This window comes from Eumetopias jubatus, unplaced genomic scaffold, assembly GCF_037043125.1.
Source record: "Eumetopias jubatus isolate StellerSeaLion01/CBP00866 unplaced genomic scaffold, mEumJub1_p1.0 scaffold_13, whole genome shotgun sequence".
Lineage (NCBI taxonomy): Eukaryota > Metazoa > Chordata > Mammalia > Carnivora > Otariidae > Eumetopias > Eumetopias jubatus.
The window spans coordinates 50,946,210-51,007,157 of NW_028274819.1; the positions used below are offsets into that span (position 1 = coordinate 50,946,210).

General features: G+C 51.2%; 5 protein-coding genes across 5 annotated transcripts; 4 read left to right on the top strand and 1 right to left on the bottom strand.

Moving 5' to 3' along the window:
* The first annotated feature begins 4,548 nt into the window (after nt 1-4,548).
* On the top strand, nt 4,549-25,810 carry DCHS1 (dachsous cadherin-related 1). The gene is made up of 20 exons (XM_028116966.2): nt 4,549-6,428; nt 12,147-12,335; nt 12,433-12,664; nt 12,804-13,040; nt 13,388-14,413; nt 14,633-14,826; nt 15,040-15,136; nt 15,224-15,381; nt 15,568-16,432; nt 16,527-16,766; nt 16,856-16,981; nt 17,622-17,831; nt 19,457-20,335; nt 20,455-20,568; nt 20,738-20,949; nt 21,038-21,192; nt 21,386-21,516; nt 21,632-21,915; nt 22,269-22,407; nt 22,741-25,810. The coding sequence occupies exons 1-20, from the start codon at nt 4,638-4,640 to the stop codon at nt 25,350-25,352; spliced, it is 9,891 nt and encodes a 3,296-aa protein (XP_027972767.2). The 5' UTR covers nt 4,549-4,637; the 3' UTR covers nt 25,353-25,810.
* Nucleotides 25,811-26,323: 513 nt separating this feature from the next.
* TPP1 (tripeptidyl peptidase 1) lies at nt 26,324-33,636 on the top strand. The gene is made up of 14 exons (XM_028116837.2): nt 26,324-26,384; nt 26,605-26,756; nt 26,857-26,928; nt 27,189-27,328; nt 28,503-28,653; nt 28,864-28,991; nt 29,144-29,322; nt 29,501-29,699; nt 29,847-30,035; nt 30,267-30,336; nt 30,772-30,892; nt 30,976-31,134; nt 31,310-31,435; nt 31,604-33,636. Exons 2-14 carry the CDS (start codon nt 26,713-26,715, stop codon nt 31,742-31,744), a joined length of 1,719 nt encoding a protein of 572 aa, XP_027972638.1. The 5' UTR covers nt 26,324-26,384; nt 26,605-26,712; the 3' UTR covers nt 31,745-33,636.
* Nucleotides 33,637-34,120: 484 nt separating this feature from the next.
* TAF10 (TATA-box binding protein associated factor 10) lies at nt 34,121-35,531 on the top strand. Its single transcript, XM_028116842.2, has 5 exons — nt 34,121-34,381; nt 34,520-34,674; nt 34,910-34,974; nt 35,068-35,182; nt 35,365-35,531. The coding sequence occupies exons 1-5, from the start codon at nt 34,150-34,152 to the stop codon at nt 35,452-35,454; spliced, it is 657 nt and encodes a 218-aa protein (XP_027972643.1). The 5' UTR covers nt 34,121-34,149; the 3' UTR covers nt 35,455-35,531.
* Nucleotides 35,504-42,148, bottom strand: ILK (integrin linked kinase). The gene is made up of 13 exons (XM_028116839.2): nt 42,039-42,148; nt 41,476-41,610; nt 38,134-38,299; nt 37,884-37,979; nt 37,587-37,683; nt 37,405-37,488; nt 37,218-37,303; nt 36,967-37,076; nt 36,734-36,861; nt 36,531-36,652; nt 36,338-36,437; nt 36,100-36,230; nt 35,504-35,916 (listed from the first exon to the last, which is right to left on the bottom strand). The coding sequence occupies exons 2-13, from the start codon at nt 41,562-41,564 to the stop codon at nt 35,767-35,769; spliced, it is 1,359 nt and encodes a 452-aa protein (XP_027972640.1). The 5' UTR covers nt 41,565-41,610; nt 42,039-42,148; the 3' UTR covers nt 35,504-35,766.
* On the top strand, nt 41,928-57,189 carry RRP8 (ribosomal RNA processing 8). Its single transcript, XM_028116838.2, has 7 exons — nt 41,928-42,428; nt 43,972-44,338; nt 44,566-45,019; nt 45,109-45,238; nt 45,632-45,738; nt 45,823-45,919; nt 46,145-57,189. The coding sequence occupies exons 1-7, from the start codon at nt 42,330-42,332 to the stop codon at nt 46,262-46,264; spliced, it is 1,374 nt and encodes a 457-aa protein (XP_027972639.1). The 5' UTR covers nt 41,928-42,329; the 3' UTR covers nt 46,265-57,189.
* The last annotated feature ends 3,759 nt before the right edge of the window (nt 57,190-60,948 follow it).

Consider the following 60,948-nt stretch of genomic DNA (forward strand, 5'->3'; position numbering starts at 1 on the left):
GATGAGACGGTCTCTGGAGAGAGTCTGGAGTACGAGTTTGGAACTAGAAGCCCTGGAGCAGGAAGTGATGAGGCACAGTCCAGACAGAGGCCCCAGGGACCGAAAGGTCACAGCTGCAGCCACAGAGCTGACCACGAGTGCCCCGGCAGCATGTGTGAGAGCATGCCTGTGTGTGGGTGGGTCTTCAAGTGTGTGCGCGCGTGCCTGCCACTGTGTCTGTGCACACGTGGAAGTTCATCTGTCTGTGTACGTGGGAGGGAGGGTGTGAGTATGCCTGTGTGTATGTGTGCAGGAGGGTAACATGGGAAGGTGCCTGTCCACGTGAGGCCTGTAAGAAGGTTGTCCTTCTCTGTGCACAAAGCATGCGTGTGTGGATCTCTGTGTATGCCTGCATGTGTGTGTGGCAGGGCACAGGGTCCATGGGAATGAATATCCCCATCTCTGTGTGTGAAAATATGCTTCTCTGTAAGGAGGGGTATCTACGTATGTGCACTGATTGCATATATGTTAAAGTAGCCCCTGCTCATGTATGTATGTGTGTTAACTGTGCCTGTCTGTATGTGAGTCTGTGCATCTGTGTATCTGGCTGTGGGTGGGTGTGTGACTTTCTGAGTATGCACCGATGTGTGTCCACTGTGAGACTGTACTGGGGGAGTTTGCATTGGAGAGGAACCCCGCTTGGGTGATGAGGAGGGCAGGGTCTACACAGGTTGGAGAAGGGGCATCTGTCTGGGCCTGAATCCCTTTTCTTCAAGGCTGCTCATTCACCTGAGCTTTTATCTCATACCATTCATATATCCTTTCGTTCAGAAAACGTATTGATCATGTACCATACTCTGTGCTACACAGAAAGGTGAATGAGATACAATCCTGGCCTTCATAGAGCTGACATTCTGTCTCTGGATGTGGAGACAGAGAACCTTAATACAGTAATAAATACATTGACCTCATTGTCCATTATCTTCTCTTCCCACCAACTGAATAGGACCATCTCTAACCCCTTGACCCCTAACCCAGTCTCTAGGCCTACATCCCTGACCTGAGACCCTGGGCCATCCCCGGACACTCAGCCTCTCCCCGCACTGAGTCAGACCTATGTTCACTCCGACCTCCTTATTCTGAATTCCTCTGACCTGTTTACCCCATGTGGCAGTTCCATGAGCTCCTCAGACTTGAGTCCCCAAGGACAGGGGTCTTAGTGCACACAGAGAACTCCAGAACTCTGAAGCCAGGATGAAGGGATCCATCTACCAGATGCTCAGCTCTAGGCTCTTTGCTTCCATTGTCTCTAATTCTCACAGAATCATATGGATTAGGAAAATAACTCAAACTCTAGAATCCCTGCTCTTTTTATTGCCTCACACAGGTGGGGGTTGGAAGTATAAGCGAGAGGTCAGAACTCCCTTGGGAGGACAGGAAGTCCTAAAGCAGAGGTAATACATAAAACCCGAGGACACAGTTCTGTAGCCACAGGACTGACCACAGTGCCTCAGGGACACAGGCTCTCATTGTGTTTGTGTATGTCATCTGAGTTGGCATGTCCACAGACATTTCTGTCTGTGTCAGCATGTGAGTGTGGTGGCGTAGAATTAAAAGGCTCTGAATATGCATTCAGCCCTGATGGCCTCTCACTCTGTGCTGGACAGAAACCAACTAAGACCCTGAACTTGCTGCCCTCAAGGGAGCTGCAATTCAGGGCTGCCGTGCAATTTATCATCAGTGTGACCAACGGCAGTGGGAGCCCAGTAGAGGGTAGGAGGGGCTCTTGCAGGTGCGGGGAGAGAGATGTTGCAGAAAATTCCACAGGAGACAGGACATTTGAACCAGATCTTGAAGTCTGAGTGGAGATGGCCACTTGGAAAGGATGTTTAAAGGATATCTCAGGGTGAGAGAGTAGTACATACAGGGCAAGGAGTGGGAAGGAACTTGGGGATGGCTTTAGTGTTGGGATGCAGGGTGTGGTGGAAGACAGTAAAGGTGGGGTGCACTAGAGAGGCAGCAGGGCTCAGATCAGGAAGATATATTAAGGAAGCTGTACCTTATCTTTTGGGCTAGAAGTTTTACACCTAGTGTCCATGAACCCCCTGAAACTGCCAACACGGTTTGTGTGTATGTGTATCTGCAGAAAGGGACAGCAGTTTTCTGCTGTCAGTAATGGGGAACCCATGGAAGCCTCTCTTCAGGAGTGATTTGGTGAAATCTATGTGGATAGCTCTGGTCAGGTGGAGATGGGTCAGACGATCCAAGCCAGGAGGCAGGGGGAGCAGTTAGGGGCTGTTGTAGGAATCAAAAGGAGAGAATGTTCTCTCCTTTCCAGCACCCCTAGTGCTCAGACTGGGACAGTAGCAGTGCAAAGAGAGAGGAAAGGGCAGACTTGAGACTTGTCTCATTGAGATGGTCAGGTTTTGATAACTAACTGGAAATCAGACTGAAGAAAAGCAAGGGAGCAAGGAGAGCTTCTGAGTGGTGATGCTGCTCACAGGATAGAGAATGGAGGAAGAAAATCAGCTTGAGGAGAGGGTTAGGGATATGTTGTTAAGGAAGTCCAATATATAGCCGGCCATGTGTCTCCAGAGCTGGAGATGGATGGAAATTGGAAAGGCGTCAGCAATTGGACAGTGCATAAAAAATAACTGATGCAATTGAATTGAAGGCACAGGAATGGATAAGATCACCCAGGCAGAATAGGGAGGAGACTTGAAAAAGATGTGGCCCAGGATTGAGGCCTGAAGAGCACCAATTTTTAAGGGATGGGCAGAGGAAGAAGAATTTGTGTAGGAAATTGAGGGGTAGACAGAGAAGTACAATGGAAGCAAGAAGTGGGATATCACCATGTGAAGCCAGGAGGAGTAGGCTCCAAGAAGCCAATGATCAGTGATCCAGTGTTCCAGAAAGATCCAGTAAGAGGAAGATAAGAAAAAAGTGTTCATTGGATGTAGAGCATGGAGATGACCGGAAGTCTAGTGAGAGCATTGTCACAGGAGGGGAAGCCTCATGGCATGGAGGGAGGAGGATGTGAGAAGGGAGAAACTGGGGGAAATGAACCAAGCTTTCAGAGCGGGCAACCTCTCCAATGATTCTGCTCTCCCTCCATTACTAAGGCCTTCATATGAGGCTTGAGGCCTCTTCCCTCTTGAACTTATGCAGTGTTTGAAACCCTGGCTCCCCTTGGCCTCAGAGGCACTGTCCCTCTCTGGGTTTCTTTTTGTCTCCCTCGCTGGCCAGTTAAGGATACCTTTCTCCAGTTGATGGTTAAGGCCAGAAATTTGCCCATCATCCTTGACTGCTCACAATCCCTTCAAGCTGTCATCAAACCCTGCCTGTTCCACCTCCTAAGCCTCCTGCAGACCTATCCACTTCTCACCATTTTCATTGCTAACACTCATCCAAGTCACCATCAAAGCACCACCATCACCTGGACTCCCACAAGTGTATTATAGGGGCTGTCCTAAGATAACGGTCCCATGTGCATACCTTCTGTTTTCCAAAGGGCACCTATCTATGGTGATCATCACAAAATATAAGTCATATCATGGCACCTCTTCTTAAAATGCTTTTGTGACTTCCCTTACCCCTAGAAATAAATCCAACTCATCCATATGGCTTATGAGTCCCTGCCCCATTTCTATCCCCTTCCCCTAGCACTCTACACCTCTACACCTCACACACATTGTCCCTACCCACCCCCAAACACTCTCAGCCTTTTCTTCACTGTAGACCCTAAGCCTTCCCTCTGTCTGTTCCCTCTTCCCTTTTCTGCCCACCACTGCCTAGCCAACACGTACTCATTAGGTAGATCCTGACTTGAAGGTCACGTCCTCAGAGAAGTTCTCTCTGACTCCCTGACTATGGCAAACCCCTCTTCTATATATGCCCTCAGAGCTGCTTGTACTTCTTAGAGCCCTTATCATACTTGTAATTACTTGTCCAATCCCTGGACTGTGACATCCCTGATGCCAGGGACTGTTTCCTTTAGTCACTGATGTGTTCCCAATCCCTTGTTGAATGGAGAAGGAAATGGGGCTAAGGGAATACATATATATTCTTATATATAGGAATTCCTGTATATTCCTGTGCTGATAGAAAGCTCAAGAACATGATGGTTCAAGGTGAAGTTTGATGATTCAGGTGAGGTTACCAAAAGCACATGGTTATTGAGATATTAGTCCTGAATAAGAAGAAAAATGAGAAAGTATTGGCCATATTTTTAAGTCCAGACATGAAAGGAAGGGAGTCCAAGGGCATGAACAATAGGAAAAAACAATCTGCTCGGGGTAGGGTGTGGTTAGGGTGGGATGGGGACCTGCCAGGGAAAGACTGGAATGGGTCCTGAGGAGTTCTGAAGCAGGAGCTTCTTGGGTCTGAGATGGATATATGGCAGCACAAATGCCCTATGGAGGGGCTGAACATGCTGGAGTCTTACTGTGGCTTAGATTCCAGTCTCCCTGGACCATTGATTCCACTCTCCTCCCCCCCCCACCACCATCATGACATTTTTCCTTCTGCTTTTCTCCCAGGTCAGGGAGACTGAGCTGGAGCCAGGGCCCAAGCTGGACCTGATCCAAAGCCTGAGATCAAGCTGGGCCTGGAGCCTGGGCCGGAGCTGGAACCCAAGTCATAACTGGACTGCCCCTGTCATGCAGAAGGAGGCAGGCATTGCGCCTTCCTGCACTGGCATGCAGAGCTGCAGGCCCCTCCCCCTGCTACCGCTGCTGCTGCTGCTACTGCTAGGGGCTGGGGTGTCAGGTGCCTGGGGTCAGGCCGGGAGCTTGGACCTACAGATTGATGAGGAGCAGCCAGCAGGCACCCTGATTGGGGACATCAGTGCAGGGCTCCCTCCAGGCACGGCAGCGCCTCCCATGTACTTCATCTCCGCCCAAGAGGGCAGTGGGGTGGGCACAGACCTGGCCATCGATGAGCACAGCGGAGTTGTCCGTACAGCCCGCGTCTTGGACCGTGAGCGGCGAGATCGCTACCGATTCACTGCAGTCACTCCTGATGGTGCCACCGTAGAAGTGACTGTGCGAGTGGCTGACATCAATGACCATGCTCCGGCTTTCCCACAGGCTCGGGCTGCCCTGCAGATTCCCGAGCATACAGCTCTCGGTACCCGCTACCCGTTGGAGCCTGCTCGTGACGCAGATGCTGGCCGCCTAGGAACCCAGGGCTATGCGCTGTCTGGTGATGGGGCTGGAGAGACCTTCCAGCTGGAGACACGTCCTGGTCCAGATGGGGCTCCCGTGCCAGAACTGGTAGTTACTGGGGAGCTGGACCGAGAGAACCGCTCACACTACATGCTGCAACTGGAGGCCTACGACGGTGGTTCACCCCCGCGGAGGGCCCAGGCCCTGCTGGATGTGACATTGCTGGACATCAATGACCATGCCCCAGCTTTCAATCAGAGCCGCTATCACGCTGTGGTGTCTGAGAGCCTGGCCCCTGGCAGTCCTGTCTTGCAGGTGTATGCATCTGATGCCGATGCTGGTGCCAATGGAGCTGTGACCTATGAGATCAACCGGAGGCAGAGTGAGGGTGATGGGCCCTTCTCCATTGACGCACACACAGGACTGCTGCGGCTGGAGCGGCCACTGGACTTTGAGCAACGGCGGGTCCATGAACTGGTGGTGCAGGCGTGGGACGGTGGGGCTCACCCTGAGCTGGGCTCAGCCTTTGTGACTGTGAACGTGCGAGATGCCAACGACAATCAGCCCTCCATGACTGTCATCTTCCTGAGTGCAGATGGCTCCCCGCGAGTGTCCGAGGCTGCCCCACCTGGACAGCTTGTTGCTCGCATCTCTGTGTCAGACCCAGATGATGGTGACTTTGCTCATGTCAACGTTTCCCTAGAGGGTGGAGAGGGCCATTTTGCCCTCAGCACTCAGGACAGTGTCATTTACTTGGTGTGCGTGGCTCGGCAGCTGGATCGGGAGGAGCGGGATGCTTATAACTTGCGGGTTACTGCCACAGACTCAGGCTCACCCCCACTGCGGGCTGAGGCTACCTTTGTGCTACATGTCACTGATGTCAATGACAATGCGCCTACCTTTGACCGTCAGCTCTACAGACCTGAGCCCCTTCCTGAAGTTGCACTGCCTGGCAGCTTCGTGGTGCGAGTGATGGCCCGGGATCCTGACCAGGGCAGTAATGGTCAGGTCACCTATAGCCTGGCCCCTGGTGCCCACACCCGCTGGTTCTCCATCGACCCCACTTCAGGCATCATTACCACGGCTGCCTCGCTGGACTATGAATTGGAACCTCAGCCACAGCTGATTGTGGTGGCCACAGATGGGGGCTTGCCTCCTCTTGCCTCGTCTGCCACAGTCAGTGTGGCCCTGCAAGATGTGAATGATAATGAGCCCCAGTTCCAGAGAACTTTCTACAATGCCTCACTGCCTGAGGGCACCCAGCCTGGAACCTGCTTCCTGCAGGTGGGTAAGTCCTGCACACAGCGGGATGCTGCTGTGGGCAGGAGTAAATTAAAGGGTCACAGGGGACTTCAGAACAGAAACCAAACCTTGCAGGTGTATCTGTTTATGGTGACTTATGTCAGAGGGTTTGATCCTATCCCATGAGCTCCAAAGTCTGTACAGAGGGTGAGGGCTCATGACAAGATGAGAAAGCAGGGTGCAAGAGGTGGGCCAGGTAAGGCAGTTGAGGGAATTAAGATTGGATCTAGAGGAAAAAGTGTCCTGTGGTGTCAAGAAGGGAGAGAGACTCTACAGAATCTCAAAGCTGTTTGAAAGGCAGAGATGGAGATTCTCTGCACCCATGTGGCTCCTGCTCTCCAAGAGAGATGCCAGCATTTACGGAGCCTTCATCCATTGCTCGGCTCTGCTAGAAGAAACCCCCATCTCCCTCCATGGAGCTGAGCCTTGATGAGACATTTGTGCTCAGGTACAAGGATGAGAGATAATAAGAACTATTAGTGAGATGCCATGTCCAGAGCAGGAAGGCCTCTCTGAGGAGGAGGTGGGAGCCCTGGACAGACTCTGGGAGCCACAGAGTGCCTGGAGGAGACAGAGGGGGCATGAAATTGAAGAGTCAGGCTGAGGTCAGATTACAGAAGTTCTTGGACACCAAGCTTTAAGGGGGTTAGGTCTTTACTTGGAAGGCAAAGGAGGTCACTGAACTTCTTTGAGCCAGAAAAGGGCATGATCAGATTGCCTCATTTTTGTTTTTGTTTTTTAAAGGCTATGTTTTTTGAAAAGTTTTAGATTCACAGCAAAATTGAGTTGAGGACAAAGATTTCCCATATATCCCCTGTCCCCATTCATGTACGCCCCTCCCACATTATCAGCATCCCCACCAGAGTGGTTCATTTGTTTCAGCTGATGAAACTACATTGACACATAATCACCCCAAACCCCCAAAAATAGTTTACATTAGGGTTCACTCCTGATGTTGTACATTGTATAGGTTTGGACAAATGTATAATGGATATATATAATGACATGCATTATGGTATTATACAGAGTAGTTTCACCATCCTAAAAATCCTCTGTGCTCTACCTATTCATCCCTCCCTCCTTTCTACAGATTGTTTTTTGGGGAAGCTAACTTGCTTTAAGGGTGAAGGATGGATTAGATCAGTGGGTAAGTGATATATTCAAGAATTAACTTACCCACTATGAGCTTGGCACTGTGCCTGTCCCAGGGAACAAAGAAAGGACACGGTCTTGTTCCCAGGCAGGTCCCAGTCTAGACAGGGAGACACACCAGTAACTAGTGCTGCATCGGATGGCATATGAGGTGCTGTGGGAGTCCGGAGGAGGGCACCTTTGAAGAACCAATGAGACTTTGCCAGATGGATTATATAGAGTATATGGATGGGGATTCCAGGCCTTCAGACAGAGCTGCAGAACCCCATGATGTGTTCAGGTGACTGCATTGTTCAGATTGGCCTGAACTGTGCTGCTAAGAACTGCAGAGAGCTGAGACAAAATAGTAGAAACGGACCAGATTTACAAGCTGGTCTAGACATTGCCTAATATCCCCTCCAGAGGACAAAATCACTCCCAGTTGTGAACCACTGCTTTGTCTTAAAAATCACAGGGGGCTGGGGTGCCTGGGTGGCTCAGTCGGTTAAGCGTCTGTCGTCGGCTCTGGTCATGATCCAGGGTCCTGGGATCAAGCTCCACATTGGGCTCCCTACTCCGCGGGGAGCCTGCTTCTCTCTCCCACTCCCCTGCTTGTGCCCGCTCTCTCTCTCTTCTCTGTCAAATAAATAAATCTTTTTTTAAAAAAAGATAATTAAAAAAAATCACAGTGGGCTCAATGAGGGGCTCTGGGCAAATCTGGTATGTCTTTTGGGAAGATTGCTTTGGCTGCATCATGGAGTATGGATGCAGGACAGAAAACAGGAGGTAGGGAGGCCTTTTAGGAGACTAGTGCTTAAGGTCTTTACATCTCAGAAGTCCACCAGACCCCTGAGCATCTTTTCAGGGGCTGTCCGTTGGCCTAGACTTTAGGCAGTGCCTGGGCCCAGTTGACGCCTTGCCTTCTGGCTAGGGTATTTGCCTGCCTGCTGCTGTCCAGCTCCCACCCACTCTCCCATGTGTTTACTCTCCCTCTTGGCCCAGGACCAATGGGTGATGGCTTCCAAATTTCTTCCTCACTAGTGCTTGAAGAAAGAGAGTAACTCTCCAGGGGGTTTCCTGGAGTTTTTACTCTTAGTAACTATAGGGAAGTAGGAGTAAAAATGCCCACTGTGGTGTTCATACCTGTTAGAAGTCTTAATATTGGATTCATTCAGTATACATTTATCAAGTATCTACCAAGTGCTAGTCATTGTCTTAGGGACAAAGAATACAGTAATGAATGAGTCATTACCCCCTGCTTCATGGAGTTTATAGTCTAGAGGGGAGATTCTTGTACTAAAAAATAGTTGTACTGCAATAAAAAAAACTTCAATAATGGGGACTTATGTGAGGTACAGATAGCCATCCCCAAAGAGGTGACCCTTAAGCTGAGACTCACAGGCTGAGCAGGAGTTTGTGACGGGGCCAGAGGGTGGGTAGGGGGGCTCCAGGCACAGAGCAGTGGGAGAGCCTGATTTGTGCAGGGCTGTAAGTGGCTCAGTGTCTGTGTCTGGAGTTCAAGGTGTGCAGTGGGAGAGTGGGAGGTGAGATGTGCAGGTAGGTCACACAGTGAGGAGTCAAGCCAAGCCAAGGCGTTTGAGCACTTCTCTTTAGAGAACGTTAAAGATTTTCTAGTAGAAGGGTAATATGATCATATTTGCTTTCTCAAAAGATGCTTTTGGTAGTCAGTAGTGGTTCAGGACTGGGAGTGATTTTGCCCTCTGGAGGGGACATTAGGCAATGTCTAGAGACTTCTGATAGTCACAACTGGTGGGATGCTACTGGCATCTAGTGCACAGGGGCCAGGGATGCTGTCAAACATCCCATAATGCACATGACAGCACCACAACAAAGAATTATCTGGTCCAAACTGTCAGTCCTACCAAGGATCAGAAATCCTGGGGTAGAGGACAGATTGGAGGGTCAGACACCTATGAGAAAGGAATCACAATAGTCCAGGGGAGAGACGACTCAGGCCTAAATCAGGACAGTGATAATGGTGATGGAGAGGAATAGACAAATAGGAGAGATAGTGAGGATTTACTTAGTCTCCAGTTGATTGATATACCGGGAGAGGAAAAGGGAAGAACAGATTTCTGGCTTCAGCAACTGTGTGGATGGAAGAGTCATTAGAGGGGGTTGGAATGATCATGAGTTTAGTTTTGGACAGGTTGGATTTAAGGTGCCTGTGGGACATCCAATTGGAGATGTTGAGCAGGCATCTGGATGTACAGGTTTGGAGCTCAGAGGAGTGGTCTAGGTCAAAGTGCAGACAGTGGTCAAAGCCACGGAAGTGGATCCCTCAGTGGTCCAGAGGGAGCATGCAGAGTGAACGAGGCCAAGGAGAGATTCCAGGGAGCAACAGTGTATGAGAACAGGCAGGGGAAAGGGAGGCGGAGGAATCCGTGGAGGGGTTTGGCAGCGGGAGAAGCAGGAGACACCTGGGAAGGAGGTCGGGACGGGGTGGATGCAGTAAGTTTGTGGCCTGGTAGGAACTTTAGAAAATTCACAGATAAGGGTCTTTATTTTCTCCCTGAAATAGTGCATTCGATGAGAGCTAGGGGTGGGTGGGGACAAAAGGAGAGAGATGAGTGGGAGAGGGAGCTGACCAAGGTTGGCCTGGGCAGCAGGGCTGAGAGCCTGCTGGAAAGGGAGACTGTGCATTTGCAGTGGAACCTCTAGCAGGAGCTGCACAGGGCGGGAAATTCACTTCTGCCTTGGTCATTTCCAGTCACTGGCCCCTACGCCTTTTGGGGTCACTTCCTGACAACTTCCCCTGACCACTATTTATTGCTTTCTTCCTGCAGCAAGTCAGAGGGCAAAGGTCTTTAACAGCTTCTGGAGATGGTGCCGCAGCTGTGCTGCAGCCTGCCTGGATTGATGTGGGGGGATGTTTGTCTCCTGGGATATCTGGGCCCACAGCCATAGTAAAGAGTTGGAGCAGGATCTGTTTCCAGGGTTCAGCCATGGCAGGGTCTTAGTGTCTCTCTGGAGGGTAAACAGTGCCACAAATCACTTCTGTCAAGGGCCTGGGCAACAATTAGAAGTCCTTGGCTAGCCTTCTCTCTGAGGAACATTTTCTGGCCAAGAAGAGGGAACTCTCCAGCCTCCTCTCACAGCATGACATGACCCTCGGACCCCTGTATCCACAGAGAGTACTTTGTCACAATCTACAGCAGTCAACACCAGCTAACACACTGTCAGGGGCCTAATGTGCACCCAACGTATAAAATGTAGTTTGAAGGAAGGTTTTGTTGTCAGGGTAATCAGAATATCCACTTATTCAACAAATACACATAGAGTAACTGCTGTGTGCCTGGCCCTGCCCTAGACTCAGAAGCTTTCGGAATGATGTCTCCTCTGCTCTGGTTCTGAAATGTTCAGAGGCTCCTGACACTGGTGTCCGATAGTTCAACTTTTCCTGAGCCAGTCTGGGGGATACCCAAGAATTAACCAGGAAATCCTTCCCCTACTTCTTAGTTTTGAGGAGCCCCCTGGACTTAATGACCTTGACAACCCACAGACTTGCCATTCTCCCTCACTTCCAGTGAGGTTGGCTTGAGAGGCAAGGAACGCCACAGGTGCATGAGCCACATCCATAAATTCACAGAGCAGACCCTGATCACTCCAGTGATTAGATCCCAAAATCAATCAGACCCAGCTCCGGAATGGCCAGACTCAGGAAAAAGCAGGGCTAGAACATCAGTACCAGTAATTCCATTGGTCATCTAGTTCTCTGCTCAGAGTGATTATGAGACTTGGTGATGGTCACTAACCCCACCTGTGGCCCACCTGGAATTTGCAGTCACAGCCCCAAGCACGCTCCTCTGTCAGTGCAGGTGGTCCTCATCATGTGCGGATTCTGTATTTGTAAATTTGCCAACTCTCTAAAATGTATTTGTAACCCCCGAATCAATACTCATGGAGCTTTTGCAGTCATTCCGGGACATGTGCAGAATGATGAAAAATTCAAGTGGACTGATGTGCACATTCCAGGCAATGCTCTGCCTTCATGTTTCAGCTCATACTGTAAACAAGGGTCCTTTCTGCAGTCTATTTAGTGCCACGTTTTTCACATTTTTGTCCCTTTTGTTTGGTGATTTTGCTCTTTAATATGGTCCCTAAGTGTAGTACTAAAATGCTGCCTAGTGTTCCTAAGCACAGGAGGGCTGTGATGTGCCTTATGAAGACAATATATGTGTTAGATAAGCTTCATTCAGATACGATTTATAGTGCCATCGGCTGTGGATTCAATGTTAATGAATCAACAATATATATTACATTAGATGTCTTTAAACAGAAACACACATAAAACAGGGTTTATGTATTGACCTATTGACCAGCTGACAAAAATGTTGTGACCAGAAGCTCACAGGAACCTAAACCAGGTGGTGAGGTCTGAGGTGGTGAGTTTGGGTTTTGGCCCACCTCCTACTGGTCCCCTCTCAGTGTCCACCATCCAGAGACTCTGGCACCCAGCTGGCCCAGGGCCTGCCCCTCCTAACTGCCACTTAGCTCTGGCTCTTCTGTCAAAACGATGGGGCATCACTCACCCCAGCCTCTCCCTAGGTGACAGCCACAGATGCAGACAGTGGTCCATTTGGCCTCCTCTCCTATTCCTTGGGTGCTGGACTTGGCACCTCAGGGTCTCCCCCGTTCCGCATCGATGCCCACAGTGGTGATGTGTGCACAACCCGGACCCTGGACCGAGATCAGGGACCCTCAAGCTTCGACTTCACAGTGACGGCTGTGGATGGGGTGAGTGGGCAGACCGTGGGCCGGCTGGGGTGTTGGGATAGGGCATTCACCAGAGCCACACAACGCCCATCTGTCTTATGGCTGCCTGTCTCCCTAGGGAGGCCTCAAGTCCATGGTATATGTGAAGGTGTTTGTGTCAGACGAGAATGACAACCCACCGCAGTTTTATCCACGGGAGTATGCTGCCAGTCTGAGTGTGCACAGTACACCAGGCACAGCTGTACTGAGGGTGCGTGCCCATGACCCTGATCAGGGGCCTCACGGGCAACTCTCCTACCACATCCTGGCTGGCAATAACCCCCCACTCTTTGCCTTGGATGAGCACTCAGGTGAGGATCCTCCCATTCTCAGGGCTTGTCCCCAGACCCCTCTTCCCACCTACTTAAATGAAGTACTGCCCCCCTTCCCATAACCTTTCTACCTCTATGCTGTTTCCTTATACATCTCTGCTTCTGTCCCTTCTCCCAGGGCTGTTGACAGTAGCCTGGCCCTTGGCCAGATGGGCCAACTCTGTGGTGCAGCTGGAGATTGGGGCTCAGGATGGAGGTGGCCTGCAGGCAGAGCCCAGTGCCCGAGTCAACGTCAGCATTGTGCCTGGAGCCCCTGTGCCACCAGTATTTGAGCAACTACAGTATGTCTTTTCTGTACCAGAGGATGTGGCACCAGGCACCAGTGTGGGCATAGTCCGGGCACACAATCCACCAGGTATCATTTATTATTATACCCATTTGGTGCTCTACCCGGCCACCCCAACATAACCCATCTCAAAGAACCCTAGAGTATCACACCATAGGTAGCCCCAGTACAAAACATGCAGGTTCAAATCCCCAACACACCCCTGGGCACAGTGCAGGCACTCTGCTTCATCCCCAGGCACATAAAATATCACCGTAGTGCTACCCAGTGTCTCTGCCACCACCTGCCCCTCTCCTTAATAGTTTGAAATTACCACACAGGTGTGGATGGTGCTTAGCCCTCCTTGAGATCAGAGTCTAGGCCCCAACTCAATAGGTGCCCCCATCTCTTTCTTGATTCCCCTCTCCTTCCCCTAGGTCGCTTGGGGTCTGTGACCCTTGCCCTATCAGGCGGGGATCCCCGAGGACTCTTCTCCTTAGATGGGGCCTCAGGGCTGTTACAAACACTTCGCCCTCTGGACCGGGAGCTGCTGGGACCAGTGCTGGAGCTGGAGGTGCGGGCAGGCAGTGGAGTGCCCCCGGCTTTTGCTGTAGCTCGGGTGCGTGTGCTGCTGGATGATGTGAATGACAACTCCCCTGCCTTCCCTGCACCTGAAGACACAGTGTTGCTGCCACCAAACACTGCCCCAGGGACCCCCATCTATACACTTCGGGCTCTGGACCCTGATGCAGGTGTTAACAGTCGAGTCACCTTTACCCTGCTTGCTGGGGGTGGTGGGGCCTTCACTGTAGACCCCACTACAGGCCATGTACGGCTTATGGGACCTCTGGGGCCCCCAGGGGGGCCAGCCCATGAGCTGGAGTTGGAGGCCCGAGATGGAGGCTCCCCACCCCGCACCAGCCACTTTCGACTACGAGTGGTGGTACAGGATTTGGGGACCCGTGGGCTGGCTCCTCATTTTGACAGCCCTACCTACCGTGTGGACCTGCCCTCAGGCACTACCCCTGGAACTAAGTTCCTGCAAGTGCAAGCTCAAGCACCAGATGGGGGCCCCATCACCTACCATCTTGCAGCAGATGGGCCAAGTAACCCCTTTGGCCTGGAACCACAGAGTGGTTGGCTGTGGGTGCGAGCAGCACTGGACCGTGAGGCCCCAGAGTTGTACACGCTGAAGGTAATGGCAGTGTCTGGGTCCAAAGCTGAGCTGGGGCAGCAGACAGGCACAGCCACCGTGAGGGTCAGCATCCTCAACCAGAATGACCACAGTCCCCGCTTGTCTGAGGAGCCCACCTTCCTGGCTGTGGCTGAGAACCAGCCCCCAGGGACCAGCGTGGGCCGGGTCTTTGCCACTGACCGAGACTCAGGACCCAATGGACGTCTGACCTACAGCCTGCGACCACTGTCAGAAGACAGCAAGGCCTTCCGCATCCACCCCCAGACTGGTGAGCACTGGGGCCCAAATTCTGAGACCTCATAGCCTCATCCTCAGACTGGTGAATACCCAGACAGAATCCCCAGACCCCTGCCATGAGGACCAGGACTGAGCCTGGACTTTCACCCTGGCATTCCCTCCCACACTCCCTAAACCCCAGCTTCTTAGCTGCAGGCCTCAGGCTGTATATCCCTAGCTACCCCATACATGATCTCTCCTGCACTCCCAGGAGAAATGACCACACTCCAAACCCTGGACCGAGAGCGGCAGAGCAGCTACCAGCTCCTGGTGCAGGTGCAGGATGGGGGGAGCCCACCCCGTAGTACCACAGGCACCGTGCACATCGCAGTACTCGACCTCAACGACAACAGCCCCAGCTTCCTGCAAGCTTCCGGGGCTGCTGGCGGGGGCCTCCCTATACAGGTATGTGAAGTGGCAGGACCCTGCCCTGAAAAAGTGTGAGAGGCAGTGGGGGCTCCCCACAGAGCTGTAGGTATAGGTAAGAGAGACTGGCTCTTGGAACAGGTGTGAGAGCAAGAAAGGGGCTCTGCCTGCATTCAAGTGAGGGGAACTTGACCCTGAGATAACTCAGGAACAAGAAAGACACAGCTGTAGGTGAGCTGTGTGTCCCCACAGGTACCAGATCGAGTGCCTCCAGGGACACTGGTGACGACTCTGCAGGCCAAGGATCCAGATGAGGGGGAGAACGGCACCATCCTGTACACACTAACTGGTATGGGGGGTGGTGTGGAGAGAAGGGAGTTGGTGGTGATGGCATGACCTGCCGAGCTCTCACCCTCCTTCCTCTACCTGTTCCCAGGTCCTGGCTCAGAGCTCTTCTCCCTTCACCCTCACTCGGGGGAGCTGCTCACTGCAGCACCCCTGATCCGAGCAGAGCGGCCACACTACGTGCTGACTTTGAGCGCTCATGACCAAGGCAGCCCCCCTCGGAGCTCCAGCCTCCAGCTGCTGGTGCAGGTACGGCTGCCCTTCCTTAAATCTGTCTACTTCTCTTTGGCCACCGCTATGGGCTACACCTTCACAGAGTCCTTATGCCCTCTAGTCGGGCTACTCTGACTACCCTTTCAGCTACCCAGTCGACCAGCCCAGACCCCTTTTACACGGGTCCCACTGATTCTGTCCTTCCTCCTCGGTCCACAACAGGTGCTTCCCTCAGTTCGCTCTGCTGAGCCCCCACCAGATCCCTCAGAGCCAGACCCAGCGGCTCCAGTGCCCGTCGTGTTGACCGTGACAGCGGCCGAAGGGCTGCAGCCGGGCTCCCTGTTGGGCTCGGTGGCGTCGCCAGAGCCAGCTGGGGTGGGCGCACTCACCTACACGTTGGTGGGCGGCGCCGACCCGGAGGGCACCTTCGCGCTGGACGCGGCCTCAGGGCGCTTGTACCTGGCGCGGCCCCTGGACTTCGAGGCGGGCCCGGCGTGGCGCGCTCTCACTGTGCGCGCTGAGGGCCCGGGAGGCGCGGGGGCGCGGCTGCTGCGCGTGCAGGTGCGCGTGCAGGACGAGAACGAGCACGCGCCGGTCTTCGCGCGCGATCCGCTGGCGCTGGCGCTGCCGGAGAACCCGGATCCTGGCGCGACGCTGTACACCTTCCGCGCGTCGGACGCCGACGGCCCGGGCCCTAACAGCGACGTGCGCTACCGCCTGCTGCGCCAGGAGCCGCCCGTGCCTGCGCTTCGCCTGGACGCGCGCACCGGGGCGCTCAGCGCTCCGCGAGGCCTGGACCGGGAGACCACACCCGCCCTGCTGCTGCTCGTGGAAGCCTCCGACCGGCCCGCCAACGCCAGCCGCCGCCGCGCAGCGCGCGTCTCCGCGCGCGTCTTTGTCACGGATGAGAATGACAACGCGCCCGTCTTCGCTTCGCCCTCGCGTGTGCGCATCCCCGAGGATCAGCCGCCCGGGCCTGTGGCGCTGCACGTGGTAGCCCGGGACCCGGACTTGGGCGAAGCCGCACGCGTGTCCTATCGCTTGGCAGCGGGCGGGGACGGCTACTTCCGGCTACACTCCAGCACCGGTGAGTTGAGCCCGGAGGAGGATGGGGCGAGGGAGGGCGCTGATGGGAAGAGAGTGTTGAGGTTTCCTCCCAACCTGCCCCACCGCTCACCTAGGAGCGCTGTCCGTGGTGCGGTCCCTGGACCGGGAACAGCGAGCTGAGCACGTACTGACGGTGGTGGCCGCAGACCACGGCTCCCCGCCGCGCTCAGCCACGCAGCTCCTGACTGTCAGTGTCGCTGACGTCAACGACGAGGCACCGGCTTTCCAGCAGCAGGAGTACAGTGTCCTCTTGCGTGAGAACAGCCCGCCTGGCACTTCTCTGCTCACTCTGCGGGCAACCGACCCAGACCTGGGTAAGACCTGAGGGGATGAGTGGAGAGGGTCACGGGACAAGAAAGGCTATATTTACCCTCTGATCTCCCTTCGTGCCGCCCCTCCTCAGGGGCCAATGGGCAAGTGACTTATGGAGGCATCTCTGGCGAAAGCTTCTCCCTGGACCCAGACACTGGAGTTCTCACGACCCTTCGGGCCCTGGATCGGGAGGAGCAGGAGGAGATCAACCTGACAGGTACACATTGACAGGACCCCCAAAAGCCTTGAGGTGTTGTAAGCACCAGTGTTACATTAGCAGCACCCCCAAACTCCCCTCTAGAAGCTTCCACCTATTATAGCACAGCTTGTTATGTTTTTGGATCCTTTTTGGGAAGCACGAGTTGGGCAGATTGCAAGGTGATCTGACTTTTAGGCTCTTGCCATTGTGATCACACAAACTCTTAAACACATAATGCCACGGCTCTGTCCTTTAGGATTCCCCGAGATTATACTGTGGCCATCTAACAGAAAAGCATGTTGATAGTACCATAGAAGTTAAGTGACTTACGCAAGCTAACACAGCTTGGAAGTGGTAGAGCTGGGACTTGAACCCACACCTTTTGATACCTTATTTAGTGCCTTTTCTGTCACATTACCACTAATCCAAGATACATCTTCCTTGCACTTAGTATGGGAAGTGGGGGGAAAAAAGTCTTCTGACATGTATATTTATGTGTGCATGTACACGTGCAGGCGCCCATGTGCTTGCAGAGTGTGGAGAGATGGACATTTTCTGGTTCGTATGTGCACCTGGTGAACATGTGTGAACGCTGTGTGGTGTGGGTTTATCCATGGATGGGAGCAGGCTACATTTTACTGATTTTGCTTCCCCACAGTGTATGCCCGGGACAGGGGCTCACCCCCGCTGCTGACCCATGTCACAGTGCGAGTGGCCGTGGAGGATGAGAATGACCATGCCCCAACCTTTGGGAGTGCCCACCTCTCCCTGGAGGTGCCAGAGGGCCAGGACCCCCAGACCCTTACGGTGCTGCGGGCCTCTGACCCAGACGTGGGAGCCAATGGGCAGCTGCAGTACCGCATCCTGGGTGAGAAATGTCCCACATCTGCTAATCTAGCACCCACAGCCTCAGTGTGTCTGGGTTTCCTTTCCCTTTTCTTGGTCTTCTACCTTTTCAATCATGCATATATGTTTCTAAGTGTCTCTTTCTATGCCTCTTCAGCTCTTTATGTCTCTCTGTGTCTCTGTTGTTATTTCCTGTTTCTTTTCTTTTTCTTTCTTTTTTTTTTTTAAGATTTTATTTATTTGACAGAGAGAGAGACAGCGAGAGAGGGAACACAAGCAGGGGGAGTGGGAGAAGGAGAAGCAGGCTTCCTGCCAAGCAGGGAGCCCGAAGCCGGGTTCGATCCCAGGACCCTGAGATCATGACCTGAGCCGAAGGCAGTCGCTTAACCGACTGAGCCACCCAGGCACCCCTTCTTTTTCTTTCTTGTTTCTCCCTGTGGAGCACTTGTTCTCAAACTTTTTGGTCTTAGTAACCCTTAGTATTTTTAATTTTTGAGAACTCTGAAGAGTTTTTGTTTATATGATATCAATATTTATTGATATAATAATATGATATTATAACAAACATGTAATATAGATACATATGTATAATAAACACATTACATCAATATTTAGTATATTAGATATTAAAGCTGAGAAAAATCTTGAAAACACCATTGTAAAACAGCCAGTGAAGTATCCTGCTTACTGTATTTCTTCATAGCCACAAAGAAATATTAGGGGTTCAAATAGTTTGTTGGGCAGCAGTGAGATTGCAAAGATTATAGCAGGTGTAACTAAAAATAAGCCAGTAAAAACTGAATGAGTCAGGGCGCCTGGGTGGCTCAGTTGGTTAAGCGTCTGCCTTCAGCTCAGGTCATGATCCTGGGGTCCTGGGATCGAACCCCATGAGCCCCACGTCATCGAGCTCTTCGCTCAGTGGTCCGGCTTCTCCCTCTACCTCTACCTGCTGCTCCCCCTGCTTGTGTTCCCTCTCTCTCTAATAAATAAATAAAATCTTTAAAACAACAACAGCAACAAAAAATTGAATAAGTCTTTGAAAATACATGTTTATGGGGGTGCCTGGGTGGCTCAGTTGGTTGGGCAACTGCCTTCAGCTCAGGTCGTGATCCTGGAGTCCTGGGATCAAGTCCCACATCGGGCTCCCTGCTTAGCAGGGAGTCTGCTTCTCCCACTGATTTCTCCCCCTCTTGTACTTTCTCTCTCTCTCGCATTCTCTCAAATAAATAAATAAAATCTTTAAAAAAAAAGAAAATACATGTTTATGCTCTAAACTTTCTATCTATATTCTAGAAGACGTAAGAATTCGTAAGCACACATTCCATTACCATACAAGTGATGTCATCATTTGTCATGAAGCATTTCGACTCTACGTTTGTGAGATACTAAGAATTTAAAAAGGCATATAATGTTTTAGTATTGCTATGAAACTAGTTTTGATTATATACTCCCTGAAAGGAGTCCCCAGCCCATACTCTTGAGAACAGCTGCTTTATAGTATCTTCCTTTACCATCTGTGGTTCTCCTCTCTTCCTTTCTCCCAGTTTCTCTCTCTTCCACCCCTTCCCATTTGCTGTTGCCTCTATATCACCCTCACTCCCGTGGGCTGACACATCTTTGTCTATGTGCACATGTACTTCTCTGCAGATGGGGACCCATCAGGAGCCTTTGTCCTAGACCTAGCTTCTGGGGAGTTTGGCACCATGAGGCCACTAGACCGAGAGGTGGAGCCAGCATTCCAGCTGCGGATAGAGGCCCGGGATGGAGGCCAGCCAGCTCTCAGTGCTACTCTGCTTGTGACAGTGACAGTGCTGGATGCCAATGACCATGCCCCAGCCTTCCCTGTGCCTGCCTACACTGTGGAGGTTCCTGAGGATGCACCTGCAGGGACCCTGTTGCTGCAGCTACAGGCTCATGACCCTGATGCTGGGGCCAATGGCCGTGTGACCTACTACCTGGGTACAGGTGCAGCAGGAGCCTTCCTGTTGGAGCCCGTCTCTGGGGAATTACGCACAGCCACAGCCCTAGACAGAGAGCAGTGTCCCAGCTATGCCTTTTCTGTGAGTGCGGTGGATGGTGCAGCTGCTGGGCCCCTGAGCACCACGGTACCTGTCACCATCACAGTGCGTGATGTCAATGACCATGCACCCACCTTCCCCACCAGTCCCCTGAGGCTGCGCCTGCCCCGCCCAGGCCCTAGCCTTAGCACCCCGACCCTGGCTCTGGCCACTCTGCGAGCTGAAGACCGTGATGCTGGTGCTAATGCTTCCATCCTATACCGGCTGGCAGGCACGCCACCTCCTGGCACCACTGTGGACTCTTACACTGGTGAAATACGTGTGGCCCGCTCACCTGTAGCCCTCGGCCCCCGGGATCGTGTCCTCTTTGTCGTGGCCACCGACCTTGGCCGTCCAGCTCGCTCTGCCACTGGTGTGGTCATTGTTGGGCTGCAGGGGGAGTCTGAGCGTGGACCCCGCTTTCCTCGGGCTAATAGTGAAGCCATGCTCCGTGAGAATGCACCCCCAGGTGGGTCCTCAACCATGCCTCCCAGCTTTGTATCCCTGGATGGGCTGGGGTTACTCACTAAAAATGTCTGGTAAACTCCCTCAGTGCTCATGGTCCAACCAATACCATCCTCTCTGCAGGGACTCCCATTGTCTCCCCTAAGGCTGTCCATGCAGGGGGCTCAAGTGGACCAATCACCTACAGCATTCTCAGTGGGAATGAAAAAGGGACATTTTCCATCCAGCCGAGTACAGGTAAGGGGCAGGAGCAGGGGCTCTGTGAGAGGACAATCTCCTGGGGGTGCTCCTCTTTGGGCCCGAGAAGGCCCTGGTTGGGGAGGGGCTGCCTTTGAGGAAGGGGCATCAGAGAGGGAGTCTCCAGGGCAAGCAAGGGCTGTCTGTGATGCTTTCTGCCTCTCCCCAGGAGCCATCACAGTTCGCTCAGCAGAGGGGCTGGACTTCGAGGCCAGCCCACGACTGCGACTGGTGCTGCAAGCAGAGAGCGGGGGAGCCTTTGCCTTCTCCGTGCTGACCCTAACCCTGCAAGATGCCAATGACAATGCTCCCCGCTTCCTGCGGCCCCACTACGTGGCCTTCCTGCCTGAGTCCCGGCCCTTGGAGGGACCCCTGCTGCAGGTGTGGGATGTTATGGGAAGATGGGGGGCAGGGCTGGCTAGACTTGTCTGTGGCCAGCCCAGTGCCAGCAGCCTCCTCCTCCCACCAGGTGGAGGCAGATGACCTGGACCAAGGCCCCAGTGGACAGATCTCCTACAGCCTGGCCGCATCCCAACCAGCACGGGGTTTGTTCCATGTAGACCCAGCCACAGGCACTATTACTACCACAGCCATCCTGGACCGTGAGATCTGGGCTGAAACACGGTAAGGCCTGGCCCTATAGGTTCCAAGACCCCATCCTGGCTCCATCCAGTTTCAAGCCCTGCCCTGAATCCCTCTCAATCTCTAGGCCACATCCTGAGTCCCCCAGGCCCCCGGTCTGTCGTGAGTCCTCCTAGCCCTGCCCAGGGTTCTCCCTTATCCCCAGGGCCCACCTCTGATTGTGCTTTGTGTCCAGGCTGGTACTGATGGCCACAGACAGAGGAAGCCCAGCCCTGGTGGGCTCAGCTACCCTGACGGTGATGGTCATCGACACCAATGATAATCGCCCCACCATCCCCCAGCCCTGGGAGCTCCGAGTGTCAGAAGGTGAGGGCTCGGGAAAGTGTGAGGTAGAGAGGGTGGTAGGGCAGCACTTTACCCCACCCTGGGGCTCCAGGGGTGTCTTGGACCATGCCAAACACACTTGTCCCATGTATTGCAGACGCACTGTTGGGCTCAGAGATTGCACAGGTAACAGGGAATGATGTGGACTCAGGACCGGTGCTGTGGTATGTGCTGAGCCCATCTGGACCCCAGGATCCCTTCAGCGTAGGTCGCTATGGAGGCCGCCTCTCCCTCACGGGCCCCGTGGACTTTGAGCAACGTGACTGCTATCACCTGCAGCTGCTGGCACATGATGGGCCTCATGAGGGCCGTGCTAACCTCACAGTGTTTGTGGAGGATGTCAATGACAATGCACCTGCTTTCTCGCAGAGCCTCTACCAGGTACTGATGCCCCCAGCTGACCCCACACCTGGGCCCGGGGTTGTTCACGTTGGAAGGAAGTGGCAAGGCTAGAAGTGTCTGAGGTGGGCTGGATGTTGGAACTGACCTGAGGATGGAGCCCTGGGGATGGGAGGGTCCCATCTCAAACCAGCCTTCCAGGTCCTAGGGACTGTGTCCAGGTTCTTCATTCTGTGCCCAGAAATGGAGGAAGGTGGGCAGTTTGAACACTGAGTATGGGCTTCAAGCTGGCATGGATGCCAAGCAGGGCTCATGGGACCAAGCTCCAGAACATAGGCTGAGAGGACAATAGGGCAGCTGGGAAACAGCCATAAACACTTGTCCTCACTCCTCAGGTAACACTGCTTGAACACACACCTCCAGGCAGTGCCATTCTCTCAGTCTCTGCCACTGACCGGGATTCAGGTGCCAATGGTCACATTTCCTACCACCTAGCTTCCCCTGCTGAGGGCTTCAGTGTTGACTCCAACAATGGTACGTCCTTCCCAGGATCTGACCCCTTATCTTTGACCATGACGGGCCATATTTTGACTCCATTCCTAGAATTTGCCTGAATTCTTAACTCCTGGATCTCTGACCCAGTGAGAACATTTTCCCTCCTTTGTCTCTGTTTTAAGCCCTGTCCTGACCGCATGTCTAGAAGCCGTTTCATGAATCCTGGAGACCATTCCATAAATTCCCAGCACATAGGCCATTCCCTGGAGTCTGACTTCCAAGGCCATTTCTTAGGCCCCCAAAGGATCACCCCTCTACTCACCTACAGCCTCTGCTGAATGCATATTTCTCTCCATCCCCTTCTCATCTCAGGGACTTTGTTCACAACAGTGGGGACAGTGGCCTTGGGCCAGGAGGGGCCAGGAGTGGTGGACGTGGTGCTGGAAGCACGAGATCATGGGATGCCAGGCCGGGCAGCAAGAGCCACAGTGCATGTGCAGCTACAGGACCAGAATGACCACACCCCCAGCTTCACATTGCCGCACTACCGTGTGGCCGTGACTGAGGATCTGCCCCCTGGTTCCACCCTGCTCACCCTGGAGGCCACGGATGCCGATGGAAGCCGCACCCATGCCACCGTGGACTATAGCATCATCAGTGGCAACCGGGGCCGAGTCTTCCAGCTGGAACCCCGGCTGGCTGAGACTGAGGAAGGTAGTGGACTAGGCCCCCGGGCACTGGGCTGCCTGGTGTTGCTTGAGCCTCTAGACTTCGAAAGCCTAACCCAGTACAACTTAACTGTGGCTGCAGCTGACCGGGGGCAGCCCTCTCGCAGTTCAGCCGTGCCTGTCACCGTCACTGTGCTGGATGTCAATGACAACCCCCCTGTCTTCACTCGAGCATCCTACCGCATGGCAGTTCCCGAGGACACACCTGTTGGAGCTGAGCTGCTACATGTGGAGGCCTCTGACGCTGACCCGGGTCCTCATGGCCTTGTGCGTTTCACCCTTAGCTCAGGCGACCCTTCTGGGCTCTTTGAACTGGATGAGAGCTCAGGTGCCTTGCGACTCGCCCGCCCCTTGGACTGTGAGACCCAGGCTCGACATCAGCTTGTAGTGCAGGCTGCCGACCCTGCTGGGGCACACTTTGCTCTGGCACCAGTGACCATCGAGGTCCAGGATGTGAATGACCATGGCCCAGTCTTCCCACTGAGCTTGCTCAGCACCAGCCTGGCAGAGAACCAGCCTCCAGGCACTCTTGTGACCACTCTGCATGCGATTGATGGGGATGCTGGGGCTTTCGGGAGGCTCCGCTACAGCCTGTTGGAGGCCGGGCCAGGGCCTGAGGGCCGTGAGGTATTTGCACTGAACAGCTCAACAGGGGAGTTGCGGGCACGAGTGGCCTTTGACTATGAGCACACAGGAAGCTTCCAGCTGCTGGTGGGTGCTGCGGATGCTGGGAATCTCTCAGCCTCAGTCACTGTGTCCGTACTGGTGACAGGGGAGGATGAGTATGACCCAGTATTCCTGGCTCCGGCTTTCCACTTCCAGGTGCCAGAAGGTGCCCGGCGTGGCTACAGCCTGGGTCATGTGCAGGCCACAGATGAGGATGGAGGTGCCGATGGCCTGGTGCTCTATTCCCTTGCCACCTCTTCCCCCTATTTTGGTATCAACCAGACTACAGGTGCCCTGTACCTTCGAGTGGACAGCCGGGCACCAGGCAGCGGAACAGGCACTTCTGGGAGTGGAGGCCGGACACGGCGTGAGGCACCACGGGAGCTGAGGCTGGAGGTGGTGGCACGGGGGCCTCTGCCTGGTTCCCGGAGTGCCACAGTGCCCGTGACTGTGGATATCACCCACACTGCACTAGGCCTGGCACCCGACCTCAACCTGCTATTGGTGGGGGCTGTGGCGGCCTCCCTGGGAGTTGTAGTGGTGCTTGCACTAGCAGCCCTGGTCCTAGGGCTGGTGCGGGCCCGTAGCCGCAAGGCTGAGGCAGCACCTGGTCCGATGTCACAGGCAGCGCCCCTGGCCAGTGGCTCTCTGCAAAAGCTAGGCCGAGAGCCACCCAGCCCACCACCCTCAGAGCACCTCTATCACCAGACTCTCCCCAGCTATGGTGGGCCAGGAGCTGGAGGACCCTACCCCCGAGGTGGCTCCTTGGACCCTTCACACTCCAGTGGTCGAGGCTCAGCAGAGGCTGCAGAGGATGACGAGATCCGCATGATCAATGAATTCCCGCGTGTGGCCAGTGTGGCTTCTTCCTTGGCTGCCCGTGGCCCCGACTCAGGCATCCAGCAGGATGCAGATGGACTGAGTGACACATCCTGCGAGCCACCTGCCCCTGACACCTGGTATAAGGGCCGCAAGGCAGGGCTGCTGCTGCCAGGTGCAGGAGCCACTCTGTACCGAGAAGAGGGCCCACCAGCCCCTGCCACAGCCTTCCTGGGGGGCTGTGGCCTGAGCCCTGCACCCACCGGGGACTATGGCTTCCCAGCAGATGGCAAGCCGTGTGTGGCAGGTGCACTGACAGCCATTGTGGCTGGTGAGGAGGAGCTCCGTGGCAGCTATAACTGGGACTACCTGCTGAGCTGGTGCCCTCAGTTCCAGCCACTGGCCAGTGTCTTCACAGAGATTGCCCGGCTCAAGGATGAAGCTCGGCCATGTCCCCCGGCTCCCCGTATTGACCCACCACCCCTCATCACTGCTGTGGCCCACCCAGGAGCCAAGTCTGTGCCCCCTAAGCCAGCCACCACGGCAGCAACCCGGGCCATCTTCCCACCAGCCTCTCACCGCTCCCCCATCAGCCACGAAGGCTCCCTATCCTCAGCTGCCATGTCTCCCAGCTTCTCACCCTCACTGTCTCCTCTGGCTGCTCGCTCACCTGTTGTCTCGCCGTTTGGGGTGGCCCAGGGCCCCTCAGCCTCAGCACTCAGCGCAGAGTCCGGCCTGGAGCCACCCGATGACACAGAGCTGCACATCTAGCTGTGGCCCAGGCTGGGCCCCGACCTGGGATGCGCACAGCGTCCCCAATGCAGGCCCCATCTGAGCCTGCCCTGGGCAGCCTCGGACCATGATTGACCACGGGGGAGGCCAGCTCCCCATCCTAAACCCCTCCAGTGGGGGCAGGTCCCACATCTCACCCGGCCCCATCAGAGCACAGTGCCACAGAGGCTCTGTTGAGCACTGACCTGGGGCCAGGTCCAATGTGGGGAGAAATATGAAGGAGGCAGCAGCCCTGGGTTCTCCTCAATGAGGGCTTCCTGCCCTGCACCAGCACTCTGAGGTGGAGCTGAGACTTTATTTATTGGGGGGTAGGGGGATGGGGGAGGTCCCTCCAACCTATTTGGGCCCAGCTCCTTTGGGTTCCACTGACACCCCTGCCCCTGCACAGAACCAAGTGCCAATTCTCACTCTGGAGCCTTAATAAACTGCAGTTTGTATCCAGTGTCCGGCTGTATTCTCTGGGGGCCGTGGGGTGGGGGGGATGATTGCCAGGCATCTGATACATTGTGGACACCTCAGGGGGCACAGAGGAGTGGTGGACACGGGCTTCTAGGGTGGGGATGGCACTGGGAGCCCAAGCCTAGCCTGAGGCTGAGTGTCACATGTCTGCAGTTGGCCTTTCCTACTCACAAGGGCTGGGAAGCCAGACAGAAGGCAGACAGCAGGGGCTTCTCTAAGGCACTGACATAGAGAGGGGTTGGCTGGGTGAGGAAAGATCTTGGGGATGACCAGCTCTAGGCCTGAGGGTCCACATGTAACAAGAGTTCACGTCTCTTGAGCCTTTGCCACACCAGGCTCTCTGCTGAGCAGTGTGCCTGCTTTATCTCTGTACGTGTTCACTGCAATTCTGTGAGGCAGAGCACTTTAAATATAGCCGCTTCCGGATTCTAAATGAAACCTAGGCTCCGAGAGGTTGGGTTCTTTCCCGATATCATACAGCTAAGGAGGAACCCTGGTCTGTGGGTCCGTGTGCCCAGAGCCCCTTTCTTAAGCACTGCCCTATACCCCTTGGTGAGTGCCAGCTGGACTCCGGCAGCCGGGGCGGGGGTGGGGAGGTGGGGTGGGGTTTGGAGCCCGGGACAAACCCAGTGAGGGCGGGGGGGGGGCGTCTGGAGCCCGGGACGAACCCAGTGCGGGCGTGGGGGCTGGGGGCGCGTCTGGAGCCCGGGACGAACCCGGTGCTGGCGGGGCCGCAGAGGAAGGATCGGGTGGCAGCCCCTCCCATCTCCAGCATTTAGGACCACCCATTTGAAGGAGGAGCCAGCACCGGCACTAGTTTCCCCGCAGCCGCGTGGTGGTGGTGCTGGTGGTAGACTATAAGGTTCATGTGATCTGTCACATGACAGCGGATCTCCAGAAAGGCAGAATGAGACTCCGAACCTGGTGAGAAATTAGGGGGGCCCCGGGAGGAGGGGATCGGGTTGGAGGGTGGGAATACAGTGGCAGCCCGGCCCCTGCTGAAACCCGCCTGCCGCCTCTGCAGCCTCCTCGGGCTCCTTGCCCTCTTCGTCGCTGGCAAATGCAGTTATAGCCCGGAGCAGGACCAGCAGCGAACGTGAGTTGACTTAGCACAGACCGGCCCCTTCCCTATGTCCTGTCCTGTGCCCACTGCCTTGGCCCAGCCTCCCTCACCCCCTTACCAGCTCCTGGTACCCACTCCATAGTCTTATCCCCAGGTTCCCAGGCTCAGTCCCCAGTCGTTCACCGCCTGTGAGCCATATCTGCCTCTGGGATCCTACCCCATGAACCTTCCATGACTAATATTTCCCATCTCCACACTAACAAAGACCATGTTCCTGACCTTTGACCCTGCAGGTTGCCCCCAGGCTGGGTGTCCCTGGGCCGTGTAGACTCCGAGGAAGAGCTGAGTCTCACCTTTGCCCTGAGACAGCAGAACGTGGAAAGACTGTCTGAGCTGGTGCAGGCTGTGTCGGATCCTGGCTCTCCTCGTTATGGTGCCTATTGGAATAGGAACTGGGGCTGGGAAGTGGGATGCAGTGAAGGGACCCAGGGCCGGGCTGAGTGTGGGATGGCGCACATAACGTCATGGTCATGCGCTTGGTGCCTAGGGAAGTGGTGATATAGGACAGTTGAATGGCAGTGGCCCTCATTGAAGTTTCTGAATAAAAAAAAAAGTGAACTGGAAATAAACTGTCCAAAACTCACTCAAATTCCTTCCCCCAAAACTTCCCACCTATGTTTATCAGGCTAAAAACCTGAAAGTTAAGAGCACAGGCTGTGTGATCAAATCTGGATTCAAATTCTGCTACTACTTACCAGACACATGGGAAGTAGTATCCAGTACAGATAGGTGCTCATTAACTCAAATTCCTCCCCCACCCTCAAACCCATGCCCATTTCCTCCTCCAGTCAGACTCTAGAGCTGTCATCTCCAGTTCTGGCTCTGAAAGAGCCTTTGGAATCCTCTGCTTTCTACCATTGCTTGTTATTGCCCATGCATTTGTTTATTCTTGCACCCAGACTGCTGCCCAGTCCTGAGTGGTTCACCCCACTCCCCACCCGGCCCCCTAATCTGCTCCCAAACAGTGTTCTGCTCCAGTGGTCATGCTGGATAGTGTCCCTCCCCTGCATGAAGCCCTTCATGGTTGGGTGGCAGTGGTATGTGTGTGAGGGGGCAGGCTCAGATTCACCCCGGAGCTGTGTACATGGCACTCTGCAGGAAAATAGTGACTCACCATCACGTTAAGCTTAAAATCAACAAGTACAAAGACTGGAACTGAATTAGATGTCACTTTATAATTGGTTCTGAAAGTTTTGAAAACTTTTACTGGAAATAAACTTAATATGGGAAATTTTAATTTTTAACCTCATTTGTTGTTTATGATTATGGCAATACATGTTCTGATGCAGCATTTGCAACCTTCTGGCCTTTAGGGTAAATTCTTATTTCTGGCCATGGCATTCCAAGTCCCCCTAGCCTTTTCTTCTCCCAGCCCCCAAATATAGCTTGCACCTGCACAGCCTGCCTTTTTGCTAGAAAGTTCCCACCTATCCCTCAAGACCCTGTTCCAGGTTCCCTGGGAAGTCCCAATGTCCTGGCTGAGGTCCAAAATGGGCAACTTGGAAAAGCAATGAATGAAGGCAAGATCCTCTACTGAATCCCTGCAGGAAAATACCTGACCCTAGAGGATGTGGCTGAACTGGTCCGGCCATCACCACTGACCTTCCGCACAGTCCAAAAATGGCTCTTGGCAGCTGGAGCCCGGAACTGCCACTCAGTGACCACACAGGACTTTCTGACTTGCTGGCTGAGTGTCCGGTGAGAGGGAAGGATTGCCCCGTGGAGGGTACCAATCATCCCATCAGGGAGATGAGTCACCCCAATGGGAGAGAGCTGAGAAGCTGGTGGGAGCTTGTGGGTGAGAGCTAACACACAGGGAGACAAGGATGAGCAGTAATGCTCAGGTAGCCTCCTCTGCTCTGGTCTGTGCTGCTTTCTGACCTCTGTTCTCTGATCTCTGACCTCCAGACAGGCTGAACTGCTGCTCTCTGGGGCTGAATTTCATCGCTATGTGGGGGGACCTGCAGAGATCCATGTTATAAGGTCCCCACGTCCATACCACCTCCCGAAGGCCTTGGCCCCTCATGTGGACTTTGGTAACACCCAGTGGGGTCGGTGGGGTTTGAAGCAGGCAGAACCAGGGGCTGGAAAAGTTTAGGTGCCGTGGCGGGGGTTGGGGTAGGATCAGTGGTAAAGTGGGGGTTGGAGTCTAAAAGATCTCCTCCTCAAGCCTGACCCCTCCCCACAGTGGGCGGGCTGCATCGCTTTCCCCCCACATCATCCCTGAGGCAACGCCCTGAGCCACAGGTGTCAGGGACTGTTGGCCTGCACCTGGGGGTGACCCCATCTGTGATCCGTCAGCGATACAACTTGACAGCACAAGACGTGGGCTCTGGCACAACCAACAACAGCCAAGCCTGTGCCCAGGTGAGCCGGGCAGAGAGCTCCAGGGTCCTGACACCCTACCCAAGATGCTTCCCCAGGCTGGGGCTTCCTCTCTGACTCCTCCCCTGGGTCCTCACCCCCTATCTGGAATAGTGTCCCCTGCCGTGACCTTGGGGCTGCATCCTCTGACCCATGATACCTGATCTGATTCCTTCTGTAGTTCCTGGAGCAGTATTTCCATGACTCAGACCTGGCTGAGTTCATGCGCCTCTTTGGTGGGAAATTTGCACACCAGGCATCAGTAGCCCGTGTGGTTGGACAACAGGGCCGGGGCCGGGCTGGGATCGAGGCCAGTCTAGACGTGGAGTACCTGATGAGTGCCGGCGCCAACATCTCCACCTGGGTCTACAGTAGCCCTGGTACTGCCAAGGGGACTGGTGGGTGGGGAGAGGGGTGGTCGTGAGTGGTGCTCACTGCTCCCTCAAGGGAATCCCATGGGCTAGAGGGAGACCGAGACAACCTCCCAAAGGACCACCCTTGTGCTCCTCCCCTCCCCGCAAATCCAGGCCGACATGAGTCACAGGAGCCCTTCCTGCAGTGGCTCCTGCTGCTGAGTAATGAGTCAGCCCTGCCACACGTGCACACCGTGAGCTATGGGGATGACGAGGACTCCCTCAGCAGCGCCTACATCCAGCGGGTCAACACGGAGCTCATGAAGGCGGCCGCTCGGGGTCTTACCCTGCTCTTTGCCTCAGGTGACCTCCTACTCTAAACTTAGACCCTACCTCAACTCAGGAGTTTTGACCCCAAGGAGACCCTTGTGATCGCTGACTTACAATCTGAACTCAGTAGGGACTACTGATCTGATCTCTAAACTCAGACCTCTTGCAGTAATGACTAACTCTTGAATTTCTTCTCTGACATCTGAACCCACATATCAAGCTCTGACCAATTAATCTGAGTGCTAAACTTGGTCTTTCTCCCAGGTGACAGTGGGGCTGGGTGTTGGTCTGTCTCTGGAAGACACCAGTTCCGTCCCAGTTTCCCTGCCTCCAGGTAAGCACCCCAGCCCACCACTTACTTACCTGTGACCACCAATCTTCATCTACAGCTACATGATCTAGAACTTTGCCTTGACCCCACCACGTGCTCCTGTAGCTAAGACCTCAGTTTAACCAGCTCTGGTTGCTGCATTCCCTTCTTCCTACATGTCTAGGCCCCATGGCTTCTGAGTGGAATGCAGTTCCCAGTATTCCTCTTCTCAGTTCCCAGGCATTTTAGTAGAAGATTTGGTGAATGTTCTGTAGACAAAAGTGTGCACTGTCACCTCAGGCCATGCCTTGAGGGCTCAAAATCTCAGTCTTTCCCATGTACCTGCTTCCCCACAGAGTTCAGCCCCTCTAGCAAAGCGAGCCCACACTTACCCATCTCCACACATTTTGGAAGTCCCCTTGGGACCCGTACAATCTGAGTGCTGTTTTCTGCTTTCAGCCCCTATGTCACCACAGTGGGAGGCACATCCTTCCAGAATCCATTCCGAGTCACAAATGAGATCGTTGACTACATCAGTGGTGGTGGCTTCAGCAATGTGTTCCCACAGCCTTCATACCAGGTGTGTGTATGTGTTTGTGTGGATGGATGGGTGGGAGGGATCCTCAGTTCAGCAGACAGTACTCACTCAACAACATCTTTCAGGAGGAAGCTGTAGCCCAGTTCCTGAGCTCCAGTCCCCACTTACCACCATCCAGTTATTTCAATGCCAGTGGCCGTGCCTATCCAGATGTGGCTGCACTCTCCGATGGCTACTGGGTGGTCAGCAACAGCGTGCCCATTCCATGGGTGTCTGGCACGTCGGTAAGAATCAGCCTGGCTCCAAACCCCTGACACTCAGGAACTATTCTCACCCTCTACTAAGACTTTGCACCCAGAACCCCTGACTCCTCAGAGACCTCTGATCCTTTCAAACATCCCTCCCCCAAATCCAATCACTCTGAACCCCTAACTTCTACTTACACCCTCACTCTTACAGGCCTCTACTCCAGTATTTGGTGGGGTCCTGTCTCTGATAAATGAACATAGAATCCTCAGTGGCCGCCCCCCTCTTGGCTTTCTCAACCCAAGGCTCTACCAGCAGCGTGGAGCAGGACTGTTTGATGTGAGTATGGAAGGGAAGAGTGTGGACATTTTCATGAACATGGGGAGTGCAAAGATGAACTTGAGGGCAGTTCTGATGGGGTCCTGAAATGTAAATACAAGGTAAGGGAGCTTAGTCTGTTAGTACTGGTACAGACAGGCCCAGGTCTGATGCCCACCTTCTCCCTAGGTAACCCATGGCTGCCATGAGTCCTGTCTGAATGAAGAGGTGCAGGGTCAGGGTTTCTGCTCTGGCCCTGGCTGGGATCCTGTGACAGGCTGGGGAACACCCAACTTCCCAGCTCTGCTGAAGACACTAATCAACCCGTGACCCTTTCCTGCCGGAGAGTGAACCTATCCCCTGCCCCATAGCTGGTGGCTTAGTCCCTTATTCTGCACTATTGGAAGCCCTGCTGAACCCTCAACCATAGACTGCTGCAGACAGCTTATCTCCCTAACCCTAAAATTCTGTGAGCTTGACTTGACTCCCAACCCTACCCAGCTCCATCATGCTCAGGTCTCCCTACTCCTGCCTCATGTTTCTCTACAGATGCTATAACTAGTATTGTTTGGTGCCCCCCAAACCCCATTTCACCCTCCCCATTTCTTCTTTCTCTTTTCAACCAAGCTTTTTCAAAGAGTTGTCTATGCTCTCTGTGTACACTATTTCACTTCATGTTCTCTCCTCAGTTCACTGCAGTGAGACCTCTGCTCTCACTTTTTCCCTCTTTCCTCCCCTGACAATGACAGCAATGGCCGTCCTGCTGCTTCATCCAGTGCACTCTTCCCAGTCTTTGCTTTATGGGCTCTCTGTCACAGCTGTCCACTGCCTCTCCTTCTTTAACATTCAGGGCTTAACTTCTTTTCTGACCATTCCCACTTCCTCCTTCATTCCCTCTTCTTCCTTCTCTTTCTCTTCTTCCTCACTGAATGTTGGTATACTTGATTGCTTCATCTTTACTCTTTTGCTCTTCTCAATCTACCCAGTGTTCCCTGGAACAAGTCAGTCACCTGTATCCGCAGCTGTCACCATCTCACTAAATCAGACTTCCCATCGGATGATGATTGATACCTCAAATGCAAGGTGTATGACACTCAATACTTCATCTCCCTCCTTCCCAATTCCAGACCATTCTCTGTGTTCCTTCTTGGTAGATGAGAATATGCTTCTTCCAAGCAAGCCAGAAGCCTAAGTGTTATCTTAGACTCCCTTTTCCTTCACCTCCCCCTCCCTATTACCACTGTCAATCAATAAGTCCTACTGATTTCACTTCTTAAATATATCTTTATCAATCCACAAGTCCTGCCAATTACATTTCCTAAGAATATCTAGAACTCATTTACTTCTCTCCATCTCTACTGCTACTAAATTAGCTTAGAACCATATTTTCTCTCCTCTGAATTCTAGGAGGCCCTTGAAAAAGGGCCTGTCTGTCCATAAAACCATTTTCCCAGAGTAAAATGCAAATCCCATCAGGTCATTTACTTAAAACCCTTCAAAGATTACTGATGAAGTTCTGGCTTTTTGTCTGACTCACAAACCTGATCTTTTCCTTGCTGTTTTTTCCTGAGTAACAAATTGTTTATCCTCCCTTGTTCTCCCTCCCCCTTCCTCCACTTCCCCACTTTCACTTTTGCTCAAGATATTCTGTGCCCTTAACATGACCCCTGACTCTTTGCCTGGTTGGTTTCCAGGATTCTTTGAAGACCCAGCTCAGAAGTCTTCTCCCGTGAACGTTTGGCTCTCTGAAGCTAGTTGATTTTGGTATAGCAGAAAATGATTTGGTATAGCAGAAAAATCCCAGATTTTTTCAAACCAAACATTGTTTGATTCTTGGTTCTGATGTAGACTAGGAGAGAGCCTTGGACAAGTCCATCTCCCTGAGTCTTTTCCCTCCTCTGTTAAGTGGGGATATCAGTACCTGCCTTTAACAATAATCAGGGAATAATTAAATGGAATAAAGTTGATAGAGTGCCTGACACAAAGAAGTAGGCAGCAGATGTTAGTTCCCCTTCTCCTTTGCACTGCATACTCTGTGTCTACCTCTAGTATTTTAACTCCAGCATAGTATTGAAAATGCCAGTTTACCTCTTTGCCTCCCTTTGAAGACTCTTGGTGCCTAGAGGACTAGAGTGTTGTCCTACCGAACTTTGTACTCCCAGGCCCTAGCTCAGGATTGGCAAGTAGGAATTAAATAAATGTTTGTTGCGTTGAAAACCCCACCCTCACTCGTGATTTTGCGTATGTTGCAAACATGTGATTTTGCATACTCAAGCTGAAATACCTCCCTTCCTATCTACAGCAGCACTATTCACTCCCCTGCTGTCCTCACTTCTCCAGGCAGCTGGAGGGGAGTGGGGCTTTCCAACCCTTAAAAGGCTGAGTAAGGGAACTAGAAAGGATGCAGACTGGCAGGCAACCTGTGGTTGAGGGGTGCCCCAAAACAAGGTCTTTAAGCGCCAGGTTCCCAGTGGGGTCCCAGACCCGCGGAAAAGCGTGCTAGACATTGATGGTTGACGTCCCGGCGAAAGGGCCTAGGAGTACGGCCGGGTGGGAGGCGGCCTGTCGGAGGCATCTCACTGGCTGGTAAGCAACCAAGCGGCGGGAGACCCGAGAGAGACAGCAAACATGGCATGGGAGGGGCGAAGCGCGGGGCGTGTGACGTCACCCCTGGTGTGTGCGTAACGTGAGCGGAAGCGGAAGCGGCTCTGTTCGCCGCCTCTCCCACCGGCCCGATGAGCTGCAGCGGCTCCGGCGCGGACCCCGAGGCGGCGCCGGGCTCCGCCGCCTCGGCCCCGGGCCCGGCGCCCGCGGTCTCGGCCCCCGCAGCGTTGCCCGGCGGCACCGCTGCGGAGAATAAGGCCAGCCCCGCGGGGACAGCAGGGGGACCTGGGGCTGGAGCTGCGGCAGCGGGCACGGGACCCGTGGCGGCGCGGGCCGGGGAGCCGGCCGAGCGGCGTGGGGCGGGTGAGGGCCGGGACGGGTGAGGGTGAGGGCAGCGCCTAGGGCTGGGTCCAGTGGCGGGTGAAGGCAGAGGGTTTGAGGCCGACCTAGCCGGGGCCCCGCATCTCCCACCTCCATGTCTGTTTGGTGGTTCTCCTCCAGCTCCGGTGTCGGCGGGAGGCGCGGCGCCCCCGGAGGGGGCCATGTCTAACGGGGTTTATGTACTGCCGAGCGCGGCCAACGGAGACGTGAAGCCGGTGGTGTCCAGCACGCCTCTGGTGGATTTCCTGATGCAGCTGGAGGATTACACGCCTACGGTGGGCTTCCTGCTTGAACAAGGCTATTGGCACGCTGTCAGGCCAACTTTCTGCTACACCGCGTGGATTTCCAGCTTCCTTTTGTGCTTGCTCCCCTACTAGCTCTTTGATTTATCCCCTCTGCCCACCCAAACTGTGAGCTTCCTAAAAGCCAGGCCTGCCCTCCATTTCCCTCACCCTCTCAGCCCCGCAGCGCCCAGGGCAAATGCTGACAGTCATCTCATTGCTCTCTCAGATCCCAGACGCAGTGACTGGTTACTACCTGAACCGTGCTGGCTTTGAGGCCTCGGACCCACGCATGTGAGTACAGTCTGGGTGGGTAGGTTAGAGCTTTGAGTGCTTGTGTGGAGTTTATTGTTCCATCTCCTTCTCACACCAGTTTTTTCTCTCTAGAATTCGGCTCATCTCTCTAGCTGCCCAGAAATTCATCTCAGATATTGCCAACGATGCCCTACAGCACTGCAAAATGAAGGGCACAGCTTCTGGCAGCTCCCGAAGCAAGAGCAAGGTGTGAGGGGAGGCTCATTGAATCAGTAATTACCTCCCACAGCATCGGAGGCTTAATTTGTTCTGAAATCCCTTTGGGGAAACTAAGTTCTAGGGGAGGTGAAAGACCTACTCAGGGTCACCCACCTGGGATCGAAATCTGGGATTCCTGTGCTCAGCTGGTGCTCTTCCCTCTTCCCTCAGGACCGCAAGTACACTCTAACCATGGAGGACTTGACCCCTGCCCTCAGCGAGTATGGCATCAATGTGAAGAAGCCGCACTACTTCACCTGAGCCACCCAGCCTAAATGTACTCGTCTGTCCCCTTGTTCCCACACCAGCCTGTTTTCATAATAAACTTTATTGTGACAGGCAGGGCTGGTCCCTCCCATGCTGGGAGATACCGTGTGGCAAGTGACAAAAGCTCTGAGCCTAGCCCCTTTGGGGGCTGCAGTGGTAGGGATGGGGGCAGGGGATGGGCCCCATGGCTGGGGTAGTACCATGACTGGAGGCAGGGGAGGCAACCAGAGGCCTGCTGCTTTGGAGAGACATACTCCCCTAACCGTGTCCTGACACCTCTGGAGTTTAGGCAAGGGCTTTCCAGCTCTACTTGTCCTGCATCTTCTCCAGGATAGGCACAATCATGTCAAACTTGGGCCGCTTAGCAGGGTCTTCATTCATGCATATCTTCATGAGCTTACACACATGGGGGGAAATGCCTGGTGGGATGGTAGGCCGAAGGCCTTCCAGTGCCACCTGCAAATATAGAAAAAAACAATGGGTCTCAGAACTTGAATATCCTGTGGGGAGAGGCCTCTAGTCCTCAGGACAGGATTACTGTATATTTGAACAAATATGGGAAGAGCCCAGCCCTGCTATAGTTATTGTCACCACCACCACCATTCCCCCCAACACAAGTGCATACAGTTGTGCTCTCACCTTCATTCCAATCTCCATGTTGGAGAGGTCAGCAAAGGGTACCTCCCGTGTCACCAGTTCCCACAGAAGCACTGCAAAACTCCACATGTCTGCTGAGCGTCTGTTTGTATCTTCAGGCTTCTTCTGCAGAGCTGGAGGAACAGGACTTAACTGTTCCAGCTGCCTGTCCTGTCTCTGCCCCCTTCCATTACTACTGAGCTGGCCCTTCTCTACCTCCCAACACGATGCCCTCACTCACCTTCAGGGGCCACCCAGGCAGGTGCATACATGCGCCCAGGGCACTGGAAGGAGAACTTGACGTCGGCCATGCTGATTCGGGCAGTCATGTCCTCATCAATCTGAGGAAGAGAAGATAGATATGTGGAAGGAGGTAAGTCCTATTCTAGACAGGGAAAGGGCTTTGGGGGTTTGGGCCAGAAGTGTGACCTCACCATTACACTACGGCTATTGAGTGCATGTCGTGGGATGAGGGGCTCTAATGTGTGTAGGAAGGCCATGCCCCTTGCCATGTCCAATGCAAACTTCACAGCCTGGCTCTGGTCCACAACGAAATCTAAGGAGGCAAGAGTCAAATAGTTTGGGGAGGCTCACACACCTTGCCCCCATCCCATGAGATTTGGTACCCACTACTCACTGGTGCCTTCGTGTAATACATTGTACAGGGATCCATATGGCATCCAATGTGTGATGAGGGTGGGGTGAGGAGCAGGTGGAGACTGACAGGCACCTAGCACTGGGAGCACATTTGGATGCGAGAAAATCCTGGAAGGAGAGTATCCCTAGCTGAGATAAGCAGAAAAGATCTCCCTTTGGGGGCTAGTCAGGGTTCCTTGGAACCAGCAGCTTCCCGTTTAGGCCTTGCCCCACCTGAGACGGGGACACTCCTCGTTGAAGTCCCTGCTCTTTCTTGTACTCCAGTCTCGAACCTTTAGCACCTTCACGACGATGTCATTACCCTGCCAACGGCCCTTCCATAGCTGAGAGACAGGTAAGGGTTAGGAAGCTTTAACTAAGGCCACTGCTTTCTTGTCCACTAACTGGAAAAAAAACTTAAAACAGGTGCAGAGCAGGTAATGTGTAGGAGATTGGGGAGGGAGGGGCAAGAAAGGCAGGGTCACCTCTCCAGAGTGATTCTCGTTGAGCTTCGCCAGAAAGTTGAGCTGTTTGAAGTCAATGCCGGAGTGTTTGTTCAGAGTCCCATTTCCTGAGAGTGTGGGCAGGTCAGGTACCCAAGCTTCACCATAACCCAGCTCTAGCAGCCCAGGGTTATTCCCTTGACCACCCCTCCCCTTACAACTGACTCACGGGGCCGAGTGCGGGTGGTTCCCTTCCAGAATGTGTCCTTGTATGGAATACGGTTAAGGTTTTGGCCCATCTTCTCTGCCCGCTCTGGGGAAGAAAAACAGCTTTGGCCCCAGTTGTAGTATGGAGTGAGGAGATAGGCAGGGACAAGACAAGAGGATACAAACTGGAGTTGGGGTACAGACCTCGGAGGAGCTCTCTCAGGGGTGCCTTGGCTTTGTCCACAGGCATTTCTCCATACTTGTTACAAATGCTGACAAGGGCCCCATTAGCCACCAGGTCCTGGAATGAAAAGGGGTTGTGATGAGGGGCTTTGCCACCTCTGTGGCAGTCACAACCAACCATCAATACAAGTGGTGTACCAACTCTGAGTGTCACATATTCAGCGGTACTTACAGGATGGATTGAAGGTTCTAGAATCTTCCATTCAGGCTCAGACTTTGCTTCTTACCTATCCCAGGGCTCAGGGCCTTAGTACTCACCTCTGCAACCTGATCTTGGCCCCAAAAACAGGCATAGTGCAAGGGCACATTTCCATGCTCATTCACTGCATTGATGTCAGCTTTATACTGCAGCAGCTGGTCCCCATGGCCAAGTAGAAGAGGCAGAAGACAAATGAGAGATGGGAGTTGAGGCGTGCAAGGAGGGAGAAGAGTACACATGTGTTATATTGCTTGTGACTGACTTCTAGACATGTATGTAATGTAGGTGAGAGGGAGCATTCGTGCATACCTTCTGCACAATATCACGGTGTCCATGACTGGCTGCCAGGTGCAGGGGGGTGTCATCCCCACGATTCATCACATTAATTCGTGCCCCCCGCATGATCAGCATCTCAACCACAGCAGAACGGCCCTCTCGGCAGGCCCAGTGCAAGGGGGAGAAGCCATGATCATCCCTTTGAGGAAGGGACAATGGTCATTGATCTGGAGGTGGGATGGGGGCAAAGGCTTTGATATAGGAAAAAGTGATAGTTATTCTGAATAATATCCCTGGAAAACCATACCTGTCCAGGACTCTGATTCTCATTCATGCCAGCAACTCCCAAAGCCATCCAATTAAGACCTTCCCCTGAGCTTCAAACCTATCCAACCACCACCTGAAATCTCAACAAATCCCTATGATTCACTGTCTTCATCACCATCTCCCACTAGCCTTTCTTCCTTGGCATGCCCTATCTCATTAAATGGTAGCATTTTTCATCTGGTTTCCTCTGCATTCCTTTTGCAACATCTGTTGGTCCTTTTTGTTTCCACTGCATTTCACTTCCCTCTAGTATACTACTTGTGGCACTGGTGCTCGCTTCGGCAGCACATATACTACTTGTGGCACTGGATTGTAAAAATCTTAATGAGCTGTCTTGTCTGCTAGACTATGACCTTCTTGAGAGAATGGATTGACAGCAGGTGTTTAGTGCATGTTAATACAAGGGAGAGGTGTCTTGGAGAAGGAAAGCCACAACTCATGGGAGAAGAAGCAAGCTTACTGATTGGCTCTGGTACTGAAACCTAAGACCTAAAAATGGACTGGAATTAGAATAATGTTTTGGAAGAGTTTATAATGAAAAAGAAATTCGTTTGATAAGTCATTACTAATGAGGCAGATATCAAACCAGGATTTGGTTTGGTAAAACAGGATTCCTCTACTCAAGCAGTCCTGGTGCCAGAAAACAGAGGAAAATGAGAATGGCTTCTTTAGAAAGAAAACTATCTGACTCCCCCCACCCCACCCCCAAGGACATGTATTTTTCTAAAGTAAAAGAACTGTACAAAAAAAAAAAAAAAGAAAACACTTGGTGGGAGCTGAGCCTGCCTGACAGCCTGGGGCCATAAAAGGAAATTCCCTCCAGTCTGGTGTGTGTGAAGATCCAAGGGGCGGGGCAGGGGGCGGTTCCTGGTCTGAGACCGCAGCCTCCGGATGCCTTAGTGCTGCGGTCACTTCCCTTGTGGGGGCTCTATGCATGGCCTGAAACAGATCAGGGGTCTGGCCACTGCAGGCCATCCAGATGTCCCCCTCCCCCAGGGGGATGGGGGTGTGTGTGGCCTTTAATGACTTCCCTCCACAGCTGCCCTCATCTGCTCATTAGAGATAGCCAAAAGCTTTCCTAGGAGGTGAATTACTCCCTCCTCCCCATCTCTGAAGCAGCCATCCCCTACTTATCAGTGAGTTTTGCCTCCCAGATCTTTAATTTGTGCCCCGGTTTATCAGCCTCCTGCAGTCTGTGGCACGAGCAGGCCAGAGCCTGAGGGCAAAATATGAGCACAAGGGTTCCACTCACTGTCAGACTGCCTGTCACCTCGACCACAGACTATAATCCCGAAGAGCCTAGCAGGGAGTTCACCCCACCTCATATCCAGCATATAGCCTGCTTGGGCCCCCAAAGCCTTCCAGTTTCACTAATGCCACCCCTTCACCTTTTGGCACTAAAGAGTTTTATAAAATGCAAGTTCCCCTGGAAAACTTCACCTAAGCCTTTATAACCCTACCAACAAAAATAGTAAGAGTACTCACTGTCTTTATCTGACCACCCTTTGAAGAATTATGAAAGAATTATGGAAATTATAAAACAGTACGAAAAATGGGAAAAAGTGACCAGGAATTATAGAGGAAGAGCATAAAGCCTAATGAGAACCTGTGGAGCCTAGATAAAGATTATAGGTGATCCTTACCTCTCAAACCTAAAAACTGAAGAAATAAAATTTTAAAACAAAAAACCCCTAAAACCCACCATCCTGAATCATCAACATCACTATTGCTTTTCTTGCCTGTCTCAGCCAACCTTGAAGAACTTGTCTACATTCACTCTCTATTTCCTCACCTCCCATTGAACCTGCCACGAGGCTGCTGCCGTGAGGGCTGGCATTATGTCTGATTCTGGGCCTCTAGCACAGGAGGTGTTCATAGTACTTTAAGTGAAGGAACCCGGTGTTGTCTGGTTTCTTCATCCATTTTCCTCTATGGCAGCCTTCACAAAGATCATCAAATACATTATTAATTGTAAGTTCAATAGTTATTTTAAAGTGCTCAAGTTCTTTTACTTCTCAACAGCCTATACTACTGTTGACCACTCCCCCTTCATTGAAACATTCACTTCTCTGAGCTTTACTAACATACTTTCCTGTTTCCTGCAACCTCCAGTTGCACCTTTTAAGTCTTGCAGGCTTCTGTCTCTGTCACACCCATGTCTTCAGGTATCATCGATGTGCTAACACCTCCCAATCTGTCTCTCCAAGTCAGCTCTCCTGAAATCCGAATCTGCATAACCAACAACCTACATGACATTTCTACTCTACTGTACAGTCACTTTAACATGTCACAGCGGCAGTCATCATCCTTCAGCCTTGTCCAACTCAGTAAAAGCAACCACCATCTACCCAAGAGTCTGAGCCAGAACCCTGGTCATCATCTTTGCTTCCTCACTTCCCACACCAAGTCTCATCAATTCTTTATCCTAAAGAATTCAGGAATCCGATCACTTCTTTTTCATCTGCTCCCATTCTAGTCACCACTTCTGGGACAGACTAAGCAATTGCTTCTCCACATGGCCACCTGCTCTTCAGAAGGTATCCAAGATGACACTTAAATGGACAATCTCATATCACAGCAGGGCTTTAAACCCTTGTTCTTAGAATAATGACCTTATTATAGCATAAATATCCTTGCATGATCTGGCTGACCCTTCCAGCAGACTTCTCCAGGCTTATCTCCTGTGGTTTACCACTTGTACCCAATGCTTCAGCCCACAGAAGCTCATAGAAGTCTATCCTCCAGCCATATGAACCTGTAGACATTTTCCAGACACTCCGCTCTCTGTCTTGCCTCCTAGCTTTCGCCCATGCAGTTCACTGAGGCTGGAAAGCTTTCTGCAGCCTGTGCCTGTGAAACTCTTGTTGAGCAGTCAAGATTCAGCCCAAACACAGCTTCCTCTGTGGAGACCCTCTGCCCCCCACAGGCTGTGCTTCGCACTAGTCCTACTGGGTAGGAAAGTCAGCCGCCCCCAGCCAACGTGAGCACCCCACATCGCGGAGAAGAGCATGTCTTTGCCCTTCTCACCCACCAGCCACCTCAGCTCACCCCTGGTTGAGGTCGTTCTCCGTGTTGTCCAGCCACAAGCGAACGGCCACCGCGTTGCCCTCCCGGCACTGAGTGAAAATGTCGTCCATAGCAGCGTTCCGGCGCTGAGTCCCCTAGATTGGGGAAGCCTGCGGACTGTGGAGGGATCCAGAGAAGGATGGTGAACCCCGAGCTTTGTCCCCTACCGGAGATAAGTGTTCGTGAAGGGGGTGAGGGTCTCCTGCTGCCTCCCCGGCTAGTGGAGCTCTGGGAAGGAGTTCGGGAAGTCGGGATTATCCCTGACCGTGTCCCCTGGGCGCGAGGGAAAGCGGGTCCGCGCGAGGTGGGGGGGGGATTAGGAAGTAGTCTCCTGAAGGGGTGTCGGCGAACAAGCTCGGGGACCCTACCCGCGAACAGACCTGGGGGGAGGGGGGAGTTCAGGCGCCCTAAACCCTGGGAGAGGCGATCGGGGGTGCTTCCCGAGGGGTGGCCCTCGTTCCCTACTCGGTATTCGGGCCGAGTGAAGGCTGACGGGTTGGCAGGGGTCGAGCCTTGGGGAAGGGCACGGGTGCTCCCGCACTCACCGGGACTCGGACCGGAGGAGCCTTCTTCGGGGAACTCCCGTCCGGCCGCGCCCGCCGCCCGGCCCCGCCCCTGGCCCTCTCTGGCCAGCGCGGGCCCCCATTCCTCCCTCCCTTTCGCCTCCCGTGCCCTTCTAGCCAGCAGTGCCTAAACTCAATGGTTTCTGGCGCCGCGCCGGCCGCTCTAGCCAACCATGCGTCACTCTTTGGTTTCCGGCTCAGTTCCGGCGGCTCCGGGGACTCGGTTCACTGGACGGGTTGTGTGGACTCCGCGACTTCACCCACCCCACCTGCATGTTTGAGGAGCCGGAGTGGGCCGAGGAGGCCCCAGTAGCCGCGGGTCTCCCGCCTGGAGCCTCGCGGCCTCGGCCCGCCTCAGCCTCGCAAATCAAAGTGAGCGGCCCTGCAGGGAGCTGTTTCAAGCCGAGCTTACCCTGGTGGATCTGAGCGTTGGGGCACGCAGTGTGTGTGTGTGTTTGTGTGTGTGTCTTGGGGCATACCCTGGTGGATCTGAGCGTTGGGGCACGCAGTGTGTGTGTGTGTGTGTCTTGGGGCATACCCTGGTGGATCTGAGCGTTGGGGCACGCAGTGTGTGTGTGTGTGTGTGTCTTGGGGCAATTGCGGCCAACAGAATGTATGTGGGGGCGGCCGAGGGCTGCGACCAATAGTGTGTGTGTGTGTCTTGGGGCGCTTGCGGCCAACAGAATTTGTGTGGGGGGGGCCGGGGGCTGCGACCAATAGTGTTTGTGTGTGTGTGTGTGTGTGTGTTTCTGTGTGTGGGCTGCGACCAATAGTTGTGTGTGTGTGTGTGTTGGGCGGGCGCTTGCGGCCAACAAAATGTGTGTGTTGGGGGCCGGGGAACCAATAGAAGACCCGAAGTGAGAGCTGTTGAGTAGAAGCTAGTGAAGACGCATTCTTGGATGGGAAAAGCACGTGCAGAGGCTCTAGGGCAAGAAAGCATGTGCTGTTGTTAGGGTCACACATACAATAATCCGTGTGGTTGGAGCACAGAGAGTGAGAGGGTATGCCATTGAAGTTGGAGAGGTAGAGGAGAAGTTTTGCATATTTTACTGATAGAAGCCAATGAAGTGGTTTTAGCAGGGGAATGATTTTTTAAGATTTGCATTTTGAAAAAGTCATTGGTTTCAGTGTGGAGCTTGGATTAGAGAGAGAGAAAGAGTGAATGACAATGAAGGATTTTATCAGCACTACCATTCTAAAGGAATGGGGCAGAGTGGGTACTGAAAACCACCAAGTTAATTAAGTGCCTGGCCTGGGACCTCCCAGTAGGACTTCAATCCAGAAGGCCTCCCAGACAAGAGACCTTCTCCTTTGAGCCTTTGCAGATGTGAAGGCTGCTGTGCTTCCTCCGGCTCTTCCTGCCTTTCGGTCATCATCCAACATGAAATCTGCCTGCTTTATTCCCTCCTCTTCATCCCCTCAACCCACAGCTATAAGTGCCACAGGTCTCTCCGTCGGCAGCTTGTCGCTTTTCGTTTATCTTCTGCACTACGGCTAGAATCAAGTACACACCTGTGATCCTGTCCGTCTTGTTTTCAGAAACCTCCCTAGCTTTTACAGAAAGATATAGAAAGCTGCAGTCAAAAGCCTGAGATTTAGGGTTGAACTCCTGTTCTCTGACCTTGGTGCTGTTGCTTGTGGCCTTACCACATTCCTCTGGGGACCTCCATTTTCTCATCTGCAAATTGAAGAAGTGAGGTGGGTGGTTTCTCTGCTCTCCAGCCTCCCAAAGGTTGAGATGTGACTTAAAAGTTGTTCAGGGTCTAGCAGGCTTCATGACAAGCTAGTGAAGTTAACTAAGAATAATCCAGATTCTTCTGCCAGCATCTGAATCAGGTGTCCATCTCTGCCTTCTTATTCTCCAGGCCCCATTCTATTCACCTCACCCCTTCTCTCTTCCCTTGTTTTTCCTCAGGGCTCCAAGCATCGTCAGCTCTTGGCAACATTACGGGCCCTAGAGGCAGCATCTCTTCCCCAGCAACCTCCTAGCCTGCCTGGCAGTGACTCTGAGGAGGATGTGGTGGAAAGGAAGAAGAAACGCCCGAAAAAGGCCTCATCTACCACTGCCTCTATTGAAGTAGAGAAGAAGAGGAAGAAGAAATGTCAACAACAGGGCCCACCTGGCAGTGACTATGAAGAAAAGGAAGTAAAAAGGAAGAAAAAGTGCCTCAAAGGGGTTCTCAGTGCCAGTGACTCTGCTGAAGAACAGAAAAGAAAGAGGAAATGCCAGAAACAGGTCCCCTCAAACCCCGCCCAGCACCAGGACAGTGAAAACCAAACAGGTACTAGTGGCTGTGTATATGTGTGTGGGACAGGGAGGGGGATCAGCTGATCCTGTACGTGACAGAGGTTACCTGCCACCATTAGGTTTGGAGTTAGGCAATAAGAAGTGTTTTTATCCAGGCCATAGCCTCTTTCTTAAGGACAGGGGTATGGCCAGGATGATTGCCAAACCTCTGAATTCAGGGGCTCTTGCCCCAAATATGCTTTCTCATCTCCCTCTCTTCAGGTCCCAAAGCTTGGAAGAGTAGTGCGACAAATGACCAATCCAAGCCAAGTCCTGGGTCCACTTCTGCCAACCCCCCCCAAACCTTGAGTCGCAAGCAGTGGCGGAACCGGCAGAAGAACAAACGTAGACATAAGAACAAGTTTCGGCCACCTCAGCCACCAGACCAGGCTCCAGCCACAGCCCCCAAAGAGGAGACAGAGATGCCTCCTGCCCCCAGCCCAGATAACCATGAGGATCGGGCAGGGGCTCTGCGAGCGCGCATGGCACAGCGGCTGGATGGTGCCCGATTTCGCTACCTCAATGAACAGCTATACTCAGGCCCCAGCAGTGCTGCACAGCGTCTCTTCCACGAAGATCCTGAGGCCTTTCTTCTCTATCACCGTGGCTTCCAGAGCCAAGTCAAGAAGTGGCCACTACAGCCAGTGGACCGCATCGCCAGGGATCTTCGCCAGCGGTGAATGGGGGTTGGGCGCTGTGAGAAGCGATGTGGGTCAGTCATGGCTCAGACTAGACCAGTGAGTGATCCCTCCCCTCCACTCCCAGGCCTGCGTCCTTGGTGGTAGCTGACTTTGGCTGCGGGGACTGCCGCCTGGCTTCAAGTATCCGGAACCCTGTGTACTGCTTTGACTTGGCCTCTCTGGACCCCAGGGTCACTGTGTGTGACATGGCCCAGGTAAACCCTTTTATCTCTCTGTGTCTCTGGCCTGTGCTCTAGACCCAGCCTCTATGTGCTAATCTCTAATGCTCCCTCCCTCTGCACCCCACATCCTGGTGTCTGGCGCTAGCAGTCAGTGCTGGATTTCTTTCTTTTTTGTTTTGTTTTGGTTTTTTTAGGATTTTATTTATTTGAGAGAGAAAGCACAAGCAGGGGGAGCGGCAGAGGGAAAGAGAGAGGCAGGCTCCCTGTTGAGCAGGGACCCCAATGTGGAGCTCGATCCCAGCACCCTGGGATCATGACCTGAGCCGGAGGCAGATGCTTAACCAACTGAGCCACCCAGGTGCCCCTCAGTGCTGGATTTCTGCTTCCCATGTTGTGTGCTTTATACAGTACTCCTGCTCTCTACAGGTGCCTCTGGAGGATGAGTCTGTGGATGTGGCTGTGTTCTGCCTTTCACTGATGGGAACCAACATCAGGGACTTCCTAGAGGAGGCAAATCGAGTGCTGAAGCAAGGGTAGGAGTTCCCAGCACACAGATATGTGTATATGTGCACAGGCATATGTCTGTGTATATACACAGTACGTCTCACTTTTCTCAGGGGTCTCTTGAAAGTGGCTGAAGTCCGTAGCCGGTTTGAAGATGTTCGGACCTTTCTGGGGGCTGTGACCAAACTGGGCTTCAAGGTCATCTCCAAGGTGAGGGCCCCAAGAAGTCTCCCTATTTTTGTCTTGTGTGGTCTTTTTTAGGGTAATGGTGTTTAGGAAGGAGACCATAGGCACAGACACAGACTGTGTTCTTTGAAGGCATGACGCACGGGAGAGCCCTGGGGAGCTTTCTGAGCAAGGGCGGGACATGGACCAGTGGTGTTTTGAGGAGCTGGGGTGAGGGTTTAGAGCTCACTAGGTCTTTTCCACCCCTAGGATCTTACCAACAGCCACTTCTTCTTGTTTGACTTTGAAAAGACTGGGCCTCCTCGGGTAGGGCCCAAGGCTCAACTCACAGGCCTGAAGCTTCAGCCATGTCTCTACAAGCGCAGGTGACCCCTGCGCCTGCCTTGAAAGGGAATGCAAGTCTTGAACTCCAGGCTCAGAATTCTGAAGACTATATCCAGCCAGTCTCTGACCCGGGAACTGATAACATCACTTTCGCCGTCCTAAGACCACAAAGTGTGATGAAACCCCCTGGCTCAGCCCTGCTCTCATGAAGCCTTCTTGTTTGTGAGAAGCATAAAGTCATTCAGACTAGCTAAAGAATAAGGAGTTTATTGTGAAAATACAAGGGTATCTGGGAATTATGGGTCCTCCAGATGTGGGAACTAGCTGGTTTGGAATTCAAGGCATCTCTGGGTTTGGCTCCTCTTTCCATCTATTAGGAGTCACGTGGAGTTTCTGCCCTGGCATCTCTACTCTTCTCATCTCTTTCTGCTGAGAAAATCTACAGCCAGGGCTGGGTGCATAAGAGCTATGGCTGTGATGTGTTGTAAGCCTTACTATTTTCTAAAGTCCTTTCCTAGGTAGGGTTGGAGGTCGAAGAGTGAAGAATGGATTTGTTGACTGAGGAATACTCTGGGAGAGCTCAAGATAGGCCTTTCAATGGGCTTCATTTCACAGGGTATTTAGAGATTGTTGATAAGACTCTGAGCTGTTCTTGGAGGATCATGGTAAGGGAGCTGGGTCCCTTCATAAATAACAACTGGTTGATGCCATGGTAGGCTGGGGGATTGGGCTGTCCATTGGCACAAGGGTCTGTTTGTTGTTTCCACCTTGCAGTGGGCCCAAATCAGCATGTCCTGGGAAAGCTACGGGCAAGGAAGCCTGGTGTTGGAAAAAGATGAACTGGGATGATAGACCCTTGGCCTCTCCTGGAAGGTATCTCCCATGTCCAGGTATAAAGATGCAGCATCTTACCTATTTGGAAGGGCAGAAACTCAGAATGCCCACTGGGACACAGCTTCCAGGGCTCTGAGCCAGTCAGATGCCTCCAGTGAGGAGATGGAGATTTTGAGGTAGGCTGTAGGCCAGAGGGCATGTTTGGAGGCTAGGCAGTGTACCGCAGTGTCTTCGCGTGTGTTCTGTCTGCTGAATACTCGCCTGACTGACGAAGTCTCACTCATCCTAGCTTAGTTGGTCCCTACTCCACCCCTCCTAAAGCAGAATTAATTCTTTATCTGCATTCTCCAAACTGCATTGTGATTGCTTTGTGCATCAGGCTGCGGTCTTTTCAAGTCATATTTATCTTTGTATTCCCAGAGCTTGTCACTGAGGTGGTGGAATAACAGGGTCTAGCTGGGTGGGGCTGATGAGAACAGGGTGTTGGGAGGAACCCAGGCTCAGGGTACAAGATGTGGGCACTGAGGACCAGAGACGATGGAAGAAGTAAGCAGATAGGAGAACTTGAGCAGGTAGAACAGGTGGGATTGATGAGGGTTGTGAGAGAGGAATCTTCAGTGAGTCTGGTTTCTCACTTGAGCAACAGGTTGGGCTGGTGCTGCCGTTTAGAACGTTGGGTTGTAGGTACCTGTTCCATGTTTGTTTGGAAGAGGGACGTAAATGTGCCAGAGGAGACCTGTGCTAGGATTTGGGAATCAGTAGTCTAGAGGTGGTCATTCAAGTCATGGGAATAGATAAGACATCCAGAGTAAGGTAGTGAGAAGAGAAAATGGCTCCGAATAAAACTCTGAGGAGCATTTGATGGATGGGCAAAGGCAAATGGACCAGTCAAGGTGACAAGGTGAGAATGTTGGGCCAGAAATGGAGGAGTAAAACTGGGAGAATGGATGCTTTCAATATGGAAGGAAGGGATGGGGAGGTTGTCAGCTGTCAAACGCTGTTGCAAGGTCTGTTAAAATTTACAGTGCAGTCAGACTGCAGTGAGTGAAGGTTGCTGAATACTCTTGAGGGCCTGTTTGAATTTAGAGTGGTATTATTCATGACTTTATGGTTACACCAGCCAGCCCAGTGGTGTGGTTATCTCTTCCTACTCAGGAATCTAAATGTAACTGTGGGGAAAATGAACACTAAGGGATCATCCAGAGTTGGAATCTTGCCATGCAGTGGAAATCAAAGGAGGCATTTCACACCATTCAGAAGTAATTGATCACTGCTGGATCGTGCACTATTGTAGAAGAGGTAGGAGAGTGAAGACAGAGAGGTAGGTTGTTGCACTGGGAATCATTAAACAAGCAACCTGGGCAGGTGAGAGATGGTGGTCAGAAATTGGAGTGCTTTAATTATTAGTGTTGGAAGCACAGCAGCTCCAAGCAATGGCCGCGTCTAGAGTGAAGCCACAGGGGTTAGTGCCTGAGAGGCGTGTGAGAGAGGTTGCCCATACGTTGGGTAATGGACTGAGGGGTCGGGTATTATGGGGAGGTCTTGTCTGAATGGACTCTGACGTTCTCCAGGGTGATGGTAGAAATTGGCATGGAACAGGTGCCAGCCTCTCAAGGGAGGGGGCGGATCCAGGAGATCTGCAGACAGAGTGATGGGGAAGCTAGATGGCATGAATTTCAGAAGTGCAGGGGATTTGGACTGCCTGCTAGAGAGACCTCCACTGTGGGAGTGATGTGAGGCTGGTGAGCTGGCTGCTAGACAGCCAAGATAAAATACCCTCATAGTCCTCTCCAGCTTCTCAGGATTCACTGGGGATTTCTGGAGAAATGATTATTACAGCAGCTGCATGGGACAGGAGCCTCCAGGGGTAAGGGGAGGCAGGCCACAAAGTCCAAGGAAAGTGTTGGGAGTAGCAGGCATCTCGCTGTGGGACACACATTACCTTTGATAGCTCCCTATCTCTGTTCTTTTGCAAATGTTTATATCCCCTAGGTCCTGGTTATCTTCCCTGTTTTTTTTATTCTCAGCAGGTCAGCTGTGGTCTGCCTTTCTCCTTTTTTTGTCCTCCTCACTTATAATTTGGATTCTTCCTATGCCTATTCTGGCTCCATCCACCCAGGTAAATATCTCTCTGGGTTTGACTCAGGCCTTGGACTCCCCGTAACTCAGCCCAGTGCCATTAGTGTCTCCATCAGTTGCTCTGATTCTGAAAGTGGGACTCCCCCCAAGCCTGCTCTGGGCCCTCCTGGCTCCATCATCAACTTCAGGACAAACTCTTGGGCAAGCCCAAGCTCTTGGACTTCAGTGTTTAATGCTGAGAGCTGAGGCTGGAGACGGAACAGTGTATTTCCTTAGGAAATAACTACATGCCAGCTGCTCAAACAGCAACCTAGTTTAAAGAACAATTTGAGAAGAGATTAAAGGAAGGGCAAGAGTAGTAAGCGGTAGGTGGGAGGGGGTTGCTGTACCGTGCAAGGCAGTGCATTATAATCACCCAGTGATTAACGAGCCTTCCCCCAGTTTCTGATTCAGGAGATCAGGCTAGGGTTTGAAAAGTTCTATTCTGGTTGCTTTGGTTTCTCACAGTGAAGCAGGAAGCAGGGTTGAGAGAGTAGCGGGGAAGGGGTTGGAGTTTTGAGGCGAGGAGAGCATAAACGCCCTTATTAGAGTTAAGAGGGAATGAACGAATGAGGGAAATGGAGTATGATTGCTGGTGGTATTAATAGTATGCTTGAGGTTCAAGGTCAGAAAGAGGATGCATGGGGAGAGACAGTGTAGGATCTCTGTAGAGAGCTTGCTGTTGTGAGACAGCACAGCTGGACTGTGAGGGCCCACCCCCTCACCTCAGGTCTAACTGCGGACTCCACTGGGACCATTCAGGAAGCTTGAGGTATTTATATTCCTATGGCCGAGGAGTGATGAGCCTGGAGTCTTGACTCCCACCCTGGGAATGTAGAGGGCAAGCAGAGGCTCACTAACTGTCTCAGTGGTGAAGCCGGGGGAGTGCCGCTGCTTTTCCATTGGCCCGCATTCCCACACTTTGCTGTGGCAATTGAGGCATGTGTGTATCCTGTGCATCTTGCAGGAGAGAAGGAAGCGTGGGATGGTCTTGGGTCCTTTCCAGTAGGACCATTTGAGGAAGCAAGGAGACCTCAGCACAGAGCAGCTAGGAGTGTGCCATGCGGGCTGAGGAGGGAATTGCAGGAGACCACCCACCAAAGCGGCATCCACCAGGGTCAAGGGGGCAGCTGGGATGTCCCCGTTAAATATCTTTCAGGCCCACAGGGCACAGAACCACCCAGTCCAGCAAGAACCTTCTTTCCTTTCTTACCCCCTTATTTCTGTGCAGCTGGACCCAGAGCAGTCAGCAGCTGTTAGGTAAATTGGAGGTAAGAAGAGCAGAGAGCATACAGATTATTCTTCCCCTCCCCAGCTCAGGCTCCTTGAGACTCGACGTAAGTGGGGCAGGGCTGGGAGGTGAACGTAGCTAAAGCTACAGTAGGTGCAGATTATTTATTGTTACATAGGGTTAGACATTCTAATTGCTTGAGCTCTTAAGACTGTTAACTAAGAATGAGCTGAAAAGTCACAGGCTTGCTGCAGCTTCTCTCCACAGCAGGGAACAGTGCCAACAAAGGAGAAAAGTTTGGAGGGGTGGTAAGAATAAGGTTGGGTTTGGATGGCAGCCTGTGCCTTGTGCTTGTTCAGCGTGCTTTGAGATGTTTCTTGCTGCTGCAGTTTTTGGTGTGCTCCCGCTTTTGTTCCTATAACACAGTCCTGCGGGAACACCGTTCCAAAGGAAACAACATGATCTTGGCAGAGACACAGCTCAGCTCCAAACACTCAAGCATTTACATAATTGCACAAAGCCCTTCACAGCTTTTCACAGACACAGACCTGCAATTAGAGCTCTCTATCCACAGGTCGTCCTCCTTCCCAGGTGACTTCTCAGACTGGCCACCTGGTTCTAGGATATTTGACCACTGTAGCAACTGCCTTACTGGTCTAATTGCTTCCCTTCCTGCCCCCAGAGCCATTCATTTCCCACACAGCCAAGTGATTTTTAAAATGTAAATCAGATATGCCATTTCTCTTTTTAAAATCCTTCAATGGGTTCTCAGTGTTCTGAGAACAAAAGACGTAGACTTGTTCCCAAGCCCTGTGTGATCTGCCCAGGCCTCGCTCTCCAACTGCATCTTAACCCATTGCTTCCTCCTGAGGCTCCGGCCACACAGGCTTTCTTTTCTTTCCTCAAGCATTCCAAGCTGCTCCTGCTGGCTCTTTACACATGCTGCCCCATCTTTCTACAGTACTTTTCGTGATGAGCTCATTTTCATCTTCCAGATCTTCACACCAGTATCTGCATTTCTTCTGTAGAAGAAACTGGCTAGATGCTCACCAAAATGTCCTGTTCACAGACACACAGTTAAACTCCTTTTCCCAGCTCCTTGCATCAAGGTGAGGCTCTCTGAGGGGCGCCTGGGTGGCTCAGTTGGTTAAGCCACTGCCTTCGGCTCAGGTGATCCTGGAGTCCCGGGATCGAGTCCCACATCGGGCTCCCTGCTGAGCAGGGAGTCTGCTTCTCCCTCTGACCCTCCCCCCTCTCATGCTCTCTGTCTCTCTCTTTCATTCTCTCTCTCAAATAAATAAATAAAATTAAAAAAAAAAAAAAAAAGGTGAGGCTCTGTGAATGGTCCTCACCAACGGAAAGTGAGTAGAAGTGATGTTTTACTACCAGACCAAGGCAGCTACAGAGTGGATGAGTCTTCTCCACATTCCCACACCCCCTCCTGCCTGCCTCAGTAATCTTGAAGCACATGTTTTGAAGACAGTGGAGTCAGAACATAGAGTCTGAGTCACTGCTTGGAGGAAAGCTGTTTGACCAAGAACATCCACGTTGGATTTTAAACGAAAAGAAACCTCTGTTACATTAAGTTACTGAGCTTTGGGAAGGTTACAGAAGTTAGCATTATATACCCTGGCTAATAGATGTTTTCTGGGCATCCTGTCCACCTTACTCCAGATCACAAAACCCTTTTTGTTTCTTTCAGGGTGCTTCAAACATACCGTTTTACCAGGTACCAGTCAACACTCCTACCTGTCCCATAACTTTGAATCTTAATTGAGAGAAAAAAGCTCACATGAGGAAGTTGAGATACTCATTTTATCAGTTGCATTTTTTTTTTTTAAGATTTTATTCATTTATTTGAGAGAACACAAGCAGGGGGAGTGGCAGGCAGAGGCAGAGGGAGAGGGAGAAGCAGGCTCCCCGCTGAGCAGAGAGCCTGACGCCAGGCTTGATCCCAGGAACCTGGGATCGTGACTTGAGCCGAAGGCAGATGCTTAACTGAGCCACCCAGGCGCCCCTGTCAGTTGCATTTTGATTGTGACCAGAAGAAAATATCCCACTGAAGAATGTCCTAAACAAATTAGATTTTTATTCTAATATTATTAGAAACCCAAAGGTAGGTGGCTGGTGACATTGGTTTAGGAACTCAAGGATGTTATTAGGTCTTTGTTACTCTTGGTCTCTTGATTCTGATTTGTTCAAGGTGATGTGTTCTTGATTGGGCAGGGACATCCTACTTACTGTTTTACTTCTTGGGAGTCTTGCTGATTGCCACAGCCCCTACCTTTTTGACCTTACTTCAGGGGTCTTTCTACATTGTTAATACTCTGGTGTATATATGTTTCATTATTCCCTAAACATAACTGAGGCCAATCTAAACTATTAGCATTTTAAATATATTTGTCTCCCTCATCCCTTCCCACACCTCACTGACCTGTGAGCAACTTAGCCAATTCAAAGCTCTTCTTCCTCCAGCCCCAGTGAGGTGGGGAAACATGGTCTGTTTCTTTCACTCATTCTTTACCTCCTCTCTTAGGATTGGGATGGGGAGGGCACATTGGAGGAGAAAAAACTAAACTCCCATCAGTGTGCTCTACTAAGGCATTTAAATGTTGCCTCTATGTGAGCTATTGGGGTTCTCTGGAGGCCCCATGGGGACTTGTGCACTGACTGGCTTTGCTTCCCTCCTTATGATACACAGCCCACACTCCTCTTCAGCTCCTGCCCCTGTCCGTGAATCCACAGCCTGCTAATGCTAACATCCCTCCCCTGGGCAGCCCTCCTGGGAGCGGTCCCAACAAACACCTCAAGACTGGTTTTCTTTCGGGTGCCTGGGTGGCTCAGTTGGTTAAGCGACTGCCTTCGGCTCGGGTCATGATCCTGGAGTCCCGGGATTGAGTCCCGCATCGGGCTCCCTGCTCAGCAGGGAGTCTGCTTCTCCCTCTGACCCTCTTCCCTCTCGTGCTCTCTGTCTCTCATTCTCTCTCTCTCAAATAAATAAAATCTAAAAAAAAAAAAAAAAAAGACTGGTTTTCTTTCAAGAAGCCCACTGGAAACTCATGCATATTTGTCCCACCAGACACTGAAAGTGCAGGCCAGCCAGCAGCTGACTTCTTTCTCCCTGCTTGCCCCTGCCAGCCCGACTGACTTCTCCATGTGAGAAGTAAAGCACCAATCTCTATAGTCATAGGACTCCAAACCTTCATAAGTGATTCAGGTTCTATTCTCCCAAGAAGCCTTTGCCCCAGGCTCCACCTCCGTGGTCATATGGAGATGGCTTTGTTAAGTTCCTGGGTGTGGCAGACCTCTAGAGAATGTAATCTGAATGAATATAAAGCCTGTCCCTTGTGGGAACACAAAATGACTACAGATGGTTCTTTGGAGCCCTTCTCACTTGATTTAGGATGGACGGAACAGCACTGCTCCTTTTCCTTTCAGGGAGGAAAAGTTCTCTATTCCTAAAAATTCCTATCAATGCATCTTTCATTTCTCACTTCTTATACAATAGAAAGTTGGGGGGCTCTGGATCAGCTTTATTATCTTAGGAGTAAATCCTATGTGGATATATGCAGCACCTTCTTTAGAATGTGTCAGTACCTGTTACCTATTGTGTTCAGTTTTGGTGTATTACCCAAAGATCTTAGACAACTGAAAACCTCATTTAATGTCCTCATTCTTATGTACATATTCTTAGGAAGTGTGAACTATGTGCATATGCTTTATTTATATAGAGTGTTACTGATGATGTATTCTTACTTTCCCACCCTCCTCCCTCACTCAGCTGTGTTTTTAATATCCATTCACCTATCAATCAGGGCCTTGTCAGGAAAATGCAAACCACACTAAGTATTTCAAGTGACGGCATTTAATACGGAGAATTGATTGCAAGTGTCGGAAGGCTGAAAGAGTAGGAAGAAGTTGCTGATGTAATTCAGAAATTAATAACTGGAGATATCTGAGAACATCCCAAGTCCTGGGGAAACAAACAGGAAGAAGTGGTATAATCACCGGAAACTAGGAGCTCAGAGAAGGGGCCCCTTTTGGCTGATACTAGAGCTTTGTGGGGGAAGCTCCTTCCATGTACCTAGTGCTTGGACGTCTGAGGAAGGGCATGATGGCCTGTCTGCTGCTAAAATCTCTTGACAAGTGAGGCAAAGCTGCTGCTAAATGCAGAAGCGGCTAGTAGCTGGAGACAGCTGCCTGCAGCTGAAGTAGGGTGACAGCATCTGGAAAACAGGAATGAAGGGCCTTCCTCCTGACTTTCACTTTCAGTTTCCCTTTAGGATGTCCCATTGACAGGACCTAATGGAACCAGCTGGCAGTAGATTCTGGGAAATAAAGAGTTTGCAGAATCTCAGCTGCTGCAACACAACCAGAGTGTGTTAAGGGGGTGGGCGGAGATAATGTAGTGGTTTAGGAACCCAAAGAAGATAGGTAAATAAGGAATATAATCCGTGTTGTTTCTCATGACTTTGTTGCTTCTGTCAGCCACATAATAATATGCCTCCATTCACCTTGTTGCTTCAAATTCTTTGCTACCTGGAGAAATTAAAATCCTTGGAGCTAGCGTTCTTATAAAAATTATGTTCCACCAATTCGATGCACTCACGGGATTTGGGAGGCAAGGGTCATCCTCCTGCTGCTTGGCTGTTGCTGCTGGAAAGCATGTTTATCTAGATGTTGGGCTCTCTGTAGCTGCCTTCCCACTGACGCCAAGGATGACGTAAGGATGCTTACTGTAATGGCTGAAGTTCCACGTGGGACGGAGGTTCAACAGGTAAAATCCCATCTACTCTGTGATGTGTACAGCGTTTGGCTATAACAAAGTGTGGTTAAGAAGAGAAAGTCCTGGGAGGACATCAATAAGTAGTAAGAACTCGTGAGAAGTCCAAGGAGTGAGGCTTAGAAAACAGACTGGACCAGGAGAGGATGGACAGCTGTAAAGACTAGGGTCAAAATTCAGAGTCAGTCCGGTTAGGATGGTGCTTCTGGCACCGTCCCTGCTGGACTTCTTGTCTCTTTCATTGCTGCATCGATTGATGCTAAGAATTGAGTTAAGCCTCCTAAATGTATGGCCCTGTTTTAGGATTGGCCCATGAAAGCCCCCTCTTCTGTTCTTTGTTTCCTTTATTCCTGATTCTCGCTCTTCTGTTCCTCACCCCCGCAAGGTGTTTGTTGCATGTCTCTAGATACGTATGTATCTTTGGCCAGATACATGGTTTTGGTATATATATGTTGTGGCAGAGACCTGCCAGGTGTTCCTCACACCCATGTTCTTCCTGGGAAATCAGCCGGACTCTGTTTCCCAGCTCCCCTCATGCTTAAGTGTGGCCACAGGATTGAATTTAGCCAGTTGGATGATAGCAGAACTAATGTGTGCTACTTACAGATTTGGGTCCTTACATTTTCCTATGCATAGTCCTCTGTTATCCACTATGGCCACCTTCATGCATTTGCACATGTGACCTTGAAAGCTACATGCTGAAGATGCTGGAGCCAAAAGATGGAAGGAGCCTAGATCCCTGAAACATCACTTAGAGAAGAGCCACCCACCAATTAGTGATGTAGGAAATGGTGGGGTTCAGAGCTGATGGCCAAGAAAAAATTCTTGAGATGTCTTTGGTGCAAAAAGATGGTTTTATGAAAGCATGGGGACAGGACCTGTGGGCAGAAAGCTGCACTGGGGTCCTGAGGAGTGGCCGATTATATACTTTCAAGTTGGGAGGGGGTGAGGGATAGCATAGGCTTTGAGGTATTTAGGGATAGCACAGGTTTCTAGGACCTTGAGGAGGCTAGCTATTGTTGGGAAAAGGTCATTTATTACTGTTTAGTAAAAATTTAGTCATGAGACCCTTCAGATGTATATCAGTGGGCCAGATGCTTGGAGGATGCTTGTCAACGTGTATCTTTGGGGAGTTTAGAGATAAAGGAAATTTCCAAAGTAGTTTTTAAATGTTAAAGTTGACTGACAGGATCCCGGGGTGTCGGGCTAAGATTGCCTTTTGCCCTTAGCAAAGTATTAACATCGAGGCAGCTGAGTTCCTAGAGGAATGTCACTCTGCCTATTTCAAGGATTTGTCAATGGACTGTAAGTAGTAAGGAAATTTAATTTTTCTTTTGCCTTTGTTTCCCATATCATTAGGAACACCTGTTTCGGACTTCACATGAGTGAGAAATCATTTTCTTTATGGTTGAACCATTACACCCTTGAAGGTTTGTTGTTACAGCAACTACTGATTTTTTTTTCAAATCCCTTTTAGTCAAACACCTCAGAAAAGTAAACAAAACACACATCCATATAGAAAAGAATGAAACAAAAATGTTTGGCCCATTGTTTATCACAGGCCAGCACCATTGTAACCACCATCCGAATTGAGAAAGCTTCAGCACCTGAAAACCTTTTATGCTACCTCCCAAACATCAACCACTTTCTTCTCTCAGCCATACAAAGTTACCATCATCCTGACTCTCATGACATTAATTTCCCTGCTTTTCTGTGTAGTCTTACTAGTTAAGCCTTGTGATACTGTGATTTATAACAAAAAATACATATTTGGTCTTCCTCCCATTTCTAACACAGAGCTTCTAAAACCATTGGAATTTCCTAAGTGGTGAGAGCTGGGAAACTGTCTTTTGTGTTAATGAGACAACTTTTGTAATGCCCCAAGTCACCTGGGATGGAAGGCTTGCCTTCCCACATGCTTTGTCCTAAGTATCTTTTCCACTTGGATGTTCAGCTGCATTCTTTATTGTATTCTTTTATAATAAACCAGTAAATGTAAGTAAACTGTGAGCTATTCTAGGAAATTAATTGAACCCCAGGAGTGGGGTGGTCATTGGAATCTCCAATCTGTAGTCAGAAGCACCAGTTGAAACCTGGATTTTCAACTAGTGTCTGATGTGAGGGAGGAGGGCAGTCTTGTAGGACTGAGCCCTAAATCTGTGCAATCTGATGCTGTCTCTAGGCAGATAGTGTCAGGATTAAGGTGAGTTATAGGACACCCTGCTGGTGTCTCAGAGAATTACTTGTTGGTGTGGGGGACGACCCCATGGTGGAATTTGGTGCTCAGACCCCTTTTTAAGTATCTATACCTAAATAGTATATATTTCCATGCGTCTGGCTTCTTTTACTCAACATTAAGTTTTTGGGATTCATCCATGTTGTTGAGTACAAATGAATTTCTTTCACTGTTCTTACTGTAGAATTATCCTGTTCTGTGTGTAAATTACAACTGTAAACCACAGTTGATTGATTCAACTATTCATGTACACTTGAGTGGTATATCAATCAGAATGGGCTGGGCCATGCTGCAGGAAATAAAAATCCAAAATGTTAATGGCTTAACACCACAGAAGAGGCAGGGACTACTCATAGTTACTCAGGGTCCCTAGCCAATGCAGTACATGCTTCCAAAAGGAAAGAAAAGGGAACAAGGCAGATCACTCCCTGGCACCAAAAGTTTCAGCCCATAAGTAACACATGTCCTTTTTGCCTCTATGTAATTGGCCAAAACAAGTCTCCTTGCCATGTATAACTCCATAGTTGGTAAGAAAGTACACAGTATGGCGGTTCCTCAAAAAGTTGAAAATAGGGATACCATACAATCCAGCAGTTGCACTACTGGGTATTTACCCCAAAGATACAAATGTAGGGATCTGAAGGGGTACGTGCACCCTGATGTTTATAGCAGCAATGTCCACAATAGCCAAACTATGGAAAGAGCCAAGATGTCCATCAACAGATGAATGGATAAAGAAGATGTTGTGTATGTGTGTACACACACACACACACACACACACACACACACACACACACACAGGAATATTATGCAGCCATCAAAAGGAATGAAATTTGGCCATTTGCAACGACGGGGATGGAACTGGAGGGTATTACACTGAGTGAAATAAGTCAATCAGAGAAAGACATGTATCATATGACCTCACTGATATGAGGAATTCTTAATCTCAGGAAACAGGGTTGCTGGAGTTGTGGGGGGTGGGAGGGATGGGGTGGCTGGGTGATAGTCATTAGGGAGGGTATGTGCTATGGTGAGTGCTGTGAATTGTGTAAGACTGTTGAATCACAGACTTGTACCTCTGAAACAAATAATACATTATATGTTTAAAAAAAAAAAGATAACAGGAAGGGAAGAATGAAGGGGTGGATATCGGAGGGGGAGATGAACCATGAGAGACTATGGACTCTGAGAAACAAACTGAGGGTTCTAGAGGGGAGGGGGGTGGAGGGATGGGTTAGCCTGGTGATGGGTATTAAGGAAGACACATACTGAATGGAGCACTGGGTGTTCTACGCAAACAACGAATCATGGAACACTACATCAAAAACTAATGATGTATGGTGATTAACATAATAAAAATATATGTATATAGATACAGTTTAAGGTAAAAAAAAAAAAGTACACTCCCACCGTGTACCCAGGGGGAAGACAAACAAGATTCGTGAACCACCTAATAACCAGTTTCTGATTCCTGCGAATAATGTTGTGAATAATCTTGCAAATGCCTCTTGTGCGTGTGTACACATTTAGGTTGGGGATATAACTAGGAGTAGAACTGTTTGGTTGTAAAGTACGAATATCCTTAACCTTTAGCAGATAATGCCAGACTGCTTCCAAATTTTTCAATTTATACTCTCTTCATCAAGAATATGAGAGTTTAATCCATATGAGAATTCACTTTATTTCATATCTCTGCTATCTTGTGGTTGTTTCATATCTCTGCTATCTTGTGGCATTTCCCCCCAGTTGTATGTGTAATGTTAATGTCATTTGGTTTTACTTTGCATTTCCCTGATTACTAATGGGATTGATCTTTTCATGATTCTACTGGCTATTCGAAAATACTCTTCTATAAAGTGCCTGTTCAAGTCTCTTGCCCATTACTATTGGATTATCTTTTTCTTACTGTTTTTGGAGTTCTTTGGATATATACTGGGTATAACCCCTTTAAGTTATATGTGTACAAGTATCCTCTCCCATTCTGCAGTTTGCCTTATCACTCTTCATGGGTGTTTACTGATGAATGGAAGTCTTAATTTTAATATAGTTTATCAATCATTCCCTTATGATTAATGCTGTGTGTACCTATTTAAGGAGTCATTCCTACCCCCTAATGGTGAAGATATTCTACTAAATTATCTTTTGGAAGTATTTGTATTTTGCCAACAACCCATGTGCAACTGATTTTTATGTGTGGTTAGAAGGGGAACCTGAGTTTAATTTTATTTCCATCTAGATACCTAATTAATCCAAAACTGTTCACTGAAAAAACCTTCCCATTCCTATGCATTGCCTCCTTTCCATATTTTTCTCTGTATGTGTGAGCCTGTTTTCTGATCCTAATCCTTTCCTAGATCTATGTGTCTATCTTGGTACCAGTACCTCACTGTTTTCATTGCAATAGCTTTCTAGTAAGTCCTCATATGTGGTACAACATGTCCCACACGATTTTTCTTTTCCAAAAGGACTGTTGTTGGCCCTTTGCATTTTTATGATTGTCGAGCTCCCCAGACACCCTGATGTGATTTTCTTATGCTGGATCAGTTTGGGGCGAATTATAATAGTCTTCAAGTCTGTGGCCGATATGCTCCCTTTCTTTAATTGCTGTCAATAATATTTTATAGATTTATGTACAGAGTTCTGCATATCTTTTGTTAGATTTATTCCTTGGCATTTACTGGTTTTTTTAATGACTTACAAATGGGATCCTTTAAAATTTCATTTTCTGCTTGCTTGTACATAGAAATACATTACTATTTTTTATATGTTGACCATGGAGCAGCACCTTTACTAAATATAAATAACCTCATTTACTAATTAATTCAATAATATATCTGTATTTTTTACTTTTCTACATACTCATTATTTCTGAATATATTAACTTTATTTCATTCTTTCCAATTTTGTACCATTTATTTCTTTTTCTTGCTTTACTCCACTGGCCAGGAGATCTGTTACTGTGTTCAAGAAAAGTGATGTTGGTGGAAGTGCTTGTCTCATTCTCAAACTTGAAAGAAAAGCTTTCAGTATTTCATCATTGGGTATGATATTTGCAGTGAGGTTCTGATTAATGGTTGTCAGATTAATGATGTGCCTTTCTGTTTGCTATTATTTTTATCATGAATTGGATTTCAAATTTTGTCAAATGCTGCTTTTGAATTGAGATATCATATATATTTTTAAAAAGTTCTGTCAGTGTAAGGGCATTTGGGTGGCCCAGTCAGTTGAACATCTGACTCTTGGTTTTGGCTCAGGTCGTGATCTCAGGGTCGTGAGGTTAAGCCCTGCATTTTGAAACTCTCCCTCACCCCTTGCCCCCTGTCATACACACATTCTCTCTCTCTCAAAAAAAAAGAAATCTTTAAAAAAAAAAAGTTCTGTCAGTGTAGCAAGTAATAGATTCATTTCCATATGTGAAATCAACCTTGAATTTTTAGAATATAATCACCTTAGTTGATTATTATCCTTTTTAATATATTGCTGAAATCAGTTTGGTAATATTTTGCATAGGACTTTTACAGCTGTGC

What these genes read in the sequence shown, in the direction of transcription:
- DCHS1 (XM_028116966.2), top strand. Translation starts at nt 4,638, where the DNA reads ATGCAGAAGGAGGCAGGCATTGCGCCTTCCTGCACTGGCATGCAGAGC. An exon ending in CCGCATCCACCCCCAGACTG is followed by an intron (nt 14,414 to 14,632) that starts GTGAGCACTGGG and finishes CTGCACTCCCAG; the next exon opens with GAGAAATGACCACACTCCAA. An exon ending in GGCAACCGACCCAGACCTGG is followed by an intron (nt 16,767 to 16,855) that starts GTAAGACCTGAG and finishes GCCCCTCCTCAG; the next exon opens with GGGCCAATGGGCAAGTGACT.
- TPP1 (XM_028116837.2), top strand. Translation starts at nt 26,713, where the DNA reads ATGACAGCGGATCTCCAGAAAGGCAGAATGAGACTCCGAACCTG. An exon ending in GGCCCCTCATGTGGACTTTG is followed by an intron (nt 28,992 to 29,143) that starts GTAACACCCAGT and finishes CCCTCCCCACAG; the next exon opens with TGGGCGGGCTGCATCGCTTT. An exon ending in TACCCTGCTCTTTGCCTCAG is followed by an intron (nt 30,036 to 30,266) that starts GTGACCTCCTAC and finishes TCTTTCTCCCAG; the next exon opens with GTGACAGTGGGGCTGGGTGT.
- TAF10 (XM_028116842.2), top strand. Translation starts at nt 34,150, where the DNA reads ATGAGCTGCAGCGGCTCCGGCGCGGACCCCGAGGCGGCGCCGGGCTCC. An exon ending in GGCCGAGCGGCGTGGGGCGG is followed by an intron (nt 34,382 to 34,519) that starts GTGAGGGCCGGG and finishes GTTCTCCTCCAG; the next exon opens with CTCCGGTGTCGGCGGGAGGC. An exon ending in GAGGCCTCGGACCCACGCAT is followed by an intron (nt 34,975 to 35,067) that starts GTGAGTACAGTC and finishes TTTTCTCTCTAG; the next exon opens with AATTCGGCTCATCTCTCTAG.
- ILK (XM_028116839.2), bottom strand. Translation starts at nt 41,564, where the DNA reads ATGGACGACATTTTCACTCAGTGCCGGGAGGGCAACGCGGTGGCCGTT. An exon ending in AACCACCCGCACTCGGCCCC is followed by an intron (nt 37,304 to 37,404) that starts GTGAGTCAGTTG and finishes CCACACTCTCAG; the next exon opens with GAAATGGGACTCTGAACAAA. An exon ending in TGTATTACACGAAGGCACCA is followed by an intron (nt 36,653 to 36,733) that starts GTGAGTAGTGGG and finishes TTGCCTCCTTAG; the next exon opens with ATTTCGTTGTGGACCAGAGC.
- RRP8 (XM_028116838.2), top strand. Translation starts at nt 42,330, where the DNA reads ATGTTTGAGGAGCCGGAGTGGGCCGAGGAGGCCCCAGTAGCCGCGGGT. An exon ending in CTGTGTGTGACATGGCCCAG is followed by an intron (nt 45,239 to 45,631) that starts GTAAACCCTTTT and finishes TGCTCTCTACAG; the next exon opens with GTGCCTCTGGAGGATGAGTC. An exon ending in AATCGAGTGCTGAAGCAAGG is followed by an intron (nt 45,739 to 45,822) that starts GTAGGAGTTCCC and finishes CACTTTTCTCAG; the next exon opens with GGGTCTCTTGAAAGTGGCTG.